We start from the raw sequence: 72,089 nt of genomic DNA, 5'->3' as shown, positions 1-72,089 counted from the left end.
CTAGGATTCGCCTTTGGACTCCCTTTCTGTGTGCCAAATTTCAAGGCGGTCAGAGTACGCGTTTGCTTGTTATAGCAATTTTTGCAAGTGTGCGAAAAGACGAAGAAGAAGAAGAAAAAAAACGAAGAAAAAAAAACGAAACTTTGGCAGCTCGTATCTCGGAAATGGCTCGAGCGATTTCCTTCAAATTTGGAATGTAGACTCCCTTGGCTGGCGGGCAACTGTGTAGCAAATTTGGTTCCAATCAGATAAGTGATCACCGAGATACAAAGGTGTGAAAATGACGTTTTCGTTCTTCCTGTCAATATACTCACGGTGTGGCGCGCCGGCTTCTTGGGCCGCACGACACACTACCGTGTGTCTTGATATAGGCACTCATCATCATGTTGACTTTTGTACATAACCTAAATTGAGGAAGAATGGATTACTATATGTGACCGAGTGGTCTTATAGCCTTTCCAAATTCCCAAGTTTGACCAATCATAACTCCTCTTGTTTTCAATCTATGTATAGCTATCACCTTCATATTCCACCAAGTAATAGTGTTATGTTAGGGGTATAATGCGAAAAAATTCAAGCTTGTATCACATTCACAAGTGAAGTAATGAGTAGCCAAGTACATGCAATTGGAAAGGCTATAAGACCCCTTTTCTCAGATCTCGTCACATATATTGACAAGGTGCACGACACTGCCAGTTGATAAATGTATCTTTGTGTAATTTTTACCCCACTAGGTATTATATCCACACAAAAACAGCCAAGCTGTGAAAACAAGTTGATGCTATGCTACTTCTATAAACCAGGCGGCCATGCAGTTAATACTAAATAGGCAATTATCAACCATGTATTTTTATTCATGCTAGAAAATTGGATTTGTAAACACAGTAGTTTAGTGTATTTTGTAATTCATGAATTAATTTGTAATTCTGTAATTATGTTTCTATGTGCTTCTAACAATAGATCCTTTGTAAAGGATCTATGTGCTAACAAAGTGTCACTATAACTTACGCACAGAAGTATCTTCTTATTTGTTTTATAGTGTGTCTATCGTGTTTTCTAGGCTTGAGTCTATTATGCTCCAAAATTTGCTTATTATGCCTTTTGGCATTTCTCCAATTTTCTGCCTATTATGCTTGTTTTTATACTTTTCAGAAATGCATTATGCTTTTATTTTGTGTGCTTTTTCTATGTACAGGAACGTTCTTCTATGTACAGGAATGTTCTTCATGTAAATAGAGAAGTGTCATATGCTCCAGGAATATTAGAGCAGGATTCTAGGGGCATGTCTATAGTCTCTTAGAAACTATAAACCTTTTATTGTATAATACCTTTGTAGTTTTGTATGCAAATTATATTATTATGCATTGTTCGAGTCTGATTGATCTTCCAAGTTGTAGCAGTTGATATTCAAAGGACAGCAACTGCTCAGTATATTATATTTATGTAACTTGTATTTGCAGCACCATGCCAAAACATAATTAGCCTCCTGGGGATAAACATTTAAATGGTTCTCATTCTCTCTGTTAATGCATATAATGATTGTTCTATTAGTCAGAGTGTCAGTTTGACTGTTCTATTAGAGAATCCCGATCTTTTTGAAATATTTTCCTATTAACACCAGACCTGACTATTTTCAATGACCAGACATTAACTAGCTATTTGACTCAACACTAACCTTTTAAAATATTATCATCATTCATCAGAGCATCTTCCAATCGAGCTTCCAATAATCATGATCATCAAATCACATTCGTTTTATTCAAAATCAGATGATGATACATGTTATAAATACCGAATTCAATGATTGAAGCTCAGCTAAACTGCTTTGTCGTGGCTTAGTGCTAAATGGCACGTAACTGCATGTGTCCTATAAAACTGCAACCGACTGCTGCCCACAACGAAAAGTATTCGTTTCATCCTGCGGTGTAAACTTGTACTTGTGCATTATTCCCAGGAATCATTTCACCATCTAAAACAGGTTTGCCCTTGACTTTGTGACTGTTATAGCAGTAGTTATATTTATTGTGGTGGAAAATTGCCCATTATGCTCCTAATTATGCTCTATTATGCCAGCATTATGCTTTATGCTTTTCCTCCCCTATTATGCCAGACATTATGCCGGCATAATCGACGCAAGCCTAGTGTTTTTTCATGCAAATTGTTTAGAGAGAGCCTTGAGGCTGCCCTTCATTTTTATTCATGTAAGTGGGGGTCTGCAACTATGAAGAATCCTGTATGTGATTGATTTCAAATCTTTGAAATTTTGGCAAAATTTCAAGCAATCCATGGTAAGATTTTGAAGATTTCAGAGCAAGTGAAATCTTTAGTATCTGGAATAGTTTAATCATGTGATCCTTAGTATATGGATATAAACGAAAAGTTTAAATTTCCATCACTACTAGAGTCGCGGAACGCTCGTGAGAATTCTGGACAAAACACACATGATGCTTGAATTACAGAAGTATACGAGAAATATACAGAACTTTGTGACAATTTTCAGATTTCCAAATGACTAGAGATTTCAGATTTTAACAAGATTTCATAGAGGCTGCACAAGATTTCAAAGGAGTTTCAGACCCCTCTAGTGAAAGTATATGGGTAACCCCCCCCCCTCCCCCCCCCTTTCAACTCGAAGGATATGCTATCTCTGGTAGCCTAATAGGCCTTCAACATTGATTTGTGAAGTTGTTAAACATCTATAAAACCAAAAAGGAAGACCATTCACGAAGAGTCAGCATAGCCATATTTCAGACCACCGAGAAGAAACCGCAGAGCAAAGTTTATGTGTGTGGAAGTTTAATACAAACTTAATAATCATTTAGCTTTCAGTTTTTACATCCTGGCTGCTTTCTGCCATGTAAAAATTTTGCTCATGTGGGTACATACCAGGGGTGGATCCAGGAGGTGGCAAGGGCATGGGGCACAAACAGGCTAAGTTGTAGGTGGTTGGGGAGAGCAGATTCTGAGGCAGATTCTCTTGTTAGTTGCTGTATAATTGCTAGCAATGATCACTCCTTAGTGGGTTGATTTTTGTCATCATGGCCTTTGCAGATGGTTGTGAAATCTTAAAAGCTGTTTAAAGGCTATCAAAGTCTTGAACAACAGCAGCACGATCATTATTTTTAGTACATACAAAGGATAGTTTAACAGCTGTTATAACTTTGCTTTCTGCAAAAAATATGCAGTTTTCATGAGTTATATAAATTGATTTAGTCTGACAAGGAGTATGGTATTTCTATCAAAAGAAGTATGGTTCTTCCACAGAAGGATGGGGGCATTTGCCCCAAAATACCCCATCCTGGATCCGCCATTGCACACGGACAAACATAGATAGGTAGATAGGTACACACACATATACACACACACTTTTACGAAAACAATTTCAGTAAATCAGATGTACGCCCATAGCCGGCCTTTGGCCAGCTGTGGGCACATGCCTGGTTTAAAAATGGTGCAGCTTTATAAATCTTGGGTGAAAAGTTGTGAAATCAAAGGTGGCAGCCAAAAAATGACCGCAGTGATTTTAATACTGTACTAACATCAACATCATTACAGCCATTTCTTCGCTGCTGTCTTTGATTTTACAATATTTTTCACCCAGACTTTATAAGGTTGCTCACGGCTTGGCTTTTCTCATGTGAACACACCAATTTTAAAATTATTTCCATACTTGGTTTACTGTACTCTGTAGCTGTGACAGAAGTTCGATCTTTTTTACATGAATAAACACTAATAACTTCTTGGATATTCATGACATTTATAGCAAACTTGGTGTGTGATTTGTGTCAAAGATCGAGGCAATCGAATTACACATTTACGTTTTATAACAATTTTTGCAAAGTATGCAAAAATAAGCCAAAGCCCCCATAGCCCCCTTATGATATAAGATAAAAAAGAAGAAATTAAATGAAAAAATTAAATGCCCATATCTTGCAAATGGCTTCTGTGAATTTAATCAAATTTGCTGTGTGGCCTAACCTACCTGTCAGACAGCTACTGCATATTGCAAAAAAATGATGTGCTTTGGAAAAGGGGCCATGGAGCTATGCACACATGAAAAGCTGTTTTCTTTCTTCCTATCAATATACTCACGGTGTGGTGCACTAGATTTTGTGGCAGCACAGGACAGTATCATGTATCTTGATCATGGTGTGGAGTGCTGGCTTTCTTGGCAGCTTGGCACACTACATGTGTCTTAATACACAACCTTGTGTCTTGATACACAACTGTGTGTCTTAATACACAACCTTGTGTCTTGATACACAACTGTGTGTCTTAATACACAACCTTGTGTCTTAATACACAACCTTGTGTCTTGATACACAACTGTGTGTCTTAATACACAACCTTGTGTCTTGATACACAACCTTGTGTCTTGATATACATCATACCTCACATGTTGCAGGGATTGTCAGGTTACCACAAGCCTTGTATGCCCTCTGTGCTGCACCGTAAGCATTCCTGGTACCATCAAACCTGTTGTATAGCATTTAGCATTTGTGTGATGGCTATACTGATAGTTCCATACCTCGAGAACAACAACAGTGACTGACCAAAACAACACCCCAGTTGTTGTATACTTTCCATCCAGTACTGTATACACAAAACATGCATGTATTATTGGTAAGTTAGTAGAGTCCTTATACTGTAGTGTTCATGTTTAGTGGAAAATACTCAATGTACTTTCATGTCCTGCTCCAAGTTCTATATCAAGTCACATGTGGTGGTGCGTCAGCAAACAGGGAAAGCTAGTGGAGGTGAATTACTGCATAGATTATTCCATGCATAACCAAATTGGTATTAAAAATGGCATACATGTTTGTGAAAGTAAGTAACTGCTAGTGGTGACCAACACAAAATACTGCTATGAAGGAGCAGCAAAGCCTAGATATTTTAAATTATACTTAGCACAGTTACAATTCTTTGAAATTGCATTTTTGGTGTTGATAAAACTAATGGTAAATGAATGGCACTGCAGTTTTAAGGGGAGAATGATTCTAGTAATAAGAATGGTCACTGCTGTATGTATGGATGATAACACACTACTGGGTATACTGTCTAAATATCATGTAATTATATAATAACATACATGACGACATCCACTAGGACACCGTCCAGAAGCTGTGACTCTGCAAGCCCCATCAATATTCTACAGTGCAACATAATGCTATTGTCACAACTTAGTATGCGTATACGTCACCATTCACCAAATAGTATATATACATACAATACATTTCAATTTTAATCATTGAGTAAGCAGGTGCATAATATGCACTTACAATATAAGAGGTTGCCACCACACAACACAGTAAACATATTTTCTATACAAACACACACACACACACACACACACACACACACACACACACACACACACACACACACACACACACACTCACACACGAAAGCAAAAGTCTTCAGTTGCCCAAACAGTTATGCCTATCCAGTTGCCTGGAAACTTGTGCCCTGCACATGCTCAACCCCAAACTTTCTCAACATATGGAGATTAAAAAATCTTCTTACTGAACTTTCTACTAACTGACACTGATTGACTGACTGACTGACTGACTGACTGACTGACTGACTGACTGACTGACTGACTGACTGACTGACTGACTGACTGACTGACTGACTGACTGACTGATTGACTGACTGACTGACTGATTGACTGACTGATTGACTGACTGATTGACTGACTGTGACTGTCTAACTGAGAGATGCCTTTATTCAAGCATAACTAGATTATACTATGGACTTTAATTCTTCACTGTTTGACATAGCTTAATCCTGAGACCTGCTAACACAGCAGCTACAATGGACTTACCTTTGTCCTGCCAATTTTTCTCCACTACAACATAATTACAAAAGCAATCCAAGTCACACATCAGGCAAAATCAAACTAACACCGCCAGCGGATAGCTACACTACCAGTCTGACCCTCAACATTACTCAAGACTGGTTCCCTTTTCTGGGTGATGTGACAAGTGGTTTCTGGCATTGTGAAGGACCTGGCTCTACAAGAATTAGTGGTGCACAGGTGGATGGACTCATATGGTTGGATAAACAGTTTCTTTGTGGTTTCTGGTGTATATCAGGAGCCAGCACAGCCCTGCAATCTTGTGTCTACTCTAATCTTGTGTTTGTAATCTACCATACCTTCATTTTGACGTCTAACCTCTTGCCCACCACTCCGCTCCCACTCTTTGTGAGCACTCATGATACTACATCACTTTCCCAACTACTCAGATTTTCTATTTATTTGGTAGGAAACTTTAGAGGCAACTACAAGTACTGCTGTGAAAGTTAACAAATTGATGCATTTCTTGTGCAAAAATCATATGTGTGCTCACTTCCCTTGACAAGTTACAATGGCTTCAAATCTTTAAAACAACTATATACAGAAATTAAACAATTGTACATTGGTTTGGGTGTGTAAATAGATATGATAATGATTTCACTTTAACACTTTCATTGCTGCACATATAACAAGAAGGAAGTAATAGATCCTTTTCTGTGTTTTGGTAAACTATGACAAAATTAATGATCCTTGACAAACCACCAAACTTTTTCACATATAACACAGGAGTAATGACTTCACTTCACAACTTTGAAACTCACTTTTAGTTCATGTGGGACTTAAGAAGGAAGTGATAAATCAGTTTTGTGATTTGTTGATAAATTTTGACAAATGCGACTGGATTTGCAAAAGGGGAAGTAGCTGATGAGAAACTACCAATCTACTTTGCCTGGCCTGATAATTATCTCACATAACATTTAACCATAGGTTAAAATCAAAATGATGCTTTCATGTACCCAACTTGAAAGGGCCAGTCATCCTCCTTGATTCATTCCATTTGTAGCTTTATTGCTCATTATAAATGGCTATTGTGATTAGCTACCATACAATGAACAGTGTCTATAGTAATAATATTAGTGATGGGGTATTGAGAATTCTAGGAATCAACAGTGTTGGGGGACATTTACTCTTTAAAAGTAATTAGTTACATATTACTTTGCGACTGAACTATTTAGTTACAGTTATATATTACCCATAAGATAAAGCAACTATAATAATATTACATATATTACTTTGTGTCCACAGCCCTAGGCTGTACGTGTGAAACTACCACCTCATCACTTGACATGATTGTGTTGTTGGGCAATGTGCAAATCTTGGTTATAAGTAAGAAGCTGGTGAATAAGCCTCATTCAGTACGCTTTATTACTTCGTTGTGGCTAGGCATTACTCAGTGGATCACTAACAAGATTAGTAACTTCATTAGTAACTTCGTTTCTTATAGCAATAATATTATGTAATATTAGATTCGTTGCAGTTAGGTAACATGTTGCATTTGTAAGTAAAGTAACTTGAGTTATATTAACTGTTTTTATAACGTATTTCATTATATTACTTAGTTACCACAAAAGTAATAAGGTAAGATTACATAATGTGTTACATAAGTAATGCGTTACCCCCAACACTGGAAATCAATATGGTATAAGTGAATTAATTGAACTTATCAAGTAATGTTTGCATTTGGTATTATCAAGAGTACATGATATTTATATGGGGTACACCAAGGAGGTATGAATTAAGGACACAATAGAAAAAAACCACCATAATAAGGACCAAAAATTGGTCTCAACAGGTCTGGTTAATACATTTTTTACCTCTGAAGAGGAAAACTTCCATATTACAGCAAAAGTGGCCAAAAATTCTGGGTCCCAAAATGTCCGTAATAGAGAGGTTCCACTGTATAGCTAACTAGGCTCCAGCACACACTATTCACATCAACACATACGTATATAGTAGCCATAGCTAGCACTTACTTCTGTTCTGTCAACTTTATCAAATGCTTCGAGGCAATTGTCTCCATCACCATTTTTTCTACTGCAGAAAAGTCGATACTTCACTTTTACCTCGTCCGCCTGTAATATAAATCAGTTTAGACAACTTAAGGATTGTTATACTGTTAGTTATTGAATTGGCAGGTATTTACTACATCAAATATGATTATAAATATCATGCTCTCACATCATTCAGTTATTTAACTTATCAATCCCATCACAAATTACATAGTCACTCATCACAATCACCTGATCAAAGAAAGAAGTGAACAATGTTTTGTATTGGAACAAGCATGTTTTCATGTTCATATTGTAAACATGTTTACACAACTGAATCATCCATACTGAATGTATGGGATATTCTAACACCTTATAACTAGTTCATAAACAGTTTCAGCAGGTTTTACAGTGCTGCTAAAATGTTTGGGAAACTGACACATGTAACTTTTTAAGTACAAGATTCCAGGAGAATATGAACTGATGAATAAGCTATCAGTCATTATCTACATATTAGTTATATTAAGATTAATTGGCTATCACTCAAATTATCAAATAAGCCATTATAACAACACTGAATCAATGGAGCAAATAGATTCCAACGTGAGTCAGAACAGAGTTCATCTATAACTGATTGAGGAATGTCAAAACTTGGACTCCTCAATAGGGTTCTGAGCTGTCTAGCACAAACCGGATCTCTAATATCATCATCCACCCTATCGGCCAGACAAAATGCCTCTTCATATTGACCATTGACAACATGTAGTATAATGATCAAACCAGCTACAGCTGATAGTAACATGTCACTGCTTGTATCACTGTGTTGAAACTAAGTTAGCTACGTATTGGACCTTACCAAACAGTCAAACATCAGTGAAATATAATCCAACCCACATAAAAATGCGTAATAATAACAACTGTCTCAAAGTCACGTGCTATGTTAGCTAGTCACACGTGCAGATAAAGTGCAAAGTGCACGGTACCGGTGTACTAAATGTGCATTCGTGGCCGGAGACTGGAGTAGACTAGCTTCAGCCTTCCTGTGCCTGTGGTCACTCTTTTACCATAGAACATGCTCTGTCTTGCCCAAAGGGCGGGTTTCCTTCTCTGAGACATAATGAAGTGCGTGATCTAACTGCCAATTTACTTTCTGAGGTCTGTAACAATGTTGTCACTGAACCCCACCTTCAGCCTCTTTCTGGTGAGACCCTTCAATACAAAACAGCTAATCGTGATGATAACGCAAGGCTTGACATTGCAGCTAATGGTTTTTGGGGAGGACGATTTGAGAGGTCATACTTTGATGTCAGAATTTTTAACCCTAGTGCACCCTCAAATCAACCCCTAAACTCTGCATACCAACGTCATGACAAGGAAAAGAGACGTGAATGCCAACAACGGGTTCATGAAGTAGAGAATGCCTCATTTACTCCCTTAATTTTTACTACTACTGGTGGAATGGGTGATGCTGCTACTCAGTTTTATAAGAGATTGGCCAATCTTTAGAGTGCAAAGCACAGTCTTTCCTATGGAATAGTGATGGGATGGCTGAGATGTAAATTGAGCTTCTCTTTGTTGAGGTCTGCAATTATGTGCATTCGCGGTACCAGGTCCAGTTTGCGCTGTCCCTTTGCTGAGGCACCAATTGCTGTGCAGGTCGCTGAGGCCCATATGTAAGATAATTTGTTTTTGTTTATTATGTACTGTTTTATCTTATGTCATTAATTTGTAAAAAAAAAAAAAAGCTTCAGCCTTGCTGTATATTTACGATATTTATAATCTATTGTTTAATAACTTGCTTTGCACGGTGCAATGGCGGAGACAGGGGAGTTGCAATGGTTTCAGCTGAAACCCCTCAGAAAATAGCGCACGCCCCACATTTATTGACGAGTCATCGTGTGTGGGTGATAAAATCGCCACGAGTTGTATAATTATAGCATAGATATTATATTCTCCGTACCATATGATTATAGTGTGTTATAGAAGGACTCTTTGCTGGCGAAAACTTCTCTACAGCAGGTTGTGACCATTTAAAAAAAAGAAAAATTGGTTCTCGACTTACGGCTAGGCTGCATGAAGTTGAGTGGAATCTGAAACCCCCTCTAGATCCGCCACTTCGGTGCAGCAACTCGGTGCGGGCGAATTTTTTTTGAGGGGCACACTTTCCTCTTTCGACTTAGAAAATCATGCATTTTTCCGGATAATGTTTCGCATGTACACCGGATACTAACTTCGTCAAAACTCGGAGACTTAGTTCACACTTCACAGGGCCTCAATGTCGTCTTTTTATTTATTTATTTATTTATTTATTATTCTCCACCAGGTTGGCAGCAGAAAAGAAGGGCGAAATGGCTTTAAGGGAAAGGTGGCTTTTCACAGCCTTCCTCAACTGATTTGTCAATCAGGGGCGGAGAACAGTACTCAAAAGTGGAGGGGGGGGGGTAAGTCATGTGGGTTGGCTGTAAGTTACAAAGTATTTAAAAATCATTAACTGTACCGGCATTAGTGTGCTTTGCACTCTAGCATGCAAAGTACGCCAATACTTAGGGGGCCTGTAGGCATGCCCCCACAGGAAAATTTTGAGATTTGGATGCTTTGAGACTGGATCTGAGAGTATTTTCAGTGGAACATGTGTAGTTGAATAGGATACTCCTATGCAATGACTATCATTGAGACACAGTACAATTAGATACATCGGTAGATGAACACATTTCAGAGACTCATGCTGTTGATTATATACATATAGGTATAAGTGTTGTAGTGAAGACATATTGAATTAATTGCATATAGCAGGGCAAACTTATAATGATTCCACTGAATGTTCTATTAGAGTAATTAGGTGACTGCTCTATTAGAGTGTACCGATCTAGTGCACACCCAGCATTGATTCATGCAGTGTTATTATTATTATTAAGTTTAATATGCAAAACCTCCATTAAGGAATATGACGCATATATCTTATATCTTACAACATTATTCAAGAGTTTCTGATCAAGTTCATCACAATACTTGCTTGAGACACTGCATCGCTAAAATCTGTTCTGTAGCTATTTTGAACTTGATATTATATGGCTTGATATGATGGAGTTGGTCTAAATTAGGAAGCTTCTCTTAGAACTATTTTACCATTCTTAATCCGATACAATTTATCCTGCTTGTTGAGCTCACTTAGCCTGGCACGTAGTTGTTTGTTCCGTATTTGCTCTTGTGGGGTTAAGTCAGGTGTTATAAATACTTTAGTGACATGAGTCGGATGTTCCTTCTTACGCAAGTTCAACCTGTTGCGGAGAATTTTAAACTTTTCCTCTCTTGTTGACAAAGTAACTTTCGTGAGTCTGGGCCTTCTAGTCTGTTTACCAATCCGTGTTACATTACTGATGTGAGCATTAACTCCAATGTATTTATTAATCAAGGATGTGACATTCTGAGTATCTTCGTTCTTCCGAATACTGGCTTCCGCTGGTGTGGATTCTGGAAGGTTGTGCACAATCAAATTCAGTTTCCGTTTCTCCCGTTCCTTTTCTTCAGATATGATCGCTGCAGTCATTGATGCTATTGATTCAACAGTTACCTCCTTGCTAAGGATCACTTGTTCAGATGGCTCAGTGTTTTCTACTACAGTGGTATCAGGCTCTTGTTCACTGTAACTAACTAAATTATTTACTTTCTCTGTCAAGTCCTCAAATCTGTTTAATAGATCCATTTGCACAGAGTTCAGCTTAGTTTCTATTACATCACAAACTTCCTCAGTGTTGTCATAAGCCATTAGGGCATTGGGCAATTTGTAAACACAATGAGAACAGAAAAATACAATATTGTTTGGTAAATCAGAAAGAGCGCCATATTGCCCAACACTTAAATTAATGCAAACTCTGTGCTGCCACTTTCTGCACCAAACGCACTCAAAAGCATCACCAGTCATTAACTTGTTACAGGTGATACACGTGTCGCTCTCCTCTTTATCCAATGAGAACGCTGGTGAAGTCGAATTTCCACTAGACGGCTTGACTCCCCTGATTTTTGGCATGGTAAATAGTTTCTCTATGTTACAATGAACAACAATACTTGTACGCCTGTAGAACCAAGAGAAAGGGCGTTTCAGCGGAGACAAATATTCAGTACTCCAACTCCCGTGTCTCACGTGATCGAATTTCATGCTTGCATAACCTTTAGCACAAATCCCAGTAAATAAAGGCAAAGTAAGTTGGCTAATGACTAAAATAGTTGCTTTACTTTGGCAACTAGGCATTGGAAAAAGTGAGGGGGCACTGCCCCTCCACTTGTAAAAGTGGGGGGCAGTTGCCCCCCCCTGCCTCCCTATTTCTCCGCCCCTGTTGTCAATGGCGTCTCACATTTAAGGCGGCACAGCACAGAGCTACCCGGCAGTATCTGGTTCAGTGAAACTGATTGGCATGTGAGTATGAAACAGCTTGTGTGTTTGCTAAATATGTGGGCTGAAGATTAATGTACTATCTTGTCTCATTAGGCCAATGAAACTTGATTAGCAGTTTCGCGTCATCGCCCTCATGCTTTTGATACACCCGCATGTAATTTCATTATTGGTATTTCAGATCGAAATACTCTAATAGAGCAGTCACTTTTATTCTAACAGAGCAATCAGCTATACTCTAATGGAAATTTAAAATCACTTGTTTAGGAGTTACAGAAATTAATATCTAATCCAAAACAGCCAAGCTGTAAAAAAGAGTGCGGCCCTCAAAAAGGCTATGGTGAAAAAAGATGTGAAATCCAAGGTGGCGGCCAAGAAATGGCTGTGATGGTAGGTTTACGAAATTGCCGACATATTATTCTTCATCAAATCCATCAAAAATCCATCAGACAAATTTGACATCTTGAACTATACCAACTTTACTACAGGTTCAACAGGATCTGCTGGCACAAAGTTATACCCCAAGACAGCTCATATCAACCCTATCATGAACTCATATTTTTATCGTTTACCAAGATTATGAAACTCTTTACCAATAATTGACCTATCTCAATCACTAGATGTAATCAAACCAAAGTTGAAAGCATTTTTATGGATTCATTTTTTAGCTAACTTTGATAATACCCCCTGTACTTTTCATTACCTGTGTCCTTGTACCCGCTGCTCCAAGACTCCTGCACCAACCAATTATAATTATTTGTAATTATTATATATGTATGCATGTATAGTTTTTGTAGTTAAGTAATTAGTACTCTAGGCTACCAGTGGTAGTCCTTCAGAATTGTATGTCTCTGTAATCACTATAGCCTCTACTGTATGTAATTCCAATTCTGTAAAGCAATTATTAAATTAAATTATATTAAAGTTAATGGTAAAAATTTTAATAGCGACAATTCAGGTGAATTTGGTGCCGCTTGGTCTTGGCACAAAACTCACCTGAATTGTCGTTATTAAAATTTTTACCATTAACCTACTGTACCATCACAGCCATTTCGTGGCCTCCACCTTGGATATAGCCTTTTTGAGGGCCGCACTCTTTTTTTACAGCTTGCCTGTTATGGATTAGATTTCACTTCTTTTTGTATTTGTATACCCCAAAGCCAGCCTATGGCCAGCTTCGGGGCTTTTTTAACCTATCTTTTTTCTACAAGAAGAAGAAAAGATGTAGCAGATGAATACTTTAAATATTTCTGATTTATCAATAAATGTACAAATTATATATATATAATACATATATTTATTATAGAACTCTACATGGTAGTTTCTTTGTAACTGAACACTCTACAAGGTGAGTAATACTAGCTGATCTCTCTACAGGGTGAATTGTTTGTAGCTGAACTATCTACAAGGTAACTTCTTCTAGCTGATCTCTCTACAGGGTGATTTGTTTGTTGCTGAACTCTCTACAGGTGATTTGTTTGCAGCTAAACTCTATACATGATGGTTTCTTTGTAGCTGAACTCTCTACAAGGTAACTTCTTCTAGCTGATCTCTGTACAAGGTGAATTGTTTCTAGCTGAACTCTCTACAAGGCAACTTCTTCTAGCTGATCTCTCTACAGGGTGATTTGTTTGTAGCTGAACTCTCTACAGGTGATTTGTTTGCAGCTGAACTCTATATACATGATGGTTTCTTTGTAGCTGAACTCTTTACAAGGCAACTTCTTTTAGCTGATCTCTCTACAGGGAGATTTGTTTGTAGCTGAACTCTCTACAAGGTAACTTTTTCTATAGCTGATCTCTGTACAGAGTGAATTGTTTGTAGCTGAACTCTCTACAAGGTAACTTTTTATAGCTGATCTCTCTACAGGGTGATTTGTTTATTGCTGAACTCTCTACAGGTGATTTGTTTTCAGCTGAACTCTATACATGATGGTTTCTTTGTAGCTGAACTCTCTACAAGGTAACTTCTTCTAGCTGATCTCTCTACAGGGTGATTTGTTTGTAGCTGAATTCTTTACAGGGTGATTTGTTTGCAGCTGAACTCTCTAAATGGTGGTTTCCTTGTAGCTGAACTCTGTACAAGGTAACTTCTTCTGGCTGATCCCTCTATAGGGCGATTTGTTTTTAGCTGAACTCTCTACATGGTGGTTTCTTTGTAGCTTAACTCTCTACAAGGTGACTTCTTCTAGCTGAACTACGTAGATGAACTCCCTAAACGTTAACTTCTTCTAGCTGATCTCTCTACAGTGTGAATTGTTTGCAGCTGAACTCTCTACATGATGGTTTCTTTGTAGCTGAACTCTCTACAAGGTAACTTCTTCTAGCTGATCTCTCTACAGGGTGATTTGTTTGTAGCTGAACTCTCTACATGGTGGTTTCTTTGTAGCTTAACTCTCTACAAGGTGACTTCTTCTAGCTGAACTACGTAGATGAACTCCCTACACAGTAACTTCTTCTAGCTGATCTCTCTACAGTGTGACTCGTTTGCAGCTGAACTCTATACATGATGGTTTCTTTGTAGCTGAACTCTTTACATGGCAACTTCTTTTAGCTGATCTCTCTACAGGGAGATTTGTTTGTAGCTGAACTCTCTACATGCTGGTTTCTTTGTAGCTGAATTTTCTACAAGGTGACTTCTTTTAGCTGAACTATCTCTTTCCGTAGTTTAACTCCCTACAAGGTAACTTCTTCCAACTGATCTCTCTACAGGGTGAATTGTTTGTAGCTGAACTCTCTACAGGGTGATTTGTTTGTAGCTGATCTCTATACTGGTTATTTGTTTCTAGCTGATCTCTTGAATCCTCTTCAGGGTGACTGCTCTATTAGGATGGACTGCTCTATTAGAGTATCTCGATCTTGAACTTGCTTCGTCAAGTTGGATTTCGCGTTATAACTCCGTGGCTTTAAGTCTGATTCTTCTACACCATTGAAGAGCCTTTCTAAGATGATTACTCCATCTCTACAGTGATTTTCAAAGCATTACTCCAAGTAGTTTATCTGGTAGGCTTGGCAAGTAGTCGTTTTTTATTAGCTAATCTCGATTGCATAATTGTTACACACTGTTGGCTTTTTCGTTGTATCTTCCTGGTTTTTAGCTCGATTTCTTTCAAACCACAAAAGGTTTGAGGTTCAATAGTTAACTTATTCACCCACCGATTTTCAGCTTCTTCCCATACGCGGTTTACCCTGTAGGCGTGACAACATATTGGTGTTATTTTTCGTGAATAATCATGATTGCTAATAACTCTTTGCCTGTTTATCGTATTCCAGCCAAAATTGGTACCACGATGCGCCTTTATACCCCCTTCTGTGTGCCAAATTTCAAGGCAATCGGATATGGCGTTCGCGTTTTATAGCAGTTTTTGCAAGTATGTGAAAAGAGGAAGAGAAATAAGAAGGAAAAAAAAACAAAGAAACTAAGCCAATTTTTGAAGTCGCATATCTCGGGAACGCTTGAAGCGATTTCGCTCAAATGTGGTATTTGGAGTAGTGCAGTTGGAGGGAGTGTCCACAGCAAAAATCGTCTTGTTTCATCAAGGCAGCACAGAGCTACGAAAATTGCGTTTTCATTCTTCCTGTCGCGCCGGCTTCTTGGGCCGCACGACACACTACCGGTACCGTGTCTTGATTATAGTTGAATATTCTAGTAATGTACTAAATATTCTAGTAACGTACACAGCAAAACTCATGTATGGATACTAAAAAATACTAACCATCTGATACTAACTCTGGAGACTCTCAGTCTGTATGCACATTGCAATTTGATCAGTTTCATGTGTGTACTGAAATGTTGACAGTGTTACTATGCAGAATGCAAAATTACACTATTCACAACAGTCTTCTTCATAATCCATTACTGGATTAATAAAAAATACACAAACTAGATGAATAATAAATTGGAAATTTTAAAATGGGAATAAGGATTGCTGAAAAAAGCCACAAAACAAGAAGGGATCGCTGGCGTGGTAATGTAAACCACAAATCCCTATTTTGACTCTCTGTTATAAATCTTTAGTTATGCTTTGTCATTTTGAAGTGAGTCAAAATAAGGATTTGTGGTTTATATTACCACCCCAGCGATCCCTTCTTGTTTCATGGCTTTTTTCAGCGATCCCTATTCCCATTTTAAAATTTCCAATTTTTTATTAATCTTTATAGTGTACTATAGTGTCCTGTAAATATGATATTTATTTTGTTGTATAGGGATATGGCTATGTCAGATTCCAATGCATCTACTATCCATCATAATGACTTTAATGTCTCTATGCAACGTGAACTACCTCCTTATGTCATGAAGTGTCTTCTCCTATCTGGCTATGATGAAAAAGATGTCATCCAGACTATGCATGGATACCACAGAGAGTGAAGGTAATTCAATTAGCATAATTGAACAATACATTAATGAAAGGCACAGAGAAGACCCTGAGCTAAGTTTTGGATTATGTTCTGGACAGCCAGGTTTACCATTTCAGTTTCCTCCAGGCCACTGACTTCAAGTATGTAATTTTGTCAAGAAAGTTAAAGAAAAATGTAATCCCTCTCTTGAACACATGTATGATTCAAGTAGAAGTGGTGTGGTTTTAAAGTAAAGTCAGGATAACAGCAAACCAATAGTTGACAATTCCTCCACCAGACCACTTTCTGCAAATGATACTACATCTCAAGTTTGTCGCTCCATACAAGATTGGGCTAAAAAACCCAAAAATGTTGTCTGCAGCCATTTGAAGTATAATACACATTACATGGTGCTTGTAAATGGGGAAATGTTTTAATGCAAAAGTTATCTGTATTTTGTGTCGCCCTGCCATTCAATTACAAAAAGTCAACCAGCACTATCAGATGTCAAACTATTTTAAGCATATCATAAAGACGTGTGCTGCCCATGCAACTGAACTTTCAAACCAGCCTGGGGCTCTCCTGAAGTGCTCATTAAAGCTTCCAGCAAGTTCAAAACAAAGCACCACTGATAATCACCTGTGATAACAGTTCTCCTGTCATACAATCCGATGATAAAAGTTCCCTGTCATAAAATCCAGTGATAATAGTTCTCCTGTCATACAATCCAGTGATAATAGCTCTCCTGTCTTACAATCCAGTGATATTATTGTGTATGATTCACTTAATTCATGAATAACCACTACAATGCAAGTGGTTCTTGCTAAATTGGTAAACAGCAAGAATGATTATTTCACAATTGAAACTAGACAAGTGAACACTCAATCAGGAACAACGGACTGTGGTTTATTTTCTGCTGCATACTGTACCGGCTTAGCAAATGAACAAGATCCTACCACCATTTGTTATGATCAAGTGAAAATGAGGATCTCCTATTAAGATGTTTGGATGCTAAACAAATGACTCTCTTTCCCATACTTATAAATAAGAGACCAGGTTCAAAGTTTATAGCTGTTAACATTTTTTTTATATGTCACTGCCCAGATATGGGTGATCTGTTGCGATCAATGTGAGACTTGGTACCACTTGGCTTGCATTGAACAATTGCAAGCAAGTTTGGATACAAGACAGTGATACTGTGATGTGTGTGTAACTACATCATGATGTGATGTTTCAAAATTCCTTTATTCATGCTTTATGTAAAATATTTTACTGTATTTATAAAGATTTGAAATACAATATTTTAAATATGAAAATACTAGCTAAAATCCAGTAAAATCCCAAATCTTCACCATGGGATTGGATCTAGGCTTTGTGTGGCGGCCCCCCCTATCAGTCACAGCAACAATGAACTATACAAGTAGAACCAATATCAGCAATAGAATATTGGCTAGTTTAATTTGTAGGGAAACATTAACTAGATTACAGGTGAAATATTAGCAAGTTAGCAGTTGAACATTTCCTATGCAGCAGATAAAATATTACTTAGAATGAAGCTGAAAAATTAGCTAGTTTACTAGTGGTAACTCAGCTAGTTACCAGGTACACCATTACCTGGTTTCCTTATAGTAAGTGCAACATCAGCTATAATGTTTGCAATAGAATTTTAGCTAGTTTGCAGCTTGACCAATAGCTAATTTACTACCAATTTTGCAGGTGAATCATCAGCTGGTTTGCAAGTGATACATCCACTAACTAGCAGTTGAAACATCAGATAGTTTGTAGATGAAACATTGGCTAGTTTCCAGGTGAAACATCTGCTAGTTTGCAGGTGAAAACTCGGCTAGTTTCCAGGTGAAACATTGGCTAGTTTGTAGGTGAAGCATTGGCTGGTTTGCAGGTGAAACACTGGCTAGTTATCAGGTGAAACATTGGCTAGTTTGCTGGTGAAATATCGACTAGCTTTCAGGTGGAATATTGTAACAATACATAGCAGCTGGCTGTAAGCAGCTAAAGCCAGCTACAGGCAATGTCAGATTGCTGCACATAACAGAGAGCTGCAAACAGTAGTTAACATCAAGCAGCACACAGATGTCATCAGTTGTATAAAGCTACAAAATAGCAGCCAGCAGTTAACAGCTAGCAGCCAGCAGCAGCAGCAGCAGTAGCTAGCAAACAAGAAATTTTAATGATTCCCTAGTTTCAGCATTTTAAGTACTGGCTAGCTCCCCTAAATCAGCCCCTGAATCATTCTTGGTGTCTCAGTACAATGTTGTCAATCATATGATTATCACATGCTGGATGGAGAACAACCTCCTCATCAGTCTTAACAGTCCCAAATTACTTCACTAACACCACATATCTTTATTCTTTATTATTAATTACTAGGCAGACAGCACAGCTGGTTTGCCTAGGATGTAAAATCAACAACAGTGCAGTGTATGTTACAATCAATAAGTGTATGTATGCTATAATTACTAGTTGTGAGCAAGAAGTTACAGTATGTATGTGTTACATAAAAAAAGTTGGCTACAGTGCGTATGTTACAATTACTAATTAAATTATGGTATGTACGTTACAATCACTAATTGTAAACAGTAAGTTACGGTACACATATACAGCTACTAATTACAAACAGTTGAGTTATAGTGCATATGCTACAACAGTAGGTAACAATACGTATGTTACAATTACTAATTATTAACAATCAGTAACTTACGTAATTGATTTGTAAAACAATTTAGAGTACTAGCTTCAATAGCAGGGATGGGTAGTAAGTTCCAATCACGAAAGGTCTTTAAAAAGTAACTATTATGATAAGGATAGTTACTTTTTAAAGACCTTTAAAAACCTTTAATATCCCACCCGCCACCACCACTCCTTCCATTTTGATCTTTAATATCCTTTAATATCCCACCCGCATAAAGACCTTTAATATCCCACCCGCCACCACCACCCCTTCCATTCTGAGATTCCATTTGCTAGAACAGATCATTATAAATTTAGCTATTACCCCAAAATCTATCTGTGATTGGAACAATTTACCAACTGACACAATAGAATCCCATTCTCTGCAAGTATTTTTAGATAAATTATAACTGACTCTTATCTATGTGATTTGTAATGTTTTCCTTACCTGAACACAATGGCGGATCCAGGATGGGGCATTTGGGGCAAATCCCCCCCCCCCTTCAAGAAATTGCATACAAGATCGAGATACTCTAATAGAGCAGTCAATTACTCTAATAAAGCAGCCACAATGTTCATGAGGCAGTGTAGCTTACCTATGAAGCTATAAATAGGATTTTATTTCACATAACAGACGTGATATATTTGGTAAAGGATAACTAGCTATTATTGTTGTGACCTTTTTTTTTTGGTCTTCAACTGTTTTTCAGCAAGGTGGTCTTCAACTCTTTCCAAACTCTGGATCCGCCCCTGCCTGAACATATCAGTTTGTAACTGTGTTTTCAGTAATCATCATCATAATCATAATCATAACCTCTAAAACGCCAAATCGAAATTTCTGCCCGATATCAGCATTGCGGGTCCGATATCGGGTTTCGGTGTCCGACGTCGGCCTTTAACGTCAGCGGCGGTGACCCTTCAGGACCACCATACAGTAGCCTCCACTGCCGGCAAAATATCCGGCGAAACAGTGAAAAGTACGTTTAAAATTTCGGGGACCTTGTTCTTAATGTGACATCGCAATTATTTTGCAACGCCATTGTACTTCGAACTCTTCGTACCATCGCTGATCGCAACACAGCCAGAAGTGGTGTGTCAACCAAACAGGCTCCACGTAAACATTTGCTACAACGACTTTCAGTTTCTTTATGGACGAACAATGCCCGTATGATTTTATGGTACTGGGCTTGCAGTGTGAGGACACTGATTTTCCTTTCCCCAAACACCTGTGTAATTGTGTTTGTAGTTTAGTTGTAGAGTAGTTTTCATTGTAGCTAGCTGTATTTTGCGTTTTTTTTCATTACTTCTGCAACGCCTTGGTTTTTCCTTTTTTTGCTGCGTAGGGGGCAGGCACAGGTAAGCTAACTCAGGACTTATATAGCTATAGTTATGTCGACCAAAGCTGCCTATAGACGCCCCGTTTATGTTAAACAATCAACCCAACTCAAGTTACAGCTACGGAACGTAAAGAAACCTTGTGACGTCTATAGCTATAGCTAGTGGTTTGAAGAACGAAGAAGCCGGGATGACTACACCGCACGTAGCCGTTCTACCTGGCAAGGGATTGCCGAGTGATTCTGCCCAACAAGATCCAAACGAGGGAAAAGATGAACCAACAAAAGTATCAGGTTGGTCTGACACAGTTCTGAACTGACAAGCAAGGAAGTGGCACTCCCAAGTATTCTCGTACCCATGCAGACCGTTTTTCGCTCCCCCACCGACACCCGAATAGAAACGGGGTCTGGGTACGAGACTACTCCAGTATAGCTATCCTGTACTCTGATCTTCGTTCTCGGTCAAAATCATGATATTACTCGCCCAGAAGAAATTACTCCTTCGACTAATCCCCCAATGTGGCTCAGTACTGAAGGGATTTGTTGGACTTTGACCTTAAAGTTTGGTCCGGCACTCATCATGCATGCTGTGACTTGTAACTTCAAAGGAATGTGCAATGTCACATCCTGTTTATCCCTAATATGGTATTAATATTTTTGTAGTTGTGGTTAGTGGGTCTCTATAAAAGAGCTCATGTTCCAGATAATCAATTGTACAGACTCTGTTATAAAGAGTTGAGAGCCAGGGTATATAGGGTCTCTGGAAGATCTAGAATGGCTCAAGTATCCTAAATCTGCTGTTCACTACCAAATGGTTCCCCTTCAATATAGAATATAACTCAAAAATACAGCTTTGGCCTTTAAATATTGTACTTCACTTTTAACCTGTACTAGTGCAAAATCCTTTTATTCTAAAAGCATCGATTGTGGTATACACTTTAAGAGCTGCAGTTGTCAACTGCAATTTCTATCTAACTCGATTTTGGTGTTGACTATCAGGGTACAGCATATATTGGAGTGTCACGCCCTTCTGATATAGTTACCCATTAAATCGTCATTTATTAGATGTGTTGGAGGACCATTTGAAAGTACTAAAATCCTTTGACTTCGAAGAAAAGTATGGACCGCGTATTGGTGAGCTATGTGTGTATGTGAGTTAGCAACAAGATCATGATGTAGATTTCCTAAGATTATTTCTTTACTATCCTGATCACACATGCATGTACAAATTTTGGTGTGTCTATTTTACGGACTGGACTGCATGGACCAGTCAGATCAGAAATTCTGTTTTTCAGTCTATTTTGACTGGATTTTAGAAAATTCATCCAGATCGCACATTAGAGTTTCATGATAAACAGTTTAAACCATTACAACTTGCCAAAGGAAGTGAGCACATGTATGAAATTTACACAAGAGATGCATCAATTTCTTAACTTTCAGATTATTCCAGTGCTTGTAGCAGCTTTTAAAGTTTCCTGCCTAATTTAATAGTCTGAGTAGTTCAACAAGCGAAATAGTATCACAAGTGCTCACAAAGGGGTAGAGGTGGAAGCAGAGTGGTGGGAAAGAAGTTAGACTTTAAAATGGAGGTATAGCAAGATTGAAGTCCAGGCATGAGATTACAGGGCTGTGCTGGCTCCTTAGTGGCTGATATACAGCAAATACCTCACAGACAATCTTTGTCCAACCATATGAGTTATACTGATTCTGATATGTCTGTTTATGCAGCCATACTTTTTAGACGGTAATCAGACAAGTAAAATGTTTGTACATGCTCTTGTTTATTGAGAGTGCATCATTTAGGACAAAATAAAACATCCTTCAGGGGCGGATCCAGGAGCTAGCAAGGGGAGGGGCACAAACAATTTCAGATTCACACCATTAAAAAGGGAATCAAATCTGTTGTAGTTGATATACACATAGCAGCAAATAGTCACCTCTCAGCAGTGTTTCACTGTTGAATTGTGCCATTTAGGCCATAGCAGAAGGTTGTGAAGTCTTAAAAGGTGCTACAAAAGTTAAAACACCTGTAACATGATAATTATTTCTATAGGCGCTTAATACACACGAAGGTACTGAGTGACAGTTTGAGTTTAATTTCAAATTAAATATGTAGTAAAGAGAGGTAATATGTCTGCCTTTTAAGCTAAAAAGTATTCATTTCTTGAGTAATAAACTGATATTGGCCTAACTGGCATTGTTAAAGTGATAGCTATTCTTTCTAAAAGGAAAGGGCAGAGGAGGGGTGTTGGGGGGGGGGGGGTTGCCCCAAATGCCCCATCCTGGATCTGCCATTGTCCTTAAAGTCCAGCTTGATGTTTTGATCTAGTAACTACATGAGGCATTACATAGATTTTACTGGTAAGGTAAATAAGGTTATTATAATTGATAGGCCTGAGCCTAATATGCTCAAAATTTTGCCAATTATTCTTTCCAAAAATTTCTCCTATTCTTTTTTATTCTTGTATCTAGCCTATTATTCCATAATAATAATAATCATTTAGTTTCTGTAACTATAATCGCTTAGTTCTCAAGATGTTGACATAGGTAGTTTTGCCAGAATTAGTTAATAGCTAGCCAAAAATGAAGCATTCCACCTTACACATAATTGTTATAGCCATTACAACAGGCTTAAAATGGCTATCGGGAGTAATTTTTCAATTATCAGTGTATTAACGCTGTAGCTATAACTATATGCTAAGTTCAGTAGATAATGATATCAATATGTTTGTTGAAAGACTTAAAGAAATACACTGATATGAGATGTACAAGTTTTAGAATTGCAGATAATCATGCAGTTAAATCCCTGTTGCTGCCTGCAGATTGTTAACATGAAACGATCTGACTGCTCTATTAGAGTATTTGAGCGTTTTATTAGAGTATATCGATCTTTTAGAGGCTCTTCAACCTCTTTCAGCCAGCACTCGTATAATAATGCCAGCTATCTATCATTCTTTGTAGCTTACTTCCTTCTTCTAGCTAGCTAATCAAGAAAAGGCACTTCCCTTAATTCCGACGATTATTCCCGTAGACGCCCGATAATTCTATTATGCCTGTTAGTAGCCATCCTATTATTCCGGAATTATTCTCACGAAATTGGTGACTTATTATTCTCCAATCATTATAACACACACACAAAAGGGTGTCATGTGGCCAAGAAATCCAGCATGAATACTATAGTTGACAGTAAGAAACTCAAGAAAGAAAACATAATTTCAGGGCATCAGAGTAAAAGTGAAAGTGATAAGGCTCAAGCTGGGGGAGGGGGGATTTTAAACAATATACTTTGAGCAATGCAGTTTTGGGCTGGCATCGTGTGAATGGTGCTAGCTACTTAGTAAATGTTCAATGATAAAACTGGTCAGTGATCAAAAATACTTACTTTAATCTTACCATTTGAGTTTATTATAATAAGAGATAAATTTTAAGGAATGTTTCCAAAGTAGACACAAAGCCAAATCTAAACATAACGAAAATTATTTTAGAGGCGCTTAACACGGACGATGAAACTGTTCTGAGGTTAGATCAAGGGCGTCGGAACCGGGGGGGCCAGGGTCCCGGCCCCCACACTATTTTCAAAAGCATGTTTGGTCCCCCCACTTTTTGGGCCAAGTATACTAGTAGCCAATCAGCCAAAGTTATATACACACACAGAAATGCACACCTCCATACGAGAAGCCATACAATCATCACGCTAAAACACTCTGGGGTGTGGCATCACCAGTCCACCGAAATCAAGCTATTCATTGTACTGTGCGAGTCACTGTTAAACACTAAAGCGCCTGTAATTTTATTTCTGTTCTGCGTGCATGTGATATCTGTTGTTCAAATATTCTCCGGATCCCGTGCAGTGAGAAGTTTGAACAGTAGAAAGAGTGTCATATCCGTGATGTGGGAAATATTTAACTCGAATTGAGGGTGGTGACAGATCTAAGTCTAAGAGGGCAGTCACACTGTAGTACGCGAGTGTATGGGAGTTGCTGAATACCGACGATTAAACCAGACATTATTATGATTTAGTGGTGAAGTTGATTTATGAAGAGAAACAAACAAGGATGTTGAAAATCAAAGTGGCCAACCATGAACGCAGTGTGGTATTCACGTGATCCACACTCAGTTTGGGAACACCTGCTAGCAGGGGCGGTGGAGCAGGCCAAAGAGTGAGGGGGCCATGCCAGCTGTAAATTGAAGACCAATAAAAAAGGTCCACTACCTACTGAAAATAGTTGCTCTCCACTAATTATATCTCCTTATTTATAACTACACATACATAGCTGAGTAACTTGCTACGCTGTTTCTCTGAATACTGTGACTGCTCTATTAGAGTATCCAGATCCTGACTGTTCTATTAGAGTATCTCGATCTTTTCTTGCAAACGGTGTCCCATAAAAGTGGGAGGACCATGGCCCCCCCGTCTCCACCGCCTACGCCTGCTAGAATAGACATCCCAGCTTATAGTTCCTTAAAGGTAACGATGTTTCACTTTGCGGATAGCAACTGTTAATGCTGTAATCCTTGTAGTGTGAAGTACGTAAAGCTCGCATAAAGAAAAGACCTTCACGTGACCATGATTTCTCATGTGATACATATAATTTATGCATCAAGTACATGCAGTACGTGTAGAGGAGATTAGCGGCGGGTGTAGGGAGTGAAGAGATATAGCTATGCAGTATAGGTGTAGGTCTATTAGTTAGTGATAACACACCCCACAACACCTTTATATAACGCACGTGTGAACTGGGTACAGAGGAGCTGTATCAATGGGACCCTGTGCGTCTGCATGGGTTTATGGTTAACTGGTCATGGCTATCTTTGGCCCCCCACTCTGAAAATTGTTCCTACGCCTTTTAGTTAGATATAAGTGTTGTTTCTGTCAATCGTTGCCATTAAATATATGAAAAGTATTGCATGTTCACTACCTTTAGTTTTAGCTCCATCCAAGTTTGCAAATTTTTTTATTCCAGCCAAAAAGTGGTGAGGCTCTGGCCTTACTGGTCGTTCGTACCTAGCTAGCTACTCTCACGCCCTAATTTTCACAGGTATGTATTATTGTAGTATTATTATCAATTTTGTCAAAGCAACAGGGTTGTACAGAAGGACAAGCCTGCAAACGTACTCCCCACAATTAAACATACATACAGTAACATCTGATAAAAATGGTGCAATAACCAAGCGATTGTGGTCCTATATTAAAAGACAACGGAAGGACAACTTTGGTGTTGCCTCCTTAAGACATAATGACAACATACATAACGACAACCATAAAAGCACAACTACTGAACAATTATTTTACCTCAGTTTTTACACCGCATTCATCGGAAACTCCTCCAACTATCTCTGACTTACCTTTTCTTGCTATTGCCACCATTTCTGTAGATTCCAACGGAGTTCTCAACTTACTAAATGGATTAGATATCTCTAAAGCACCTGGACCTGACAAACTCCTGCCCATTTCCTGAAGTTGTGTAGCACTGAAATAGCTCCCATTTTGACACTTATATTTCAAGCATCCATCCATCAATCCAGAGTCCCACCTGATTGGAAGCAAGCAAATATTGTCCCAGTATTCAAAAAGGGAGACTGTACCCTCTGCAGCAACTATATAGACCCATATGCATATGCTCCAAGATTCTAGAACATATAATATATTCGCACATTTTCTCCCACCTTTCCCAACACAACATCTTGCGTGATGAGCAACATGGCTTTCACCATGGTCGATCTTGTGAGACACAACTTCTACTTACTATCAATGACTTTGCCGAATCCTTAAACAACAATGGACAAACTGATGCAATTCTTTTAGATTTCTCTAAGGCCTTTGATAAGGTATCACACCAACATCTCTATCATAAACTACATCATTATGGTATCCAGGGCAACACTTTGGAATAGTTGAAAGATTTTCTTACTGGAAGACGACAATAGGTATTAGTTAATGGTGAGCAAAGTGACGTAACTCAAGTGACATCAGGAGTTCCACAAGGAATCGTTCTTGTTCCGTTATTGTTCTTATGCTTCATAAATTAATGATTTACCAAAAAACATACTATCGACAGTAAGATTATATGCAGATGACGTCATTCTGTACACCCCTATTAATTCAAAAGAAGACCGTTACCAACTTCAGAAAGATCTAACTATTTTGGAAAGATGGGCAAATAAATGGAAAATGACATTTAATGTTAAGAAATGTGAATTCATCAGAATAACATACAAGAAAAAGCCTATATTTTACCATTACACTTTGTATGACACTGTTGTGCAGGAGGTGATGCACACAGACTCGAAGCTATCCTGGTCTGAACACAATAGACAATAACTAACAAAGCTAACAGTATCAAAGGATTTTTACAACGTAGCCTTCATAGCTGCCCAATCTCGGTCAAAGTGAGTTGCTACAAGTCACTTATTAAATCAATCCTAGAGTATGCCTGTGTGGTCTGGGACCCTTATACACAAAGGACATCTTAGCTATTGAATCAGTTTCAAAGACGGTGTGCGAGGTTTGTGTACAATAATTATTCTTCGTATGCAAGTGTCACAAATATGTTGCAAAATTTGAATTGGCCACCTCTGGCTCACTGTAGAAACCAGTTGAAAGCGATCACAATGTTTAAGATCATGCACCAATTAATAGATATACTGACTGATACCATACTCATACCAGCTCCATCTAACTACTCTCTATGAGGTCATTCAATGAGGCTGTTACAGCCAAACACAAGAGTAAACTCATACCTTAACTTATTCTTCCCTTCAAGTATAAAGATATGGAATAATTTACCCAACGACCTCATCACCTGTTCAAGTTTAGACCAATTTAAAGCAAGGCTAGCTGAACATCAATTAATCACATAATTAATTTTGCTGATTTATTATCTGTGTTTGTATATACTCTTTGTAAGAGGTTTTACACAGTAAACAATAATAATAATTAAATGCAATAACTAAGACGTGACAGATAGCTAATAACAGAGCAATACACAACAGGACAAAAAAGAGAAAGTTATTTGAATAGAAACCAGCGAAGGGCAGCACGTATTATGGTTTCATGTTCTTTCTCCAAAATGCTCTCTACCTTAATTGGCACCACACATACCAAAATTTAGAGCAGAGTCAAGTAATTGATTTGTGAAATATGCACAAGCTGTAAGGTATATGTGGGTATTATGAGTCACTTAAGTTAAAAACATTCCTATCACCTAATAATGTGACCTCAATATTATTAGTAACACTTTACAGTGACCTGCACTGAGCAACATGTGCTGCAGCCTTAGGATTACCTAACCTAATTTCAAGGACTTAGACTTATTGACTTGACTTGGTGACTTGACTTAATGACTGAAAAGGTGTAACAGAAAAGGGGCCAAAGTAAGGAAAAAATCCCTCCAACCCCAGGATTCGAACTGCAGGTCACCCAATGTCTAGTCGGGGCCACACTCAGTCTTCCTCCAGGAGGGATGGATTTTCTTCCTTAAACCTAAAGTATTTATTAGTAACACTAATATTTCATACTACTTGTAGGCAAAGGTGTAACTATTATCCTAAAATTTTCAAAAGCTATCCTACCATGTGGTGGGCTGTATGATCTTTTCTCTAAAGTACTTTATGTGCTCCTATTATAAGTCATATGTGCTCCTATTATGAGTCATATGTGCTCCTATTATGAGTCATATGGGGGTATTAAGGGTCACAATATTCATTACTTCATAAATTAATTATTTTAATTATGGTAAACGTTGTGGAAATATTTACAAGCACTCTAATGGCATTCAAAACACCATAGTTGACTTGGTTTTTGCACTTTATATCTTCATGCTCCTTACTACATGACAAGAGGTACATGCAGCTAATCCAGGGCAGTATTCCTGCTTAATGAACTAAGTTATCTCTTAATTGGATTTGCGGTTAGCTTATGATCACTGATCTGAAGTAGTATCATTCGTTTCTTTCTAAATCTACAGGATTTAACCCTCTGAGCATATTTTAAGCTATGAGACCCTTAATACAACCTGACCCAAAATATCAGCATATAGAGTAATAAATTTTTTCTCAGTTACTTTTTGGCCTAGATTTTTTTGGCTTCATTTTGCATAAAAGCAAACACAATGCAAAGATGTACAGTAATTCAATTTGGCATGCAGCAAGGACATAATTATTAAGGTGAACTTGTGTGTTGAGTCTGGCGCAAATCTTTTAAAGATCTACAGAGTTATGGATAACTGGATTTTGTCACGCCTACGATGTAAACAACCGCTTATGAACATTGATATTAACTATCATATAGACCAGATAACAAGACAATCATATAATATATGGTATTTGAAAGACAGTGCAAATTTACCCATATTTCAACTTCAGAAATACCTTTCATAACAACTTCCACCATAACTTATAAAGATGAGAAGCTCTGACCATCCATCACAACGTTTACTTGCCAGTTCCTGTGCATATCAACACATTTCATGCTCAAACAAAGCTCTCACCATCCATCTACTTTAAGAGTTTTATCACTATATAGTTCATGCATTTTTTCATTCATTCCCTATAGTGCATTGATGGACATGTTGTGGAGAAAAGTTAAGCTATATATACCTTTGAAAACTATAGAACTAAGAACAAAATGTTCAAGTGATAGAGCACATCAGACTACTGTGCAGCAGGTCATGAATGTGAATCCAGTTCGTTTTTTTTCACAAATTACTTTTTCTGCACCCATCTTCTAAGTGTATAGGTGTGCACTGATATGTAAACATCACACTCAGCACAAAATGCTTTGTTTAGACTCATTACTGTAATGAAGATGTACAACCTGTAGCTAGATACAGATAGGACAGGTACTACAGTGTAATCTGCACAGTAGCACATGTATTACTGACACCATGTACATAGTTCAATTGCTTCACCTTGCACTTTAACTGCTTCAATAACAAAGTTGTGTACTATAATAATATTACCTTGAAGGTATTGGGCATGTAAATGTGGTATTGATGTTGTAAAATACTTGAGCATCCAAAGTTGCATAGGAGTTAACTTTTTAATCATTTCTTTTTGTATTTAGAGTCTGAAATGGTGTTAAATGTGCAGTCTGCATGACAGGTACAACTAATTATAGTTTGTACCTGTGTGATAACCATAAAAGTATCGATTGTCTTACATGCAGCTCTGCTATACAACTTCCCTGAATACTTGCATCGTATCAGTAATATGTTTTTACATGAATATCGCTGCTTCGTTCCTGTTACATAATAATTTATAAATTTTAGTTTAATGTGGAGGTGCATGGTTCTGCACGTAGGATTGCTAATGTTAGTTCTATATATAGCACTAGTATATTAAAAATTATGAATTTAAAAATGAAGTAGGGATCCAAGTGATAAAAATTAAGTAGTGAAACAAGAGATGAACGATGGTAACTATTACAGCATAGCTTTGTGGAAAATCCCTACTTTTGCATGGTATAGCAATTATTTTTTGTTCATGCAATGTCAAAGTAGGGTTTACTGAGCTATGCAGTGCTAGCTACCATCGTTCATCTCTTGTTTCACTACTTTTTATCGCTTGGATTCCTACTTCATTTTTAAATTCATATAGTTTGTTTAGTTTTTTGTTAAGGCATACAGCTAGCTATAAACATGTGACTGTTCTATTAGGGTGACTGCTGTATTAGAGTATCTAAACCAAAACAGCCAAGCTGTAAAAAAAAGAGTGCGGCCCCCAAGGTGAAAAAAGGTGTGAAATCCAAGGTGGTGGCCAAGAAATGGCTGTGATGGTAGGTTAATGGCAAAAATTTTAATCAGGTGAATTTGTGTTGCCTCCTCCACTAGGATTCGGCACCAAATTCACCTGAATTGTTGTAATTAAAATTTTTGCCATTAACCTACCATCACAGCCATTTCTTGGCCGCCACCTTGGATTTCACATCTTTTTTCACCTTGGGGGCCGCACTCTTTTTTTACAGCTTGGCTGTTTTGGTTTAGATATCACTTCTTTTTGTATTACAAGTCACAAAGCTGGCCATATGGCTTTGATGCTGCTTCCTATTAACTTGTAAGGAATTGTGGAAGAAAGGAAGTAATTGTATGTATAGCTTTTGTCTGATGAAATATTTGTATATTTATCATTGAATGATGATTATCACATACTGTAGTTAATAAGGTGACTTCTTACATAACTGAACTGTAGCTGAAACTCTTGTTGTTTGTAGATGAACTCTTTCAGGGTGATTTGTTTCTAGCTGAACTCTTTACAGGGTGATTTGTTTGCAGCTGAACTCTCTACATGGTGATTTCTTTGTAGCTGAACTCTCTACAGGGTGGCTGAATTCTCTACAGGTGATTTGTTTGCAACTGAACTCTCTACAAGATGATTTGTTTCTAGCTGATCTCTCTATAGTGTAACTTGATTGTACTGTAGCTGAACTCTCTACAGGATGGTTTCTTTGTAGCTGATCTCTCTACAGGGTGACTTGTCTCTAGCTGATCTCTCTACAGGGTGACTTGTTTCTAGCTGATCTCTGGATGACTTGTTTCTAGCTGATCTCTCTACACGGTAACTTGTTTCTAGCTGAATTCTCTATAGGGATTTCTGTTTGCGATTGAACTCTCTACAGGATGGTTTTTTTTGTAGCTGATCTCTCTACAGGGTGACTTGTTTCTAGCTGATCTCTGGATGACTTGTTTCTAGCTTATCTCTCTACACGGTAACTTGTTTCTAACTGAATTCTCTATAGGGATTTCTGTTTGCGATTGAACTCTCTACAGAATGGTTTCTTTGTAGCTGATCTCTCTACAGGGTGACTTGTTTCTAGCTGATCTCTGGATGACTTGTTTCTAGCTGATTTCTCTACACGGTGACTTGTTTCTAGCTGAACTCTCTATAGGGTTATCTGTAATTGAACTCTCTACAGGATGGTTTCCTTGTAGCTGCTCTCTCTATGGGGTGACTTGTTTCTAGCTGATCTCTCTACAGGGTGAGCTTGTTTCTGGCTGAACTCTCTACAGATGATTTGTTTGCAGCTGAACACTCTACATGGTGGTTTCTTTGTAGCTGAACTCTCTACAAGGTGACTTCTTCTAGCTGATCTCTCTACAGGGTGATCTGTTCGTAGCTGAACTTTCTACAGGGTGATTTGTTTGCAGCTGAACTGTGTTTCTTTGTAGCTGAGCTCTGTACAAGGTAACTTCTTCTAGCTGATCTCTCTATAGGGTGACTTGTTTGTAGCTGAACTATCTGCAGGGTGATTTGTTTGTAGTTGAACTCTCTACAAGGTGATCCTTCTAGCTGATCTCTCTACAGGATGACTTTTTCTAGGTGAACTCTCTACAGGGTGATCTGTTCATAGCTGCACTCTCTTCAGGGTGATATATTTGCAGCTGAACTCTCTACATGGTGGTTTCTTTGTAACTAAACTCTCTATAAGGTGATGTCTTGTAGCTGATCTCTCTACTGGATGACTAGCTGATCTCTCTATAGAGTTATAACTTTCTCTATAGAGTTATAACATGTTTGTATAGCTGAACTCTTTACAGGGTGGTTTTTTGATTGGTTGCTGAACTCTCCAGCTACACGGTGACTTGTTTGTACTACAGAGTGACTTGTTTGTAGCTGAACTCTCTACAGAGTGACTTACTTGTAGCTGAACATTGTATAAAGTAACTTGTTTGTAGCTGATCTAGATGAACTCTCTACTGAGTAGCTTTTTTGTAGCTGAACCCTTTACGCAGTGACTTGTTTGTAGCTGAATTCTCTACAGAGTGACTTGTTGCCTCTACAAGGTGACTTGTTTATAGCTGAATTCTCTTCAGTGTGACTTACAATGTTCTGAATTTCTACAGCAACATATTTGTAGCTGAACTCTCTACAGGGTGACTTGTTTGTAGCTGAATTGTCTATAAGATTAACTGTTTGTAGCTGAACTCCCTACAGAATAACTTGCAATGTCATATAATTCTATAATGGAGTAAGCTGCTATAAACGTAGCGGAATGCTCTATTAGGGTGACTGTTCTATTAGAGTATCTCGATCTCGCATATGCTACAAGTAGTTGGCTTTGAAATCATAACACAGTAGTTTGTACTCCGATTCTTCTGTACTACTGCAAGGACTTTCTCTGATAATTATTCCAGCTACACACCGATTTTCAGCTCACTGCTCTAAGCGGTTTGCCTGGTAGGCGTGAAAACTAATAGTTTTTTTATTCATAAAAATCGATCGCGTAATTGTGACACAGGTTGGGTTTTGTGTCATATCTCGATGGCCTTTAACTAGATTCCTTTCAAACCACAAAAAGGCACTCCTACGATAGTTACTCCATCTACATAGCAATTTTCAGCTCATTTCCTTTCCCCAAACCCCTGTTGTAATTAATTGTGTTTGTAGTTTAGTTGTAGAGTAATTTGTATTGTTAACTGTATTATAAAAAAATAAAAAATAAATTTTCAGCTCATTCCTTCAAGCGGTTTACCCTGTGGGTGTGACAGACCTTCGACCTTATTTTACGCAAATAATCGGTCATAACTCCGTGAATGTTCATCGGATTAAAAAAAATTTTTTTAAATAAAATAAAATAAAATAAATAAATAAATAAATAATCGGATTCCTACCAAACTTGGTACTGAGATTCGCCTTAATGAGCCCTTTAAGTGTACCAAATTCCAGCCCGATTGGAGTACACATTCATGTTTTATGGCGGATTTTGCAAAGTGTGCGAAAAGAAGATGTAGAAGAAGAAAAAAACGAAGAAAAAACCTAAAGTTTGGCCGATCGTATCTCGGAAATGGCTGGAGCGATTTTCTTCAAATTTGGAATGTGGACTGCCCTACTTAGCTGGCACTTCTGTAGCAACTTTGGTTTCAATCGGATAAGGAATCATGGAGCTACAAAGGTGTGAAAATCGCGTTTACTTTCTTCCTGTAATTATACTCACGGTGTGGCGCGCCGGCTTCTTGGGCCGCACGACACACTACCGTGTGTCTTGATCTCGAGTCAGCCTGCAATGATGTTCGCTGTGTTCGCTTGCCCAAAAGGGGTGTGATTTCGATCGATTATTATTATTTTATATATATATATTTTTCATATATATAAATTATTAATGAACACGTTTTAACAACACATAAAAACCATTGTTCTAATCAGTAAGAATACGGCTCTCCACTAAGCGTAGCTCAGTGGAGACAGCGGGGAGCTCGGTTGACTGCAGCTTTCTGCTCTCACGAATGGCCAGTACAGCGGAACGTAATAGGGAAAATGATAAAGCACAGCGCATCCAGGAGAGTGTCTGGTTGTAAGACGTATTGTGCTTCTGTGATAAAAGATCTGCCAAACGGTTGTAGAAAATAGTAGCCTCCTTGCCCAAACCACCAAAAGTTGAAAAAACTAGCGGGGTGAAAGATTCACAGTCAACACTGCGTATACGATCCCCATATTCTCGAGCTCATGTCGACGAAAAAGGGAAGCAACCCGGGTCTGACGATAACTTGGTGCGTTGGGATGGAAAACCCTGACGTCAAACAATGCACCTTGTCGTCTGCCCCAGAAGCCCCTTGCATGGATGTTAGCTCTTGCGGTATTACTACAGTTAGCTGAAGATGGTGTAATTAGTTCCCCATTAAGTGGCAGTAATGGAGGTTCAACAGTAACATCATGACACACTTCTTGTAACCATTCTGCTGTTAAGTCTCGAAGTTCATTATGGCGGATGAAAGTCAAGCCACCATGTCGACAAATCATGGTATGATCAACACTAAATGAAGTTCCACAAACACAGTGACTTGGAATATTTGCTAGTTGCCAGCCATACCTCAGACACAGTGCATCTCTAAATTCTTGTTTGTTCAAATGAAACCTCTGCTCTTGAAGTGGAAGAGCAGTTAACCAAAGTGAAGAGCATTTAACACTGATTAATTCAATGGTTCGTTGAAGTGGAGGATCTACATGAGACTTGATATTGGCTAAGCTAGAAGCCATTATTTGTTGTCTGGACTGACGGATGGTAGAGTGAGCCTGTTGAAGGCAAGGGATATGAAAGTTCTCAGTTTGCTGTTGTATCATAGCAACTAAACTAGCACTCAGCAGCCTAGATGATGAAAACTGGGAATCACTACAGCAGGTGGGGTTGGTAATGTTCAGTCCACCAAAGCGACAAGGGAGTGAAAGTAGTTCCCTCTCCACCTCAGAACTGGGCATTCGACCTGTTAAAGCAGGAAGAAAGTGTTGGTGAATAGCTTCTTCAAGTGGTTGAAAGAATGCACCCACTGATTCGATGGTACGCATTACATAATTCTAGCGATGCTTGATACTGTGGGTAAAAGCACTGTACGCACTATGAGGATGAGTTTCAGCAATGTTTGATAAAGATAAAATCTCCTCAGACCACATTTTTACTTTGTTAGAGACATAGCTTTCTGTAAATGATCTAGTTTCAATAGCAGTACCCAAGTGATGTTGCCCCTCGCAAGAAATCTATATATTAGTGCCATTAAACAGTGTTTGAGCAAAATTGAGTTGATCTGGCTTCACTATGAGGCATGTTTTAGCAACATTTGGAAAGTAGCCATACATAGGGTTATAAGCCAAAAGATGTTTCCACCAATGCAATAAAGAAGCAAGTTGTCCTCCCGCAGTGGCATCATCAGCATACCACACCTGTGAAACATCCGGCTGAGACTGACGAAGAGAACGTATTAAGGGGGTAACGGCCAGAGCATACATGGCCATAGCAAGAGGATCACCTTGAGTTGTGCCTTCTGTCGAAGCTATCTCTTCCTCTCCAGTAATGAATAGTCTAATAGGCACCCCATAGGTGTTAAGAATAGTTGCAAAAGATGGACACAGAATTGAAATGTTATGCAGAGCACTTTGGCGATTAACCTGATTGAAGGCATTACTGGCATCAACCAGTAAAACAGCATCAGTATTCTCATGTGCAAATATTTCTCTCATGGCAGCTTCTCCCCCTGCATCATGGCTAGCACAAGTCTGTAATGCACCGGCAGCCAACTGAATGTCAGTACGAATAACATAGAGAATAGCTTTAGCAATAATTCTCCTTGAAATATCACCAATCCCAATTGGTTGTACTCCTGGTTTCTTGTCAAGTGGAATAAGCCGACAGGCAACAAAAACCATAAGTTCTTTGGGATCAACCTCCTGTGTACACAAACGTCGTGCCACAGCAGCTAGAGAGTTACATAAGCTTACTGAAGCACGTCCAAAGGATGAGCACAGCCTACGCCAGGAGTATGCATCCACACCAGATGGACCAGCAGCACCTTGGGTATGAAAAGCTGCCAATTTAATTAGATCTCCAGTTAAACGGTCAAATAAAATAGGATCATAGGATGGTGCATTAGCATTAAAAGGGATTCGGGAACTGCCATTCTTGCAGGGGGATGCTTGTCAATAAGGATGTCCTTCACTGACTGAGTTAAAGGACAACCAGCTTCGTCCAAACCACATGGTATCTGAGAGTCCAATGACAAGACACCACCTCTAGCATCTGCAGAAAGGAGTTTAACTGCAGCAGAAATCTTGCCCATTGACATTAGACGATCAAAATCACGAGCCACATTACTGTGACCAGTCTTGTGAATAGCAGATTGAAGATGATCCTCGAGTCAGCCTTCCAACTTGAAGGTGTGTGGTCACTGAAATACACCTAGCGTAAAAAGTGTGCGTGTCATCGTGGCTCAGTGTGGTTTCGATCGATAGGTCGATAATGCGTAGAATGAAGAATGGGCGTGATCTTGTGACCTATCGTGAAAGCTATCTAGTACCGGTACCGGTACCTCCGCACAGTAGTCTCCTTTATAGATTATATCAGTAAGGAATATGATCTATGCCTCCGTACAGTATCGTAGTCTAAGCGCCTTAAATAATCTTGTGGCGTATATTATGCTGCTTAAAATACGGAAAATTAATGCCTCGATATGGTTTCGTTGGATGAAGAAGAAGACTAGCAGCCTAGCTGAGTGAAGATAAAAGAAAAGACAAGGCACAGAGGGCACACACTCGTCGGAACCCCAAAAGGCACATCGCACTGTCAGTGTTGGGCAAGTTACTTTGTAAAAGTAGCTAACTTATTCCATATCTTGTGACATAACATCTGGTGTCCCCCAAGGCTCAGCCCTTGGACCTGCCCTTTTCCTAATATATATTAATGACATAACTACAAACATACATAGTGAGTTGCAACTGTTTGCAGATGACATTTTAATTTATAGACCTATACACTCACCAAGTGATCAGAAGATTCTGCAGGATGACTTAACTATACTCTTATAAAATGGGCAAACGAATGGCAGATGGACTTTAATGTATCTAAATGCAACATCTTACAAGTTACCACTCACCACACCACCAAAACATTTACATATCAAATGAATGGAGTACCCTTGAAATCAGTAGATAAGGTTAAATATCTTGGAGTTTACTTGAACAATAAACTTTCATGGCATGATCACATTGACTACATATGCAACAAAGCAAATTCATTACTTGGTTTAAATTTCCTAAGGCAAAATTTACATTCCTGTCATAAACACTTCAAAGAATATGCCTACAAACATTTTTTGCTGCCATCTATTGAATATTGTTGTGCCATCTGGGACCCACACCACCAAAATGACATCTCTAAACTTGAAATTATCCAACATCGAGCTGCTCGTTTCGTCTTAAATAAGCTCTGGAATAGACACCACCGTGACAGTATCACAGACATGTTAAATGAACTAAATTGGCCATCTTTACAAGAACGCAGAAAGCAAGCATGCCTCATCCTATTGTACAAGATAGTTAATCATTTATTACTGGTCCCAAACCGCTGTCTGCCATCATTAAATCAAACTGCTACCAGAGCCCATCACAATCAGAAATTTAATCATGATTATACAATCTTCAGTAAACACATATCTCTATTCATTCCTACCCAGATATATTCCCCATTGGAACGATCTATGTATCCCAAATCTATCTACCGTTGATCTTGAAACATTTAAACAATCAACTACTCCTACTTTATAATTATAACTTAGCACTTATTGTATTTATTGTAACTTAGCACTCACTGTAATTTAGTACGCATTGTAATCTAGCACTTATTGTAACTTATCACTTACTGTAATTTAGCACTGATTGTAACCTAACACCTATTGTAACTTAGCACTTATTGTAACTTAGTACTAAATTAAATCATTATTGTAACTTAAACTAGGCACTTACGTTATTGTAACTTAAACTAGGCACTTATGTGTACTACCTTGTACATTAGCGTAAAAACCCTGTTGGGTGTTTGCTAATCAATAAATAAATAAATAAATAACTAGTTACATATTACTTGCAACTTAACTATTTAGTTACAGTTACATATTACCCAAAAAAAAGTAACTATATTACTATAATAATATTACATACTATATTACTTTGTGTCTACAGCCTTAAGCTGTCACATGTGAAACTACCACCTTATCACGTGACATGATTGCGTTGTTGGACAATGTGCAAATCTTGGTTATAAGTAAGAAGCTGGTGAATAAGCTTCATTCAGTAGGCTTCATTACTTCGTTGTGGCTAGGCATTACTCAGTGGATCACTAACGAGATTAGTAACTTCGTTACTTGTAGTAATAATATTACGTATTATTAGATTCGTTACGGTAACTATATTACTTAGGTAACGCGTTGCATTTGTAAGTAAAATAACTTGAGAGTTATATTACCTGTTTTTATAGCGTATTTCGTTATATTACTTAGTTACCACAAAAGTAATAATATTACGTAACACGTTACTTTACTCCCAACACTGCGCAGTGTGCACTGGTGAGTTTGTTATTGTGGCGTAAAATGGTGGCCGTGCACTGCTTCATTTGGCCTCTAGGCTTGCGAATGTGGTCAGTCAGGCAGTCAGCTAAAATTCAAGTTTTTGGCGATTTTTAAAATTCTGTATCCAGCCACCTGTAAGCGTTTTGTTGTATTTAATGCTGTTTTATGTATTATATGGACTAGTACTACTCCGTAAAGGTGACTTAGTCTCGTAAGACATCCTTAGGATGATTTTAAAGGCGGAATTATGAGCGGTGCACGAAATTTTCAGCTGGATTCCTACTTAAACGGTACGACCTTACCATTTGATAAGGGCTGTAAGTTGTACACCTTTTGCATCATTCAGAAACATTTAGAAGGCAAGGCAAACCTGGCTGCTCTACTAGAGTTAAGGGTAGGTGACTGGTCTATTAAAGTATCTCAATACTAAATTATCCTTCATTCAAATGCCATTTCTAACTTTTACCAAGGCAGCTTCCTTAATGATCTTAATCGTTATAATTATGCTATTGCAAGAAGTAACTGTATGACTAGTGTACGGGAAAGAATTGCTGATCTGTGTTAGTGATGTGCAATAATTTGGGGTTGATTATACCTGACCAGTATTGTCAAGTTGTCATGAAAGAAAGGGGCTGGTTTTTGGTTGCCATTTTGCTAGCAGGAAAGTTTAGTCGGAGGACAATTTCCCATATGATTGGTGTTTCACCAAAATTCAAGTCCACAAATCTGTTTATTAGCTAATAGCAACTTCAGCAAACTTTTCACCAGAATCCTATCAGTAATTTACCAAAGTTTTCTCCTGCCATAATTTTCCTGCTATGTGTACAGTATACAGTACTACCACAATGCCCATTGCTTTGGAAAATCAATAAAGTTAGCACACATCAAATGCATACAAATAGAGTTGCAATTTGGCCTTTGAAGTGACACCCTTATCCATTAGAATCAAGGTGATTCCACCATTTTGTCCAGATAAGAAGCATGTTGGCCTTTGTGCTCCTTGGAAAAATGGCTAATAACAATTAGTACAGCTACAGTAGAGCATGCATTTTGTTATGAAAACAATATTATATCTGGTGCTTTTTTTTCTTTGATATGTACATGCATAGAAGTTTGCTAATGTGAGTTGATGCCGAAAAAGTTAGCTAAATTAAGAATCACAATTAGGGATTATTGTGAAGTGTTTGAACAAGGGAGATTATCACCTGATGTGCAAATGTAATCACTACTTTAGCCATGTCAGTTTATTGCTAATTATTTGGCAAAGTTATTAATATAATGATCTCTCCTTTTTCACTGTAATGATCAAGACAGTGTCGTGCGGCCCAAGAAGCCGGCGCGCAACACCCGTGAGTATATTGACAGGAAGAAAGAAAACGCAATTTTCGCACCTCCGTAGCTCTGTACTGCCTTGGTGAAACAAGACGATTTTTGCTGTGGACACCCCCTCCAACTTCAGCACTCTACATTCCAAATTTGAGCGAAATCGCTTCAAGCGTTCCCGAGATATGCGACTTCAAAAATTGGCTTAGTTTCTTGGTTTTTTTTCTTCTTATTTTTCTTCCTCTTTTCGCACACTTACAAAAACTGCTATAAAACGCGAACGCAATATCCGATTGCCTTGAAATTTAGCACACAGAAGGGGGGTATAAAGGCGCATGTCGGTACCAACTTTAGCTAGAATACGATACACAAGAAAGGAGTTATGATCGATTATTCACGAAAATTAACACCAATATGTTGTCATACCTACAGGGTAAACCGCGTATGGGAAGAAGCTGAAAATCGGTGGGTGAATGGATTAACTATTGAACCTCAAACCTTTTGTGGTTTGAAAGAAATCGAGCCAAAAACCAGGAAGATACAACGAAAAAACCAACAGTGTGTAACAATTACGCAATCGAGATTAGCTAATAGAAAACGATTGTTTGCCACGCCTACCAGATAAATCGCTTGGGCTAATGTTTGAAAATCGTTTTACAGATGGAGTAATCATCTTAGAAAGGCTCTTCAATGGTGTAGAAGAATCAGACTTAAAGCCACGGAGTTATAACACGAAGTCCAACTCGGTGCAGCAAGAGCGAGATCGAGATACTCTAATAGAGCAGTCATCCTAATAGAGCAGTCACCCTGAAGAAAATTCAAGAGATCAGCTAGAAACAAGTAACCTGCATAGAGATCAGATACAAACAAGTCACCCTGTAGAGAGATCAGCTACAAACAATTCACCCTGTAGAGAGATCAGCTAGAAGAAGTTACCTTGTAGGGAGTTCATGCAAGTATGGAAAGAGATAGTTCAGCTAGAAGATATCATCTTGTAGAGTTCAGCTACAAAGAAACTACAATGTAGAGGGTTCAGCTACAAACAAATTGCCCTGTAGAGAGATCAATAGAAGAAGTTACCGTGTAGAGAATTCAGCTACAAACAAATCACCCTGTGGAAAGATCAGCTAGAAGAAGTTACCTTGTAGAGAGTTCAGCTACAGAGAAACCATCATGTAGAGAGTTCAGCTGCAAACAAATCACCTGTAGAGAGTTCAGCTACTAACAAATCTCACTGTAGAGAGATCAGCTAGAAGAAGTTTCCTTGTAGAGAGTTCAGCTACAGAAAAACCATCATGTAGAGAGTTCAGCTGCAAACAAATCACCTGTAGAGAGTTCAGCTACTAACAAATCTCACTGTAGAGAGATCAGCTAGAAGAAGTTTCCTTGTAAAGAGTTCAGCTACAAACAAATCACCCTGTGGAAAGATCAACTAGAAAGAAGTTACCTTATAGAGAGTTCAGCTACAAAGAAACCATCATGTAGATAGTTCAGCTGCAAACAAATCACCTGTAGAGAGTTCAGCTAGAAGAAGATTCCTTGTAGAGAGTTCAGCTACAAACAAATCACCCTGTAGAAATATCAACTAGAAGAAGATACCTTTTAGAGAGTTCAGTTACAAAGAAACCATTATGTAGAGAGTTCAGCTACAAACTATAGTGACCTTGTAGAGACATCAGCTAAAAGAAGTTACCTTGTAGAGAGTTCAGTTACAAAGAAACCATCATGTAGAGAGTTCAGCTGCAAACAAATCACCTGTAGAGAGTTCAGCTACAAACAAATCTCCCTGTAGAGAGATCAGCTAGAAGAAGTTACCTTGTAGATAGTTCAGCTACAAAGAAACCATCATGTAGAGAGTTCAGCTACAAACTAGTGACCTTGTAGAGACATCAGCTAAAAGAAGTTACCTTGTAGAGAGTTCAGCTACAAAGTAACCATCATGTAGAGAGTTCAGGTACAAACTAGTGACTTTGTAGAGACATCAGCTAAAAGAAGTTACCTTGTAGAGAGTTCAGCTACAAAGAAACCATCATGTAGGGAGTTCAGCTGCAAACAAATCACCTGTAGAGAGTTCAGCTACAAACAAATCTCCCTGTAAAGAGATCAGCTAGAAGAAGTTTCCTTGTAGAGAGTTCAGCTACAAACAAATCACGCTGTGGAAAGATCAGCTAGAAGAAGTTACCTTGTAGAGAGTTCAGCTACAAAGAAACCATCATGTAGATAGTTCAGCTGCAAACAAATCACCTGTAGAGAGTTCAGCTACAAACAAATCTCCCTGTAGAGAGATCAGCTAGAAGAAGTTTCCTTGTAGAGAGTTCAGCTACAAACAAATCACCCTGTGGAAAGATCAGCTAGAAGAAGTTACCTTGTAGAGAGTTCAGCTACAAAGAAACCATCATGTAGATAGTTCAGCTGCAAACAAATCACCTGTAGAGAGTTCAGCTACAAACAAATCTCCCTGTAGAGAGATCAGCTAGAAGAAGGTTCCTTTTAGAGAGTTCAGCTACAAACAAATCACCCTGTGGAAAGATCAACTAGAAGAAGTTACCTTGTAGAGAGTTCAGCTACAAAGAAACCATCATGTAGATAGTTCAGCTGCAAACAAATCACCTGTAGAGAGTTCAGCTAGAAGAAGATTCCTTGTAGAGAGTTCAGCTACAAACAAATCACCCTGTAGAAATATCAACTAGAAGAAGATACCTTGTAGAGAGTTCAGTTACAAAGAAACTATTATGTAGAGAGTTCAGCTACAAACTATAGTGACCTTGTAGAGACATCAGCTAATTAGCTAAAAGAAGTTACCTTGTAGAGAGTTCAGCTACAAAGAAACGATCATGAAGAGTTCAGCTGCAAACAAATCACCTGTAGAGAGTTCAGCTACAAACAAATCTCCCTGTAGAGAGATCAGCTAGAAGAAGTTTCCTTGTAAAGAGTTCAGCTACAAACAAATCACCCTGTGGAAAGATCAACTAGAAGAAGTTACCTTGTAGAGAGTTCAGCTACAAAGAAACCATCATGTAGAGAGTTCAGCTGCAAACAAATCACCTGTAGAGAGTTCAGCTACAAACAAATCTCCCTGTAGAGAGATCAGCTAGAAGAAGTTACCTTGTAGATAGTTCAGCTACAAAGAAACCATCATGTAGAGAGTTCAGCTACAAACTAGTGACCTTGTAGAGACATCAGCTAAAAGAAGTTACCTTGTAGAGAGTTCAGCTACAAAGTAACCATCATGTAGAGAGTTCAGGTACAAACTAGTGACTTTGTAGAGACATCAGCTAAAAGAAGTTACCTTGTAGAGAGTTCAGCTACAAAGAAACCATCATGTAGGGAGTTCAGCTGCAAACAAATCACCTGTAGAGAGTTCAGCTACAAACAAATCTCCCTGTAAAGAGATCAGCTAGAAGAAGTTTCCTTGTAGAGCGTTCAGCTACAAACAAATCACGCTGTGGAAAGATCAGCTAGAAGAAGTTACCTTGTAGAGAGTTCAGCTACAAAGAAACCATCATGTAGATAGTTCAGCTGCAAACAAATCACCTGTAGAGAGTTCAGCTACAAACAAATCTCCCTGTAGAGAGATCAGCTAGAAGAAGTTTCCTTGTAGAGAGTTCAGCTACAAACAAATCACCCTGTGGAAAGATCAGCTAGAAGAAGTTACCTTGTAAAGAGTTCAGCTACAAACAAATCACCCTGTGGAAAGATCAACTAGAAAGAAGTTACCTTATAGAGAGTTCAGCTACAAAGAAACCATCATGTAGATAGTTCAGCTGCAAACAAATCACCTGTAGAGAGTTCAGCTAGAAGAAGATTCCTTGTAGAGAGTTCAGCTACAAACAAATCACCCTGTAGAAATATCAACTAGAAGAAGATACCTTTTAGAGAGTTCAGTTACAAAGAAACCATTATGTAGAGAGTTCAGCTACAAACTATAGTGACCTTGTAGAGACATCAGCTAAAAGAAGTTACCTTGTAGAGAGTTCAGTTACAAAGAAACCATCATGTAGAGAGTTCAGCTGCAAACAAATCACCTGTAGAGAGTTCAGCTACAAACAAATCTCCCTGTAGAGAGATCAGCTAGAAGAAGTTACCTTGTAGATAGTTCAGCTACAAAGAAACCATCATGTAGAGAGTTCAGCTACAAACTAGTGACCTTGTAGAGACATCAGCTAAAAGAAGTTACCTTGTAGAGAGTTCAGCTACAAAGTAACCATCATGTAGAGAGTTCAGGTACAAACTAGTGACTTTGTAGAGACATCAGCTAAAAGAAGTTACCTTGTAGAGAGTTCAGCTACAAAGAAACCATCATGTAGGGAGTTCAGCTGCAAACAAATCACCTGTAGAGAGTTCAGCTACAAACAAATCTCCCTGTAAAGAGATCAGCTAGAAGAAGTTTCCTTGTAGAGAGTTCAGCTACAAACAAATCACGCTGTGGAAAGATCAGCTAGAAGAAGTTACCTTGTAGAGAGTTCAGCTACAAAGAAACCATCATGTAGATAGTTCAGCTGCAAACAAATCACCTGTAGAGAGTTCAGCTACAAACAAATCTCCCTGTAGAGAGATCAGCTAGAAGAAGTTTCCTTGTAGAGAGTTCAGCTACAAACAAATCACCCTGTGGAAAGATCAGCTAGAAGAAGTTACCTTGTAGAGAGTTCAGCTACAAAGAAACCATCATGTAGATAGTTCAGCTGCAAACAAATCACCTGTAGAGAGTTCAGCTACAAACAAATCTCCCTGTAGAGAGATCAGCTAGAAGAAGGTTCCTTGTAGAGAGTTCAGCTACAAACAAATCACCCTGTGGAAAGATCAACTAGAAGAAGTTACCTTGTAGAGAGTTCAGCTACAAAGAAACCATCATGTAGATAGTTCAGCTGCAAACAAATCACCTGTAGAGAGTTCAGCTAGAAGAAGATTCCTTGTAGAGAGTTCAGCTACAAACAAATCACCCTGTAGAAATATCAACTAGAAGAAGATACCTTGTAGAGAGTTCAGTTACAAAGAAACTATTATGTAGAGAGTTCAGCTACAAACTATAGTGACCTTGTAGAGACATCAGCTAATTAGCTAAAAGAAGTTACCTTGTAGAGAGTTCAGCTACAAAGAAACGATCATGAAGAGTTCAGCTGCAAACAAATCACCTGTAGAGAGTTCAGCTACAAACAAATCTCCCTGTAGAGAGATCAGCTAGAAGAAGTTTCCTTGTAAAGAGTTCAGCTACAAACAAATCACCCTGTGGAAAGATCAACTAGAAGAAGTTACCTTGTAGAGAGTTCAGCTACAAAGAAACCATCATGTAGAGAGTTCAGCTGCAAACAAATCACCTGTAGAGAGTTCAGCTACAAACAAATCTCCCTGTAGAGAGATCAGCTAGAAGAAGTTACCTTGTAGATAGTTCAGCTACAAAGAAACCATCATGTAGAGAGTTCAGCTACAAACTAGTGACCTTGTAGAGACATCAGCTAAAAGAAGTTACCTTGTAGAGAGTTCAGCTACAAAGTAACCATCATGTAGAGAGTTCAGGTACAAACTAGTGACTTTGTAGAGACATCAGCTAAAAGAAGTTACCTTGTAGAGAGTTCAGCTACAAAGAAACCATCATGTAGGGAGTTCAGCTGCAAACAAATCACCTGTAGAGAGTTCAGCTACAAACAAATCTCCCTGTAAAGAGATCAGCTAGAAGAAGTTTCCTTGTAGAGCGTTCAGCTACAAACAAATCACGCTGTGGAAAGATCAGCTAGAAGAAGTTACCTTGTAGAGAGTTCAGCTACAAAGAAACCATCATGTAGATAGTTCAGCTGCAAACAAATCACCTGTAGAGAGTTCAGCTACAAACAAATCTCCCTGTAGAGAGATCAGCTAGAAGAAGTTTCCTTGTAGAGAGTTCAGCTACAAACAAATCACCCTGTGGAAAGATCAGCTAGAAGAAGTTACCTTGTAGAAAGTTCAGCTACAAAGAAACCATCATGTAGATAGTTCAGCTGCAAACAAATCACCTGTAGAGAGTTCAGCTACAAACAAATCTCCCTGTAGAGAGATCAGCTAGAAGAAGGTTCCTTGTAGAGAGTTCAGCTACAAACAAATCACCCTGTGGAAAGATCAACTAGAAGAAGTTACCTTGTAGAGAGTTCAGCTACAAAGAAACCATCATGTAGATAGTTCAGCTGCAAACAAATCACCTGTAGAGAGTTCAGCTAGAAGAAGATTCCTTGTAGAGAGTTCAGCTACAAACAAATCACCCTGTAGAAATATCAACTAGAAGAAGATACCTTGTAGAGAGTTCAGTTACAAAGAAACTATTATGTAGAGAGTTCAGCTACAAATTATAGTGACCTTGTAGAGACATCAGCTAATTAGCTAAAAGAAGTTACCTTGTAGAGAGTTCAGCTACAAAGAAACGATCATGAAGAGTTCAGCTGCAAACAAATCACCTGTAGAGAGTTCAGCTACAAACAAATCTCCCTGTAGAGAGATCAGCTAGAAGAAGTTTCCTTGTAAAGAGTTCAGCTACAAACAAATCACCCTGTGGAAAGATCAACTAGAAGAAGTTACCTTGTAGAGAGTTCAGCTACAAAGAAACCATCATGTAGATAGTTCAGCTGCAAACAAATCACCTGTAGAGAGTTCAGCTAGAAGAAGATTCCTTGTAGAGAGTTCAGCTACAAACAAATCACCCTGTAGAAATATCAACTAGAAGAAGATACCTTGTAGAGAGTTCAGTTACAAAGAAACCATTATGTAGAGAGTTCAGCTACAAACTATAGTGACCTTGTAGAGACATCAGCTAAAATAAGTTACCATGTAGAGAGTTCAGCTACAAAGAAACCATCATGTAGAGAGTTCAGCTGCAAACAAATCACCTGTAGAGAGTTCAGCTACAAACAAATCTCCCTGTAGAGAGATCTGCTAAAAGAAATAACCTTGTAGAGAGTACAGCTATAAAGAAACCACCATGTAGAGAGTTCAGCTGCAAAGAAATCACCCTGTAGAAAATTCAGCCACAAACAAATTGCCCTGTAGAAAGATCAGTTAGAAGAAGTTACCTTGTAGAGAGTTCAGCTACAAAGAAACCATTCTGTAAAGACCTCAACTGTAAACAAATCACCTGCACAGAATTCAGCTACTAACAAATCACCCTGTAGAGAGATCAGCTAGACCTTGTAGAAAGTTCAGTTACAAAGAAACCACCATGTAGACAGTTCAGCTACAAACTAGTGACCTTGTAGAGACATCAGCTAGAATAGTTACCTTGTAGAGAGTTCAGCTACAAAGAAACCATTCTGTAAAGAGCTCAGCTGCAAACAAATTAAACCACCTGCACAGAATTCAGCTACAAACAAATCAGAGATCAGCTAGAAGAAATTACCTTGTAGATAGTTCAGCTACAAACAAATCACCCTGTAGAAAGATCAGTTAGAAGAAGTTACCTTGTAGAGAGTTCAGTTACAAAGAAACCATTTTGTAAAGAACTCAGCTGCAAACAAATCACCTGTGCAGAATTCAGCTACGAACAAATCACCCTGTAGAGAGATCAGCTAGAAGAAGTTACCTAGTAGATAGTTCAGCTACAAACAAATCTCCCCGTAGAGAGATCAGCTATAGAAGAAATTACCTTGTAGAGAGTTCAGCTACAAAGAAACCACCATGTAGAGAGTTCAGTTGCAAAGAAATCATCCTGTAGAAAATTCAGCCACAAACAAATTGCCCTGTAGAAAGATCAGTTAGAAGAAGTTACCTTGTAGAGAGTTCAGCTACAAAGAAACCATTCTGTAAAGAGCTCAGCTGCAAAAAAATCACCTGTACAGAATTGAGCTACAAACAATTCACCCTGTATAGAGAGCATCTAGAAGAAGTCACCTTGTAGAGTATTCAGTTACAAAGAAACCACCATGCAATTTGTACATTTACTGATAAAATATTTAAAGTACATCCACTTCATCTTTTGTTCTTCCTGTGGAAAAGAAAAAAAGATAGGTTTAAAAAGTCTCCAAGCTGGCGGCAGGTATACAAATACAAAAAGAAATGAAATCTAATCCAAAACAGCCAAGCTGTAAAAAAAGAGTGCGGCCCTGAGAAAGGCTACGGTGAAAAAAGATGTGAAATCCAAGGTGGCGGCCAAGAAATGGCTGTGATGGTAGGTTAATGGTAAAAATTTTAATAATGACAATTTAGGTAAATTTTTTGCCAAGACCAAGCAGCACAAAAATTCACCTGAATTGTCGTTATTAAAATTTTTACCATTAACCTACCCATCACAGCCATTTCTTGGCCACCACCTTGGATTTCACATCTTTTTTCACCATAGCCTTTTTGAGGACCGCACTGTTTTTTTTACAGCTTGGCTGTTTTGGATTAGATTCTATTATCTTACAAATCCCTGATTTCACTTGATGACACTAAAAAGTATGTACGCATTGAGCTGGATCTTCAAAAACATTTAATAACTCATATATGGATGTAATTACACACAATCTTGAAATTTGGTTCATTTGTAGTACTGCTTGACCCACTAAAAATATTTCTACTTTCATTCTGTTTAAATGCCTGACACACTGTTTACAATCAATCAAAATTTCCACCATACATTTTCAATGTGGAAGCCATAAAAATGCAATGTCTGTTATAATCCTTTCCAAACTTGTAATGGAACCAAGCCAGTCGTTGACAATTTTACTGTCACCACTAATCATCTGGTTAGCTGAAATGCAATTGTCTTGAGAAAAAATCCATTTTTAATTTTTAGCTGTTTTTCAGAATCTAGCTCAACTTGTACATTATATAATGCAGCATGTTTTTTTGAGTTTTTACTTTGATTTTTACTAGCTTGTGTAATAGGTGGTTTCAAAATCCAGTTCTATAGTTGTATGCTGCTATTATCGTACAAATCCTATTGATATAATACTTACAGTATGTGTTTTACAGGCATTACTAGACGTTGCAGGTGGGATAGAGCAAAAAGGTTAGGACTGGATCCACCAATAGAAGTCCTGGATATTTTAAATCAATACCCTGAAACCCCAAAAGTGCAGGAATGGTGGGTGAAAATAAATCAAGTGCTTACCATTTGATCATGTGTTTTCTCCTGCAGCTTTTGGTCAACAGAATACGGCTACTGATTTCATGACTTGACCTTGAATTTGAATTTTGAATTTGTATTTTAAATTTAATTACAAGCATTGAACACGTAGGGAGACAGCATCTGCCAAAAATGTTTTTCAGCTGTGCCCTGAACACTGCATAAACAGGCATGTACTGTGGCAGATCTAAAAGGGGTTATATGTAAGATTTCTATATACATGTACACTATTCTAGCTAGGTGATTACCAAAACTAGGGAGTGTGGGAGCCCTATTCAAGGATTTAAAATTGCATTTTAAGTGTATAATTATAGCTGCAAATAATTTGATGCAGTGATATCATTCCTGCTCTCACCAGGACACATCTAAATACTCAATTATTTACCCAATTATTTACCCAATTTGTTTCTTATTGCATTTGTGAAAATGGCCAGTTTTCAATCAGCAACTAGCAGGTCACAAATTGCAATAACTTTTTTATACATATAATGATAATTCTGTATGCATTAAAACAAAGCCAAAACTTTAGCTAAAGCAAATAATAAACATACATTGTTGACTAATCTCCAGCTAGCTGAATGGCACCTGCATGGTGTTTTTAGAATTAGCACATCATTATTTTGAACATCTTACCCAGGTAAAAAATATATTTAAACATGGCTACTTGTGATTTGTCTCACCCATGCTTGTGCAGGCAAATCACTCATGCCTATATTACAACTTTGATTGTGCCACTATTTCAATATTCAGACTTTAACTGCCATCCTAATTAATATTGTAAATCAATGCAGCTGCAAGTAGTGGTGTGCGATATCAGGATTTTCATTTCGATACGATATCGATACGATAATAGTGTATTTGATTTTCGATAATTTTTAATTGTGTGGGTGGAGTAATTGCGTGGGCGGCCGATATTTATAAATATGCTTCAAATACATTTTACACTCCAAAGCTATTGCATAGAACTAATAATAAGCCTATAAAACTGGTAGACAAGCTTATAAAGTGGCTAGATTGTACAGAACCAACCTTCATTTCAAGCGTGATTGCGCAATCACACACTAAAGCTGTTAATTTATGGAAATATTCTTCGATATTTCGATAATTATCGAAACATTCTTCGATATTTCGATAATTATCGAAACTTTTCGATAATATCGAAATCTGCTTAAGTAGTATAGAAATCGATACGATAACGATATTGACAAATTATCGTGATATCGATATTTTTTGATATATCGCACACCACTAGCAGCAAGCATATAAAGTTTATAGATTTCTATAATGGCTGTCTAGCTCAGTAAACAAGTGTTTATCCAAAATGGCCAGAAATTAGTTTAGTAAGAATAGTCTTCATAAATAATCAAATCTGCTCTTGTCTAATGAGAGTGTATCATTTAGGATAAAATAGGACATCCTTAAAGTCCAGCTTGATGTTTTGATCTACATGAGGCATTACATAGATTTTTATTGGTACGGTAAATAAGGGTATATATTTGGCTGTCCTCTTAAATCAACTTTGCTTAACCAATCATTATAACACACACAGTAGGATGTCATGTGGCCAAGAAAGCCAGCATGCATACTATAGTTGACAGGAAGAAACTCAAGAAAGAAAACGTAATAATTTCACAGGTATGTATTATAGTTTCATGCAAAATGCTCTCTACCTTGGCACCACACGTACCAAATTTAGAGCAGAATCAAGTTATAGATTTGTGAAATATGCACAAGCTGTAATTAATTTTTTCTTTCTGGTTAATTTTGGGCCTAGGTTTCTATTTTTGCATAAAAGCAAATACAATACAAAAATGTACAGTAATTCAATTCAGCATGCAGCAAGGACATAAGGCAGGGGCGGATCGAGGAGCTGGGAAGGGGAGGGGCACAAACTGGCTAAGTTGTAAGTGGTTGGGGAGAGCCAGATTCTCTTTTTAGTTGCTGCATTTTTGAAGCAGCAAATAATCATCTCTTAGTAGTATCTTTGTTGATTTTGCTATTTTGGCCTTTGCAGATGGTTGTGAAATCTTTAAAAGGCTAGTAATGTATTTAGCAGCAACACGATAATTATTTTAGAGGCGCTTAGTATGCACGAAAGTGCTGGGTGACAATTTTATAACTAGCTTGACTAGTAAAGTGTATACTTCCGTAAATTATTTTTAGAGGCGCTTAGTACGCAGAAAGTGCTGGGTGACAATTTTATAACTAGTTTGACTAGTAAAAGTGTATACTTTCGTGAGTTATAAATTGATCTTGGCCTGACATAAAGTTAAGTATTTTATTAATAATCAAAAGAAGCAGGGCGGGAGCCCAGAGATTTTGAGTGGTCAGGCCATCCATGGACTGCAATGGAAGTCATAGTCATGCACAATACTTTTTATTGATCTGATGTGATATTTAATCAGTTTTATTGTGTAGACATTATAATACTAGCTACTTTCATTTGCATGTGTTAGCTACAGCATGCTAAGCCAGGGAAGCCTGGGGCATGTTCCCGGAGAAAATTTTTGAAAATACATGTTCTGAAATAGCATCTGGAAGCTATTTACAAACTGCTTTTCTGTCAACACCAAAAATATATCAAGATAACTTTGTGCTACTGTATACCAATTAATTCAATTTCATGTATAGCTAGTAGCTATTTGATTGATTTGATTTGTTTATCCTCACAGTAGTCAGCCGGGCTGTTCTTCCCTACTGGAGCACACGTACATATACAACAGAGTACAAGAACAAAAACATACAGACACAAGAAGCTAATTACTCAAACAATACAAACACAAGAAACTAACTATAATTGTGTTTTCATGAGTTTAGTTATTTTGAGATAATTTTGATTGTAATTGCTAGCTAATGTATGATATTCATTATCAATTATTAACTTATTGTGCAATTATGCTATATGCAGATGGCTCACTGGATCTAATTTGAAGCTTAAGACTGAATGTAATGGCTTAGACCAACCAGCATAATAAGACATTGATATTGTATACGGAATGCTCTATTAGAGCATCATGATGACTGTTCTATTAGAGTATATATATATATTGTGATGATTTCTCTATTGGAGTATCTTGATCTTTTTGCAAATTCAAATGGCTGAAAAGTGGTCCGGCTGAAAGAAGTAACTAGCTATGGCTACTCCACAAGGTGGGGGGGGGGGGGGGGGGGGGGTATTTGCCCTAAATGCCCCATCCTGGATCCGCCATTGTTACTGTAGTAGATCATGCTCTATTCCAAGACCATCCTGGTGTTCTCCGGGAGCAAGGTATTGCCTCTTCTGACCAGTCTCGTCCTGGGGACATTTATCACCCTGATTTCTCATTGGGTCGTCCAGCGTACTTTGACCTCTCTGTCAGGTGTACAACTTAGCCTGTTTTTATATCCTCTGCTGCTTCTCAGGCTGGGGTGGCTGTTGCTGCCGGTGGGAAGCTAAGGACAATCGTTTTTTAGAATCTGTAACCAATGATGGAGGTGACGTTATTCCCCTAGTAGCTATGCAAATCATTCAGTGTTTGGTCTCCTTTTGCTTTGTCCACTCTTTTTACAATTGCTGACCGCACTACAGTTGAAAATGGTTTGTCTCAGAAGTTGGCTCGGAGGCAATTGTTGCAACGGTTATCGTTGATTTAATTATTATTATTGGGAGTACAGGTAAGAAGGCAAAGCCTGTAAAAACCTGATCTAAACAATCAAACTACTACAAAAATAACTATACGTTACACTGGTAATCATAATAAAATCTATCCAGGTGTGTCTTAAACAAATTGGTTGAATTAACATTAACTGAATCATGTGGGAGTCCATTCCAATCATTTATAATTCTTACTGAATAAAAGTGACGGCGTGGCAAGGAGGTAACATGTGGTTTGTAGATTTTTTTATGGAAATACAATGCCAAAATGGTCCTCAAACACTATGCTCTTTGCTCGGAGGACACTGTAGATTTTGTTTAGGTTGCTATAGGGCCGGCTCTGGCCAAATTGGGTTGGGTGGGCCATCAGGATCATGGTGAGTCATGCATGCACTGCTAGCTAGGTGGGTCTGGGGGCATGTTAATCTAAGGATAACTATGTCCAACTGAAATTAGGCTAAATATGCTTATAGATGGCATTTCCTAGGTGAAAATTTTAAAAATTGTCTTGTGGGAACATGCCCCCAGACCCACCTAGCTAGCAGTGCATGCATGACTCACCATGATCCTGATGGCCCACCCAACCCAATTTGGCCAGAGCCGGCCCTATTATAATCTAAGGATAACTATGTCCAACTGAAATTAGGCTAAATATGCTTATAGATGGCATTTCCTAGGTGAATATATCTAAGGATAACTATGTCCAACTGAAATTAGGCTAAATATGCTTATGGATGGCATTTTCTAGGTGAAATTATAGGGTTCGCAACGCAAAAAATCGATATCCTCCAATCAACTACCTGATGGGTTTAGTGTTGTACGCTTGATGGGTTTAATTTGCTAATCAACAAATAAATAAAATAAAAACTATTGTCATGTGTTAGGCTAAGTGTAACTTGAATAACACCAGCGTGGCAGCCAAGTTTGTTAGCTAGCAGTTACCAGCTAGCAGTAGCAGCAGCAGCAGCAGCAGCAGCAGCTGTAGCTGGTTTAACAATAGCAAACAACAGAAATTATTTATGATTGCCTACTTTCAGCATTTTAAGTACTAGCTAGAGTAAGCCACCACCATCGGTTCGGACGCTATTTTTCTTTAAACCCGCAAATAAAATTTCTGCTCTTGCTTTCCTTTGGAGAGGCCTAGGCCATAAAGTCTTGCATGAAAAGTTTCAGACCTGCAGCTTTCTTCGTTTGGCTGCAGGAGCTGCAAAAGTGACCTGTCCGAATGTTCTCAATTCTCGGACAAAAATATGCATTATCGGTCACGTGGCACTGCTCGTAATGCTTGAAGCTGATCAAGTCTCTCCAAATATATGCAGATATTTGGCTTAGTCCTTATTGGCTGTGAATTACAAAGCTCTAAAGTCACCTCTGTCGTGCAATCTTAAATTCGGCCACATGTGCATGAAGCTCGTGCAAATTAAATAGGTACCTATATATTGAATTCAATGCTGTTTTTATGAATATTGAGCGCATCAGCTACCGTTCAACAGTAAATAGCAGTGGCGGATCTAGGATTTTTAAAAGGGGGTTTCTGAATATTGGTATAGCTAAATAAGGCATCTGATAACAATTCTCCGAAAAATTTTGAGATTTTAGAAGCTCTGAGATTGGATTTTAGGCTGTTTTTTTTGTTAGCAATTACATCATTAATAAATTCAATACTTTAAACTGTAAATAATTACTAAATACTATGTATATAGCTAACTATAGGGCAAATATGGTGACTATACAAGCTGTGGCTTTGATTGCTCTAATTAGTAGTTTGCTTTTTGCATGGTCTAAGAAATGGCAACTGAAGTTCAACATTAGTAAGTGTAATTGGTTACACTTAGGTAAACCTCACGGATTTGGTGAAAATGTAATTGATGGCACTACTATTACATCTTGTGATGTTGTAAGGGACTTGGGAATAATGATTGACAATCAGTTAAAGTTTCACGACCATACCACCACAGTTGCCAAAAAAGCTAACAGACTACTAGCAGTTATTCACAAGACTTTTCAGAATTTCGACCATACTACATTCATCAACTTGTATAAATCATATATCCGCCCAGTGTTAGAGTATGGTAACATCATCTGGTGACCACAATACATTCTAGATCAAGAATAAATAGAGAAGATACAGAGAAGAGCCACAAAATTGATCCAGGATCTTTAAAACTGCACATATAATGATTGCCTCACTGCTCTAAACTTGCCATCACTTAAATACCATAGACTGCACGGAGATATAATAATGTTCTACCAACTATTACACAGCCATTTCAGTCTAGATACATCAGATCTGTTTACTACTACAACTTTATCAACAACTAGGGGTCACAATTACAAGTTATTTAAACCTCAAGCAACATCAAGAGTGAGATCTACTTTTTTCACTGTACGAGCCATCAATGGCTGGAACAGTTTACCCAATCACATAGTTAATGCACCCACACTTAATGATTTTAAAAATTTTCTCGACAGTGGCTGGTCTACTTTATTGTATGATTATTAATTAGTTAATTATTATTGTATATAAGTTTTTGCTATGTAGTTACAAATTTGTTAAATTCTTTTTGTACAGATCAGGCTTTATAGGCTCCTTGAGCCTTCTTTACCTGTAACACAAATACTAATACTAGTAGGCATGAGGCTATTATGTTTCAAAAATTGAGCATTATGCTTTTGAGAATTGCCCATTATTCCCAAAATTATGCCACATAGAATTGGCTAATAATTCCAGTTCATTGCTGTATCAGGCCATTTTCATTGATGTTTAAGCTGTATGAACAAGTCAAGAGCCATGAACGAAATATGCTGTATGTTTCCCGCTATTTAAAATGGAAATGCTTAGAGGCAGCTTTGAAGAAGAAAACAGGAATAGATGCTGCTATGCAAAGGCAAATAGATGAAGAAACAACTAAATGGAAGGAAATACCAAAATGCATATTGGATGTCATACTTTTCTTAGCTGAGCACAACCTTCCATTTAGGGGATCAAGCAGCAAAATAGGGGATGGAGACAATGGTCTGTTTCTAGGTATACTAGAGCTGCTGAGCAAACACAATAAGGTACTAGAAATGCACCTTAACAATGTAAAGCAACATCAGATATCAGAAAGCCGTATGCAAACACACTACCTTTCATGGAGATCACAAAATGAATTTATTGAAGCATGCAGTACACAGGTCCTAGATGCTCTTCTTGCAGAATCTAAGAATGCTATATATTATAGTGTAATTGTTGATGCAACCCCAGATGTATCACATACAGAGCAAATTACGTTTGTTCTAAGGTATGTGCACAGAAATGAAGAGAATGTTTGGGATGTAAAAGAGCGTTTTCTGTTGCTTGAAGACTGTGGAAAGAAGAAAGGAAAAGATATAGCTGACTTGTTATGTAATGTATTGGAGAAAAATGAAATAGATCTTCAAAACTGCAGGGGTCAAGGTTACGATAATGGCTCAAACATGTCAGGGATATATAAAGGTGTACAAGCACTAATCTTACAAAAAAATCCCCAAGCGATATATTTGCCTTGTAGTGTACACAGCCTTAATCTTTGTGGTGTCCATGCAGCTGAGTCCAGTACAGATGTAAAGTATTTTTTTGGGAACATACAAAAGTTGTACAATTTGTTTAATGGCAGTGCATCTAGATGGAAAGTTTTACAGGATAAAACAAGTATATCTTTACACAGATTGTCGGAGACTCGATGGAGTGCTCGAATTGATGCTGTAAAACCCCTGGTAAAAAGGCCAAGGGAGATTTTGAGTGCTTTGGAAACATTGAAAGAGGACTTTGACCTACCGGGTGACTTATACAATGAGGTTGTAGCACTGCATTAATGATTTCTCTCTTTTGAATTTGTTGTTTTGGCAACCTTTTGGTTCAAGGTTTTGCAAGCCATTCATAATGTTAGTTGTTTGCTTCAAGGTACTCAACCTACTCTAGATGAAGAGATACGGCTGTTTGCACTACTTACCAGTGATCTGCATCATATCCGTGAATCATGGTCAGCTATTCTTGATGAGGCTAGAACTGTGGCATCTAATCTTGGCTTTGAGGAACAGTTTAAACAGAAAAGACAAAGGAAACGTAAAGCTTTACCTGATGAAGACCCCAGAAATGCTCACATTCATGCTAATGAAGAAGACAGGTTTCGGATTGATGTTTTTTATGTTGCCTTAGACAAACTAACACAAGAGATTGAATTGAGATCCCAAAAGGCAGCAAACATTAATGATATGTTTTCATTTATTTGGCAACCAAGTAAAGGTGATGCAGACTCCAATGTTGCAAAGCTGCTAAACTTGCAAAATTCTACTCAAAGGACTTGACAGTAGATGATTTTTCTGAAGAGACTCTTCACATGACCATGGTAGGTAAAGAATTATTTGGAACAGTGTCATCACTAACCTAATTTATCAAAAGGGACTACAGAATATTTTCCCTCAAACATGTATTGCCTTGAGAATTTTAATCACAATACCAGTATCAGTTGCTGAAGGAGAAATAACCTTTAGCAAACTATCAATTGTAAAGAATCATCTGAGATCAACAATGGGACAAGAACGCCTCTCACATCTGATTTTGATGTCATGCGAACATGATTTAGCAAAAGGATTACATTATGACAACATCATTGATTCTTTTGCATCACTGAGAGCCGGAAGAATTCACTTTCCTTCTTCATCTTCAGACTCTTCATATCAATAACCCTATCAATTTGATCAGTTGTAATACCTATAGTGTCATAGTGATACCTAAATTCTATGTGTATGACATGTATCAATAATAGTAAAATCATACTTTTCAAAAATTTACATAGTAAAAGCAAAAGTTAAAATTGTGCATGTGGCAATGTGCTGGCCTGCAGAAAAAAACAAACACAATAAAGTTTCATTATTAAGTTCACAGCTAAGCAACTAAGCATCCCTCTCTCTCTCTCTCTCTCTCTCTCTCTCTCTCTCTCTCTCTCTCTCACACACACACACACACACACACACACACACACACACACACACACACGCACACACACACACGCACGCACACACACGCACACACACACACGCACACACACACAAGCACACACACACACATTTAGCTATACTGTAGTAACAGACATTAATGCATGGTTTATATAATGAATCCAACTGAAAATGAGACCCTAAAATACCTCTAACATTCAATCTCAGAACACTAATTTTTCAAAACTTTTCTGGGGGGGCATGCCTCTAGACCCCCCTAGATAGCATGCAAATTGTGTTTCACCATTCTGCTAATCACATCTTTATAAAGGGGCCCCAATTTAACTTCTTGCCCTGGGCCCCTCTATTTCTCTGGGCGGCCCTGAGTGAAGTATCCATTATGCTTCGTTGTCAGTTATTTTCAACCTGTTACATAGCATATCATGATCAATAACTGCTCAAAAAGCACCTCTGCAATCAAAGTAGCCACTATGAAAAATACAGACAATTTCTGTTACGAAAGGAAGCCATCACATGCTACGCGCCAAATCAATACTTTTCACTGTCAGCAAAGATGAATGTGACACAAAGTAGGACACTGGTACGTCTATGAAAAAAGCATTGTACGTACTGCGGTATGCCAAAAGGTACATCTTAGGCCAAAGTGACATCGAACAGTGAAAAAATCAAGCCCGTAGTCTTAGCCATTATCGAGTTACACTTGTCTGAAGGTATCAGTCAGGCAGTCAGTCAGTCAATCAGTAGAAAATTCCATTAAATAATTTTTAAAAACTTCTGTGCAACTTGTTGAGAACATTTTGAGTCGATCTGAAGGCTTGTTCAGGCTTCATTTTGCCTAACCAATACTGACTCATTGTCATGAGGGAAAAGTGAGGCTGGTTTTTGGGTGATGCTTTTCTTGGGCCATGCTTACTCCTTTGTGGTCCCTACTATACAGTACTATCATACTGTATGGTTGTACAATGATTGGGATTGTGGTATAATAATCAGCGTAAAAGCTTAATTTGTATGAAAGAAAATTGTCATGAAATTGCTTCAAATTATTAGCAACTATGAATCCTGATAGAAATATTTTAAATCCAAAACGCCCCCTCCATATTGGTGATTTTCCATTATTTAGTCACATTATTGTAGCCAATTTATTATACCGTGTTGCCTCGAAGTACGGCCAGTCTTGTATAAATGCCTGGTCCCGTTTAGTCGCCAGGAGTATACAGTATCATAATTATCATAACAAATATGAACACCGAGTCTCAAATAAACGTCTAGTACAGTCATTATTTTTACCAATTCCGGTGGTGTTATAAACGATGAAGTTAAGAACGTTTTATAGAGTTCCTTTTTAGCTTGAATCTGTAAAATATGCTGAGGGAAACATCAAGGAGAGTCCAGGAGAGTACAACACCAAGGTATGAAGTTGACTCGTGAATGTTGATGAGGTACATAAACACCGGTCTCGTATAGTCACCAGTCTCATTAGTAGCCGGGGCAAAAAGTTGCTTGAAATAAATAAATGCCCGGGGCGTAATTTGAGACAATACAGTAATTATGATTCAGTGGCCATTACTCTGTTGTGCATAAGTCCACTGTAGCAAAACCGCAGTTAGCAAAAAGGAAGATCGCAGGTTGAAGCAACAATTAAAGATGAAAAAATCAGGCCTGTGGCATTAGCCATTATCGAGTTACGCTTTTCTGAAGATATCAGCAGTAAACAAGTCAATTAGTTATTCAGTAGAAACTTCAGTTAAATTCAGTATTGATTCATTGAAAGCATTTTAAGCCACTGTAGAGGCTTTTAATGCTTGATTTTCACCTAACCAATATTTGCATGTTGAGAAAAACTGAATCTCACTGTTGGTAGATTTAATAGATGTTTTTGTGGGAAATTCCAAACCTTGGTGGTCCCCCCTTACACAGTACAATTACTATTGTACTGCATAATCAGTAGCATTAAGACATAATGCAAAAACTAAACAATGGAATGCCAACTAACTCTCTACAAATGAGCCTTATACTCCATGTAGAACTATTCTATGCGAACAGCTGCATGGTTTCTTTGTGAATTGTTCCATTTCCAGAATTGCACATATAATATATATATCTACACAAGTGCACCATGTCACATTTGGGATAAAGCAGTCAAGGTCATCTCCCCCCATCTCCATTGATGTACAGTAGTGTTTTCTTGGACTTCAACCTGAAGAACGATTAAACTTCCCTAATTTAGCAACAAAACACTTACAACATATACTGTAACAATTGCGCACTAGTCTGGGAAGGGTCTAGTTATCCCATGAATGGGACACCATAGGCCTTTCAAACCACCTCCAGTTCTTGTAGTTGCTTGTAGAGTTTCTGCCAAACGAGAAAGAAAATCTGAACAATTGGACAAGCAAAAGTAGCATCACGAGTGCTCACAAGGGGTGGGGGTGGTGGAGTGGGGTTCAGGAAATATTTCAGCTTCATATACCACCACTACTACACTGTTTGAACATGATTCTTGCAACATCACCTGAACCATTCACAATAACCTATCAGAGGGACCAAGGATTGATACTATGTAGTTCAGACCAATACATCCCTTCCTCCCATATAATCAAGCAGTCTGTGAGCATCTAACATGAGTACTTGCTATAAAGCTGGGACATCAACCAGCTTGTTTGTTCATAAATTGAATCTGAGAATCCTGTTATGAATACGTACATACAGGTGTATGTATGTTGTCGGCTACTCTGTCTATAGCTGCACCATCACTGTATGAATATCAGTGCATTATGACAATATGATGGTAGTCCAAAAGGATATTCCAGGAAGAAGTGGGTCATCAATGTTATTATTACACCAATAAAGTGTTGGAATGTGATAAACAACTTTGTGGTAAGGTAGTTACATGGATGGTAGCACTTGAAAATTATTATTCCTTAGTCCATTAACATTTCTCAGGACTAGTTATATAATATTATGCAATATCCACACAATTCCAACAGACACTAATGGACATACAATACATGCAGTACTGTTAAATAAGCTTTAGTCTAGTTTATTGGTCTATTTAATTACAGTATGAGTTCATTATTGTACATCTTTGAACCCTTGTTATACTCAGGGGCGTAGCCAAGGGTGGGCATGAGCGGGCATTTGCCCAACCATTCAGTACAGTTTCTTGCCCAACCATCACAAACTTATGCCCAACCATCACAAGTAGCTTAAAATTCACGTGAGGATTCACTGCAGCACACAAACCAACCCTACTTTAGTACTGTAAAACGTAAAAATGTACCTCATTTGTTGAACCATGACTTCGAAGAAGGGATCAAGATAGATGGTGTATCACGTGATCCATTACGCGGAAAGTCCCTTGGGAAATCCTTATAATTACACTTCATGTAGACGCACGTGCCACGCTCTTTGGTGCGGTTTAAATTCGAATTTTAAAATGGAGTCGAAACGTGGTACACTATAGTTGTGGTACTGTACATAGGCGGCGGAAAGGGGGGGGGCTAGGGGCTGAAGTCCCCCCTCGGAATGATATCACACCGAAATTATCCTTCTTGAGTGGGGCTGAAAACCGTGATAAAGATCGAGATACTCTAATAGAGCAGTCGCTCTAATAAAGCAATGAGTATGTAGCGAGCTATGTAAGGATTTTTATGTAGTTTATCAGCTATAAATGTGTAGCTGGTGAGGTGGAAAGCTATTGTCAGTTGGTTGTGACCTTTTTTTTTTTTTTGGTCTCACTTTACCAAACCAGAGATAAGTCTGGGTCAGCCCAGCCCCCCCTCATATCAACTACTTCCTCCGCCCTGGTACTGTATCTCTAAGTCACAGTGAGTGATAATCGTCAGTAGGATTCAGTGTGGATGGTGCTGGCAGCAAAAGATTTCGATTCAGTGGACTTCTCAAACGTATTTTTTGATAAGGGAAGTACCGTATAGCTAGCCTAACTTACTGCTGATGAAAGAAAATGGGAAAACGTACTCTTCTAGATAACAATACTGATGGCATATGCAAATGGAGCTGGAAATGGAGAAAAGGTCAAGTCAGTATAACTGAAGTGTCACATGCACAATTTGTACTGATTAACCGAGTTGTGGTTTACACCAGATTCATGCAAAATGTACATTGGCTGCTAAAAGTCTGGGACGAAGCTTTCTTGGCATGCTGATATATTTGTGATAAAACTCATAGTTCATAAATTAGCGCCCCGGGCCTTCATTTGGCGTTTACTTGAAGAAGCATTACATATCGCTGTGGTGGTTGGTCTGTAAGCTATAGCTACTGCCAGTTGATTGTAGTAAAATGAACTGTTTACATTGTTGGTTGTAGGTTCAGCAGTTTGATGTCACGTGATACTTGGCTACAACGATCGTCGGTGGATGCCTGCCCTACAAATTTAATAGAATAGCATATAGCTAGTATTAATGTTTGCATGCAAGCAAGCAGCTTTGTTTACACTATGGCACATGTAGCTGTACTAGGCCTTGTGTGTGTACACTTCATATTTTTCTTTGATAATGTCTCAGCGTGTTTCTTGTGTGCGTAGTTAAGTTGATGTTATGCCCAACCATCAAATATTGGCTGGCTACGCCCCTGGTTATAGTATTGTATTTTTTTTACACGTACCTTCCTGTTTGAAAGAGTGTGAACTGATTTTCTCTGGCAACCTGTAACACTACTCGCTTGTTGCTCTTTACAAACATTATAAACCAAAGAGATTGGCAAAGCTAGAGTGAATGTGCAGGCTGCTGAAAGGCTATAGACAATGCTATTTGATTTCTATATCAAGACACACGGTAGTGCGTCGAGCGGCCCAAGAAGCCGGCGCGCCACACCGTGATTATATTGACAGGAAGAAAGAAAACGCGATTTTCACACCTTTGTAGCTCCGTGATTCTTCATCCGATTGGAACCAGTTTTGCTGCAGAGGTGCCCGCCAGGTAGGCCACCCCGCATACCAAATTTGAAGAATATCGCCTTAGCCATTTCCGACATATGAGTGCCCAAAAGTTCGTTTTTATTTCTTCGTGTTTTTTTCTTCTTATTTAGGGTCCGCAACGCGAAAAAATCGATTTCCTCCTATCAACTACCTAACTATTGTCACGTGTTAGGCTAAGTGTAACTTGAATAATACCAGCGTGGCAGCCAAGTTTGTCACTTTCTTCTGGTAGAAAACGATACAAATGTCTTAAAATCACGTGATTTTTCGTTGCAGCAGTTCGTAGGGTTGTTCGTATGCCACGATATTAACTCTCAACATTGTTCAAGTAGTCTATCATCAACTCAAAGTATTGGTGGTTTGATTTTATTGGTCAGTTTCTGGTGGCAGCACGATCTGTGCGGCTTTTTGGCGACAAACAAAATGTTTCTTCCTCTGGAGCACAGGACAAGCAGAGCAGCAACTGCGCCGTGGGTCAGCAATGACCACTACTAGGTAAAGTACCTGCATGCGGAGTATGGTTATAATTGAAGCTTGTTAGCCATCTGGCTGAGTCATCTATATGCTGAAATTCGGCCAAAACGACGCGATTTTTGCAAACCAATAACAGAATGGTTGATACATCAGTGAGACAGTCTCCAACAGCAAGGATACGAAGCTTATAAACACCTAACAATACAGCTATCTTGCCCAGTAAACGCATAGAGCAATCCAATGCATGAAATAGGCACTCACGTGATCGAAATTCAAATCGCGGAAATACCCATGAAATTGCTTTCATTTCTGAACAGGAACCATGCAGTGAGCTCCTTTTGTAAAGATTTGTGTTAATTGTTCACTCAGGCGTGGTCTAGGCCAGTGCAGGTGTGTGATGACATTATAGGGAGAGTCTTAGACTGCTGGGCTAATCGAGATGCTGAACCTAATGCATACAAACTGATTGTCATTTGATTTCAAGCGGTTTTAAGGTCATTGGAACAGATTATGGTTGTATTTTCCGTGATTTAAATCTTGATCACGTGAGTGCCTATTTCATGCATTGGATTGCTCTATGCGTTTACTGGGCGAGATAGCTGTATTGTTAGGTGTTTATAAGCTTCGTATCCTTGCTGTTGGAGACCGTCTCACTGATGTATCAACCATTCTGGTATTTGTTCGCAAAAATCGCGTCGTTTTGGCTGAATTTCAACATATAGATGGCTCAGCCAGATGGCTAACAAGCTTCAATTATAACCATACTCCGCATGCAGGTACTTTATCTAGTAGTAGTCATTGCTGACCCACGGCGCAGTTGCTGCTCTGCTTGTCCTGTACTCCAGAGGAAGAAACATTTTGTTTGTCGCCAAAAAGCCGCACAGATCGTGCTGCCACCAGAAACTGACCAATAAAATCAAACCACCAATACTTTGAGTTGATGATAGACTACTTGAACAATGTTGAGAGTGAATATCGTGGCATACGAAGAACCCTACGAACTGCTGCAACGAAAAATCACGTGATTTTAAGATATTTCTATCGTTTTCTACCAGAAGAAAGTGACAAACTTGGCTGCCACGCTGGTGTTATTCTTAGCCTAGCACATGACAATAGTTAGGTAGTTGATTGGAGGATATCGATTTTTCGCGTTGCGGACCCTATCTTATTCGTCTTTTCGCACACTTTGAAAAATTGCTATAAAACATAAACGCGTTATCCGATCACCTTGAAATTTGGCACACATAAAGGAAGTCCAACGACGAATCCTAGTATCAAATTGTATGCACATTTGGTGAATGGTTCAGGAGTTATGATCGATTATTTGCGTAAAACAAGATTGATTTGTTGTCACGCCTACAGGGTAAACCGCTTCATGGAATGAGTTGAACATCGGTTTGTGGATAGATCAACCATTGTAGGAGTATACCTTTTGGTGGTTTGAAAACAATCGAAATTAAGATATGACATGAAACCAAAGGTGTGTAACAATTGTGCGATCGAGATTCATGAATAAAAATACCAAAAATTTTCACGCCTATACCAGGAAAACCGCTTTAGAGCAGTGACCTTAAAATTGGTATGTAGCTGGAATAGTCATCGTAGAAAGTCCTTGTAGTAGTACAGAACAATCGGTTTTCAAACCACAGACTTATGATTCCAAAGCCAACCCCGTGTAGCAAATGTGAGATCGAGATACACTAATAGAACAGTCACCTTAATAGAGCATTCACCGATAGTCCATGACTTACTCCATTATAGACCATTATAGATTTCTATTACATTGCAAGTTATGTTCTAGAGAGTTCAGCAGCAACCAGTTAATATTGTAGACAGTTCAGCTACAAGCGCAGAGAGTTCGGCTACAAACAAATCACCCTGTAGAGAGTTCAGCTACAAACAAATCACCCTGCAGAGAGTTCGGCTACAAAGAAACCATCATGTAGAGAGTTCAGCTGCAACCATATCGCCCTGTAGAGAGTTCAGCTACGAAAAGATCATGCATCCTGTAGAGAGTTCAGCTAGATGAAGTCACCTTGTAGAGAGTTCAGCTACAAAGAAACCACCATGTAGAGAGTTCAGCTGCAAACAAATCACCCTGTAGAGAATTCAGCTACAAACAGATCGCCCTGTAGAGGGATCAGCTACCTTGTAGAGAGTTCAGGTACGAAGAAACCATCATGTAGAGAGTTCAGCTACAAAGAAACCACCATGTAGAGAGTTCAGCTGCGAACAAATCACCTGTATAGAGAGTTCATGCAGCTAGAAACAAATCACCCTGTAGAGAGATCAGCTAGAAGAGGTCACCTTGTAGAGAGTTCAGCTACAAAGAAACCACCATGTAGAGAGTTTTGCTGCAAACAAATCACCTGTAGAGAGTTCAGCTAGAAACAAATCACCCTGTAGAGAGATCAGCTAGAAGAAGTCACCTTGTAGAGAGTTCAGCTACAAAGAAACCACCACATAAAGAGTTCAGCTGCAAATAAATCACCCTGTAAAAGGATCAGCTAGAAGAGGTCACCTTGTAGAGAGTTCAGCTACAAAGAAACCATCATGTAGAGAGTTCAGCTGCAAACAAATCACCCTGTAGAGAGTTCAGCTACAAAAAGATCACCCTGTAGAGAGTTCAGCTAGAAGTCACCTTGTAGAGAGTTCAGCTACAAAGAAACCATCATGTAGAGAGTTCAGCTACAAAGAAACCACCATGTAGAGAGTTTTGCTGCAAACAAATCACCTGTAGAGAGTTCAGCTAGAAACAAATCACCCTGTAGAGAGATCAGCTAGAAGAAGTCACCTTGTAGAGAGTTCAGCTACAAAGAAACCACCACATAATAAAGAGTTCAGCTGCAAATAAATCACCCTGTAGAAGGATCAGCTAGAAGAAGTCACCTTGTAGAGAGTTCAGCTACAAAGAAACCATCATGTAGAGAGTTCAGCTACAAAGAAATCACCCTGTAGAGAGTTCAACTAGAAGAAGTCACCTTGTAGAGAGTGCAGCTACAAACAAATCACCCTGTAGAGGGATCAGCTAGAAGAAGTCACCTTGTAGAGAGTTCAGCTACAAAGAAACCATCATGTAGAGAGTTCAGCTACAAAGAAATCACCCTGTAGAGAGTTCAGCTAGAAACAAATCACCCTGTAGAGAGATCAGCTAGAAGAGGTCACCTTATAGAGAGTTCAGCTACAAAGAAACCACCACATAAAGAGTTCAGCTACAAATAAATCACTTGTAGAGAGTTCAGCTACAAACAAATCACCCTGTAGAGGGATCAGCTAGAAGAAGTCACCTTGTAGAGTGTTCAGTTACAAAGAAACTACCATGTAGAGAGTTCTGTAATAAATACATGTATTATCAAGACACAAGGTAGTGTGTCGTGCGGCCCAAGAAGCCGGCGCGCCACACCGTGAGTATATTAACAGGAAGAAAGAAAACACAATTTTCACACCTATGTAGCTCTGTGATCCCTTATCCGATTGGAACCAAATTTGCTACAGAAGTGCCGGCCAGGTAGGGGAGTCTACATGCCACATTTTAAGAAAATCGCTCAAGCCATTTCCGAGATACGAGCGGCCAAAGTTTGGGCTTTTTTCTTCGTTTTTTTCTAATTCTACTTTTCGCACACTTTGCAAAATCCGCCATAAAACACGAATTCGTGCTCCAGTGGGGCTGAAATTTGGCACACTTAAAGGGCTCATTAAGGCGGATCTCAGTACCAACTTTGGTAGGAATCCGATGAACATTCGCGGAGTTATGACCGATCATTCGCGTAAAAAAGGTCGAAGGTCTGTCACGCCCACAGCGTATACCCCTTGAAGGAATGAGCTGAAAATTGCTATGTAGATGGAGTAACCATCGTAGGAGTGCCTTTTTGTGGTTTTAAAAGAATCGAGATAAAGGCCATCGAGATATGACACAAAACCCAACCTATGTCACAATTATGCGATCGATTTTTATGAAAAAAAAACTATTAATTTTCACTCCTACCAGGCAAACCGCTTAGAGCAATGAGCTGAAAATCGGTGTGTAGCTGGATTAATTATCATAGAAAGTCCTTGCAGTAGTGCAGAAGAATCGGATTACAAACCACTGAGTTATGATTCGAAAGCCAACTACGTGTAGCATATGCGAGATCGAGATACTCTAATAGAACAGTCACCCTAATAGAGCATTCAGCTACGTTTATAACTTACTCCATTATAGAATTATATTGCATTGCAAGTTATTCTATAGGGAGTTCAGCTACAAACAGTTAATCTTATAGACAATTTAGCTACAAGCAAGTCACCCTGTAGAGAGAGTTCAGCTACAAATATATCACTGTAGAGATTATAAGTCACACTGAAGAGAGTTCAGCTATAAACAAGTCACCCTGTAGAGAGTTCAGCTAAAACAAGTCACTCTGTAGAGAATTCAGCTACAAACAAGTCACCCTGTAGAGAGTTTAGCTACAACAAGTCACTCTGTAGAGAATTCAGCTACAAACAAGTCACTGTGTAGAGAGTTCAGCTACAAAAAAAAACTATCCGGTAGAGAGTTCATCTATATAAACAAGTTAGCTAGCCTATAGAGATCAGCTACAAACAAGTTACTTTATACAATGTTCAGCTACAAGTAAGTCACTCTGTAGAGAGTTCAGCTACAAACAAGTCACTCTGTAGTACAAACAAATCACCTTGTAGAGAGTTCAGCAACCAATCAAAAAACCACCCTGTAAAGAGTTCAGCTATACAAACAAGATATAACTCTATAGAGAGATCAGGTATAAACAAGAGAGAGCTCAGCTAAAAACTTAACAGATCACACTATAGAGAGTTCAGCTAGAATCAAGTCATCCAGTAGAGAGATCAGCTAGAAGACATCACCTTGTAGAGAGTTCAGGTACAAACAAATCACCCTGCAGATAGTTCAGCTACAAACAAATCACCCTGTAGAGAGATCAGCTAGAAGAAGTCACCTTGTAGAGAGTTCAGCTGCAAACAAATCACCTGTAGAGAGTTTGGCCAGAAACAAGTCACCCTGTAGAGATCAGATAGAAACAAGTCACCCTGTAGAGAGATCAGCTACAAAGAAAACATCCTGTATAGAGTTCAATTACAAACAGGTAACCCTATGAAGAGTTCAGCTAGAAACAATTCACCCTGTAGAGAGATTAGCTAGAAGACGCTATCTTGTAGAGAGTTCAGCTACAAAGAAACTATCATGTAGAGACTACTAGAGAGTTCAGCTGCAAACAAATCACCCTGTGGAAAGTTCAGCCACGAACAGACCACCCTGTATAGAAGTCAGCTAGAAGGATCACCTTGTAGAGAGTTCAGCTGCAAACAAATCACCCTGCAGATAGTTCAGCTACAAACAACTCACCCTGTAGAGAGTTCAGCTACAAAAAAAATTCACTCTGTAGAGAGATTAGCTAGAAGAAGTCACCTTGTAGAGAGAACAGCTACAAAGAAACCATCCTGTAGAGAGTTCAGCTAAAAAAAAATTGCCCTATAGAGAGTTCAGCTAGAAGAAATTACCTTGTAGAGAGTTCAGCTACAAAAAAACTATCATGCAGAGAGTTCAGCTGAAAAAAATCACCCTGTAGGAAGTTCGGCTACGAACAGATCACGCTGTAAAGAGTTCAGCTAGAATGAAGTCATCCTGCAGAGAGATCAGCTAGAAGGATCACCTTGTAGAGAGTTCAGCTACAAACAAATCACCCTGCAAATAGTTCAGCTACAAAGAAGTCACCCTGTAGAGAGATCAACTAGAAGAAGTTACCTTGTAGAGAGTTCAGTTACAAAGAAGCCATCATGTAGAGAGTTCAGCTACAAACAAATCACCCTGTAGAGACTTCAGCTACGAACAGATCACTATGTAAAGTTCAGCTAGAAAAAAGTCACCCTACAGAGATATCAGCTAGAAACAAGTCATCCTGTAGAAAGATCAGCTAGAAGAAGTCACTTTGTATGTAGAGAGTTCAGCTACTAAAAGCCACCCTGCAGATAGTTCAGCTACAAACAAGTCACCTTGTAGAAAGATCAGCTAGAATAAGTTACCTTGTAGAGAGTTCAGCTACAAAGAAACCATCATGTAGAGAGTTCAGCTGCAAACAAATCACCCTGCAGAGAGTTCAGCTACGAAAAGATCACCCTGTAGAGAGTTCAACTAGAAGAAGTCACCTTGTAGAGAGTTCAGCTACAAAGAAACCACCATGTACAGAGTTCAGCTGCAAACAAATCATCCTGTAGAGAATTCAGCTACAAACAAATCACCCTGTAAAGAGATCAGCTACAAACAAGTCACTCTGTAGATATATCAGCTAGATACAAGTTACCCTATAGAGATCAACTACAAATAAATCACCCTGTAGAAATATGTGTTGGAAATAAATCACCATGTAGAGAGTTCAGCTAGAAACAAATCACTCTGAAAAGAGTTCAGCTACAAACAATGAGGGTTTCAGCTACAGCTCAGTTATGTATAAGACATCACCTTATGACCTACAGTATGCAATTATCATTTATTGTTAAATTTTTAATCAGATAAAAAACTGTACACAAAATCTCTTCCTTTGTTCCACAATTCCTGCAGAAAAGAAAAAAAGTAAGCACCAAAGCCAGTTTATGGCCGGCTTTATGGCTTGCAATACAAAAAGAAGTGATATCTAAACCAAAACAGCCAAGCTGTAAAAAAAGAGTGCGGCCCCCAAAAAGGCCAGGATGAAAAAAGATGTGAAATCCAAGGTGGCGGCCAAGAAATGACTGTGATGGTAGGTTAATGGCAAAAATTTTAATTACGACAATTCAGTGAATTTGGTGCCGAATCCTAGTGGAGGAGGCAATGCAAATTCACCTGAATTGTCGTAATTAAAATTTTTGCCATTAACCTACCATCACAGTCATTTCTTGGCCGCCACCTTGGATTTCACATCTTTTTTCATCTTGGCCTTTCTGGGGGCCGCACTCTTTTTTTACAGCTTGGCTGTTTGGTTTAGATATATATAATTTGTACATTTACTGATAAAATCAGAAATATTTAAACTATTTAACATCTGCTTCATCTTTTCTTATTCCTGTGGTAAAGAAAAAAAGATAGGTTATACAAATACAAAAAGAAGTGAAATCTAATCCAAAACAGCCAAGCTGTAAAAAAAGAGTGCGGCCCTGAGAAAGGCTATGGTGAAAAAAGATGTGAAATCCAAGGTGGCGGCCAAGAAATGGCTGTGATGGTAGGTTAATGGTAAAAATTTTAATAACGACAATTCAGGTGAATGTTGTGCCTCTTGGTCTTGGCACCAAATTCACCTGAATTGTCGTTATTAAAATTTTTACCATCAACCTACCATCACAGCCATTTCTTGACCGCCACCTTGGATTTCACATCTTTTTTCACCATAGCCTTTCTCAGGGCCGCACTCCTTTTTTACAGCTTGGCTGTTTTGGAATAGATTAACTATACATGATGTAAAGCCTTTGTCAATGTGTGCTATTTTACAAAAGATGTGCAGAGAAGACAGACAGTTGCATTAACGTGTTAAACGGTACACCATGCTTGTTACACCACTAGTAGTAAATTATTTTCAACAATGAACTACACTAAGGTTTTAGTGAAGAAGGTTATGTATCGTGATGAATGACGTTAAGTCTGACCATAAAAGGCAAGAAAACAAAAAAAAAATGAGTTGAGTAGTCCAGTGTAGTAGTTCAATCCGGTGAATGGATACACCCATTTTCTAAGAAAGTTTTGAATATGTATATTATTACTGGTGTACATGTGTTTGTGTTGTGTAGTGGATTTTTATCACTAACATTTGTGGTGCTAAAGAATGTAAACAGTTCAGACAAGAGTGCAAAGATAATTATGTGATAGCCAAAGAACTGTTTCTATTTTTATAGGGATGGATAAAGCATCTCGATCTCACCGTTTCTCAAGTGAGCTACACAATAGATTAAAGCAAGTACCGTATAGCCTAAATATTTCGAGGAGGAAAATTTTCGATGATTTCGCGGCTTTGGGGGATATCAGCAAAAAAATTTTATCTTTGAAATATTTAGACCTCCATATAGTCTAATACATTTTGGGAGTGTTTGCAAATCCGCAAAATTTTTATTTTTAGCAACATTGCTCAACCTTGAAATATTTGCCCCTCGAATCATTTAGGCTATACAGTATCTGGTTACTCCCTGGTATAGTAGAGTGTAAGCACCTTTAATAGTTTTGTTCAAATGGTGGTTTCCTTTCATAAAAAGGTGACCTAACATGAGAAGCTATAAATTTTTAAATAAAGCGCTTAACTTTGTTATAAGACGAAATCCATTATTGTTTAGTGAGTAATAATAGAATACATTCACAAAGTAAGTAGAGCAGTATAGGAACTTAGTTTAAGGGGATTCACGTGCTATAGAAATTATGACAGCAAAGGTAATAAATATGGTTTTAGTGTGGTATCCTAAATGGTCACAGTGAAGGTAGATTTTCTGCATCAGTTTTCTAATGAGTTAGATCTCTGTATTTATGCTGGCTTGTGTAATGTACATAGGTGTAGTGACCAGTGGTGTAAAGAAATGGCTTCTATTGCTGTAGCAAATAGTGCTCTATACCGTTGCTCACAAAACAATCAGTTGTTCTCTATGGTAGGCCATTTGTTTCAAAATTATTATTTGATATGTGCAATGAATTATTTGGTATGTGCAATGAATTATTTGGTATGTGCAATGAATTATTTGGTATGTGCAATGAATTATTTGGTATGTGCAATGAATTATTTGGTATGTGCAATGAATTATTTGGTATGTGCAATGAATTATTTGGTATTTTCAATGAATTATTTGATATGTTCAATGAATTATTTGATATGTTCAATGGATCATTTGGTATATTCAATGATTTTAGTGTTTTATTTTGTGGACTATACCTTTGCGAATTATATATTTTGCATTGGTAAGTAATTTGTGCTAGGTATCGTTATCATAAGCAGGTTGTTGTTAGTATCGCTATAGAGCTTATCAGAGGACGTGGTAATTATTTCTAAGTGCCTAGCTCACACAAATTTAAGCTGACACGCGTTAGGGCTGCTCTGCCATTTGCCGTAGGGGATGAAAGAGCCCAAACTAGGCCGGACGGGAATTTTGTGCTGTGAATTGTTCTTATCTATGTGTGAAAGGAAGTGGATTGAGTTTTTATACTTTCCAAAAGATCTGGATCGAAGAAATAAATGGATTGCAGTGCTGCATGTCAACAGAAAGGATTGGTAGCTAGCTACCCATGCAGTGAAGC

At 38.3% G+C, this 72,089-nt stretch overlaps 2 protein-coding genes across 2 annotated transcripts; both read left to right on the top strand.

The window, feature by feature from the left end:
- The first annotated feature begins 20,676 nt into the window (after positions 1 to 20,676).
- On the top strand, positions 20,677 to 48,934 carry LOC136252010 (DNA polymerase delta subunit 4-like). The gene is made up of 4 exons (XM_066044341.1): positions 20,677 to 20,888; positions 21,660 to 21,728; positions 48,653 to 48,764; positions 48,819 to 48,934. Exons 1-4 carry the CDS (start codon positions 20,786 to 20,788, stop codon positions 48,844 to 48,846), a joined length of 312 nt encoding a protein of 103 aa, XP_065900413.1. The 5' UTR covers positions 20,677 to 20,785; the 3' UTR covers positions 48,847 to 48,934.
- Positions 48,935 to 51,992: 3,058 nt separating this feature from the next.
- On the top strand, positions 51,993 to 56,769 carry LOC136253831 (uncharacterized). The gene is made up of 5 exons (XM_066046489.1): positions 51,993 to 52,167; positions 52,209 to 52,280; positions 54,276 to 54,525; positions 55,188 to 55,879; positions 56,366 to 56,769. Exons 1-5 carry the CDS (start codon positions 51,993 to 51,995, stop codon positions 56,767 to 56,769), a joined length of 1,593 nt encoding a protein of 530 aa, XP_065902561.1.
- The last annotated feature ends 15,320 nt before the right edge of the window (positions 56,770 to 72,089 follow it).

This window comes from Dysidea avara, chromosome 4 (genome assembly GCF_963678975.1).
Source record: "Dysidea avara chromosome 4, odDysAvar1.4, whole genome shotgun sequence".
NCBI lineage: Eukaryota > Metazoa > Porifera > Demospongiae > Dictyoceratida > Dysideidae > Dysidea > Dysidea avara.
Note: the sequence above shows the minus strand (reverse complement) of the source record. Positions and strands in the feature narration are given on the sequence as shown.

Excerpts from the sequence above, each read along its gene's own strand:
- LOC136252010 (XM_066044341.1), top strand. The coding sequence starts at position 20,786 with ATGACTACACCGCACGTAGCCGTTCTACCTGGCAAGGGATTGCCGAGT. Across the intron at positions 20,889-21,659 it reads TGAACCAACAAAAGTATCAG|ATGTGTTGGAGGACCATTTG; the intron begins GTTGGTCTGACA and ends GTCATTTATTAG. Across the intron at positions 21,729-48,652 it reads AAAGTATGGACCGCGTATTG|GCATTACTAGACGTTGCAGG; the intron begins GTGAGCTATGTG and ends TGTGTTTTACAG.
- LOC136253831 (XM_066046489.1), top strand. The coding sequence starts at position 51,993 with ATGCCCCATCCTGGATCCGCCATTGTTACTGTAGTAGATCATGCTCTA. Across the intron at positions 52,281-54,275 it reads ATCTGTAACCAATGATGGAG|GTAAACCTCACGGATTTGGT; the intron begins GTGACGTTATTC and ends GGTTACACTTAG. Across the intron at positions 55,880-56,365 it reads TCAAAACTGCAGGGGTCAAG|GTACTCAACCTACTCTAGAT; the intron begins GTTACGATAATG and ends GTTTGCTTCAAG.